At 48.0% G+C, this 72,089-nt stretch overlaps 1 protein-coding gene across 1 annotated transcript; it reads right to left on the bottom strand.

Moving 5' to 3' along the window:
* Nucleotides 1-38,961: 38,961 nt before the first annotated feature.
* LOC142582826 (venom metalloproteinase antarease-like TtrivMP_A) lies at nucleotides 38,962-71,415 on the bottom strand. The gene is made up of 14 exons (XM_075692885.1): nucleotides 71,286-71,415; nucleotides 70,154-70,326; nucleotides 66,194-66,283; nucleotides 65,689-65,830; nucleotides 60,971-61,060; nucleotides 60,013-60,125; nucleotides 59,303-59,380; nucleotides 56,984-57,123; nucleotides 55,174-55,229; nucleotides 53,890-53,998; nucleotides 49,442-49,600; nucleotides 41,745-41,892; nucleotides 39,380-39,505; nucleotides 38,962-39,287 (listed from the first exon to the last, which is right to left on the bottom strand). The coding sequence occupies exons 1-14, from the start codon at nucleotides 71,377-71,379 to the stop codon at nucleotides 39,195-39,197; spliced, it is 1,611 nt and encodes a 536-aa protein (XP_075549000.1). The 5' UTR covers nucleotides 71,380-71,415; the 3' UTR covers nucleotides 38,962-39,194.
* Nucleotides 71,416-72,089: the final 674 nt, after the last annotated feature.

Below are 72,089 nucleotides of genomic sequence, written 5' to 3'. Positions count from 1 at the left end.
TGGCAGCCTAGAAAACATACGCTGCAATGTCAAGGAAGGTATCGCCAAGAAAAATGCTCGTTTTGTGGAAAGAGTTGGGGTCCTGTACCGGAAGTATCTAGACCGCAGAGGAGTGGAGTTCGATCAGCTGATCGTTCCTCAGTGCTACCGTCAGGATCTGTTGCGCTTGTCGCATGGGGGTTCGTGGTCCGGACACCTAGGAGTTAAGAAAACCAAGGACCGTCTCTTGCAAGAGTACTATTGGCCAGGGTGTTTTCGGGATGCAGACCACATTGTGAAGACATGTGACACCTGTCAGCGGGTGGGCAAACCAGGGGACAAATCGAGGGCGCCGTTGAAGTTGGTACCTATCATTACGCAGCCTTTTAGACGGCTCGTTATTGATACAGTGGGACCTCTGCCGGTAACAACCACGGGGTACAGGCACATTTTGACTGTGATCTGCCCAGCGACAAAGTTCCCTGAAGCAGTGCCGCTTAAAGAACTCAGCTCAGTTGAGATAGTCAATGCACTACTGTCCATATTTGCGCGAGTTGGTTTTCCTGCGGAAATCCAATCAGACCAGGGCACAGTGTTTACTAGCGCTTTGACGACAACTTTTCTCGAAAGGTGCGGGGTAAAGCTGTTACACAGCTCAGTGTACCACCCACAGTCGAATTCCGTTGAGAAGCTCCACTCCGTCATGAAGCGCGTGTTGAGAGCATTGTGTTTTGAACAACAAACTGACTGGGAGCTGTGTCTGCCTGGGGTGATGTTTGCATTAAGGACCGCGCCGCATGCGGCTACGGGGTTTTCGCCAGCTGAGCTGGTGTACGGTCGCTCGCTGCGATCTCCGCTTCGCATGCTTCGAGAATCATGGGAAGGCAGGGGCGACGACCCAGTCGTGGTGGAGTACGTGCTTAGGCTCCTCGAACGCTTAAGAAGGGCACAGGTGTTATCAGTTGAAGCAATGGCAAAGGCCCAGCAGAGGGCCAAGGTTTATTATGATCGGACAGCCAGGGCCCGTCGTTTTGAGGTGGGCGATGAGGTCATGATATTGCGCACATCGCTAAAAAACAAACTCGATGTGCAGTGGGAGGGCCCAGCACGGATTGTTCAAAAACTGTCGGACGTTAACTACGTGGTGAGTCTGCCAGGAAAGCGGAAAGCACAGCAAGTTTACCGCTGTAATCTGCTCAAACACTATAAACAACGGGAAGCAGTGGTGTGCATGATGGTAAACGTTCCCGAAGAGCTTCCGGTCGAGCTTCAGGGACTAGGCTCAGTAACGAACAGGAAAGACACCGATCAAGTCATTAGTGACTGAATCAGTAAAGCATCGCTGTCGCCTGAGCAGAAAACCGAACTACACCAGCTCTTACAAGAGTTTCAAGGTCTGTTCTCTGAGAGGCCTGGTAGGACTTCTGTCCTTACTCATGACATAGAACTTACCTCCCCAGAGCCAGTACGATCCAAGGCGTACCGGGTGTCACCCCGCCAGAGCGATATTATGGAGGCTGAGGTAAAGAAAATGCTACAGCTCGGAGTTATTGAGGCGGGTGAGAGTGATTATACCTCCCCTTTGATTTTGGTTGAGGTACCGGGCAAGGAACCTCGTCCTTGCGTCGACTACCGCAGGCTTAATTCCATCACTAAGGATCAAATTTATCCGATCCCTAACATCGAGCAGCGCCTTGAGAAAGTTAGTAGCGCTCAGTTTATTTCCACCCTAGATCTTGTCAGGGGTTATTGGCAGGTTCCACTTTCAGAAGAGGCTAGTAGGTATGCGGCGTTCATTTCACCAATGGGAACATTCCGTCCTAAAGTGTTGAGTTTTGGTTTGAAGAACGCGCCATACTGCTTTTCAAGCCTCATGGATAAAGTGTTGCGGGGACAGCAAGAATTCGCTTTACCGTATCTAGACGACGTAGCGATATTCTCCGCATCCTGGCCTGAGCATATGGCCCACTTTCGGGCAGTGCTAACCCGCCTGCGCAATGCGGGCTTGACAGTCAATGCTCCCAAGTGCCAGTTAGCACAGGCCGAGGTTGTCTACCTCGGTCACGTGATTGGACGGGGTCGTCGCCGCCCCTCTGAAATAAAGGTGGCCGCTGAGCGAGACTTCCCGCAACCGAGCACGAAGACCGATATTCGGTCGTTCTTAGGTGTCGCCGGCTACTATCAGCGGTACATCCCCCGGTACTCTGATATCGCGGCTCCCCTGACGGATGCTCTAAGAAAAACAGAGCCCCAAACAGTCGTCTGGGACGAGACAAAGGAAAGAGCTTTTAGCGCCCTAAAGAGCGCCCTAACAAGCCAGCCTGTGCTACGATCGCCAGACTACACAAAAGGGTTCGTTGTTCTGTGCGATGCTAGTGAGCGAGGCATGGGCGTTGTACTGTGCCAACGGGAAAATGGAGAAGTGGAACACCCCGTCCTGTATGCTAGTCGTAAGCTGACCAGTCGTTAGCAGGCGTACAGCGCCACCGAGAAAGAGTGTGCGTGTCTCGTATGGGCCGTTCAGAGATTGTCATGCTACCTAGCCGGCTCAAGGTTTATCATTGAGACGGATCACTACCCTCTCCAATGGCTGCAGACCATCTCTCCCAAAAATGGCCGCCTCTTGCGCTGGAGCCTCGCTTTGCAACAATATTCCTTTGAGGTGCGTTACAAAAAGGGGAGTCTCAACGGTAACGCCGATGGCTTAAGTCGAAGCCCCTAACGTAGGAATCAGCCTCAAAGTTGTTTGTTACTGATGTTTTTCTTCCTGAGGCAGGATTTTTAACATATTGCTTTTGTTTAGTGTTTCAAAGTGATGACGTGCTTTCTAGTGCAATTTTCCAATTTGTGGACGCGTTCTGAGTGCTGCTAGACTACTGTAAGGAACTAGGCAGTGGTATAAAAGGGGAAAGAGCCTGGCAGGACTTGGTGAGGGTTGTTTCGTGCTTGCTGACTGAGCGGTTGAGTTTCGGCGTAGTTCTAACGCTTGCCGGGAACGAGAACAAAAATTTCAACTCTCCCGAAGTCACTTTGCAGTGTCCTGTGTGAATCTGAACGAGAGAACAAGGCCTTCTCTGTGCGCTGCGCTCAAGAAACGCCGAAGGACGCCCGACTTCGGTTATGAGCATCATCGAGCGACATCCCTCCGGACAGCGGATGCAGTCCCCTGACCATCGGGATCTGCTTCCCCCGGCGGGGCGGTCTGCTACGTTTCGCCTACAACGCGCGGTATAGCCGGCGCGGATGCAACGGACGCCGGGGCTTCGTTCAAAGCGGCGGACATTTTGGCCCGTTTGGCGCCGCCGCTACGCCTCCCCGCCAAGCACGTCCAGGCATGTTCCAATGCTACGTGTCTTCGTGTGTGCGTGTGTGTGTGCGTGCATGTTGGTGCCCACGCTTGTCAAAACGCGGCAGCCGGGGAGAGGAGCTCCCCCAACTGTGAAGCGAGGAGGTCTGAACGGCGCCGGCCCGGCGGATGCGTCACTACACTCGTCCCAACATGTCTCTCAGCCTGTCCGTGCCGCGCATCACGTGCGCCTCTGACGAGGCGTTCCTTCTTCCCCTCGACTCCGAGAGTATAAGAGCAGCTGCTCCCGGACGCCGAGGGAGGCTCCGATTTCTTCAGTTGAGTTACGTGCTCTCCCGTCTCTCCACTTCGGTCGCCCTGACCACCCGCTCTTTTGCGATGCTAGAATAAACAAGTTGTTCTGTTAGCAGTCGACTCATGCTTTGCCGGGACCTTCGGATGCTTCCAGTTGTGCCCCAGGCCGCCAGGCCAACGCTACCCTTGGGGCTTGCGACCCATTTGCAACAACTCGTGCCAGCGGTGCGATTGCAATAATGGGTGTCAGCACCGAGATTCCAACAGCGGTCTGGGAGTCCGTGACCACGGTCTTCACTCGCGGTTGTGCGAGTGCGAGGGCCACGGCTACTTCTGCTTCTGCTGTATTCGTCGTCCGTATCGACGCGCCTGTGACCAGTTTATCGAAGGTGGTGACGACCGCCGTTGCTCTGGTTCCGTGCTTGGGAAGCGAGGCGTCCGCGTAGAGGACCTCGGGGTCCTCTTCCAGCTGTCGAGCCAGTGCCTTGGCACGCGCAGAGCGTCTCTCGTTGTTCCTCCCCGGCTGCATGTTCCGGGGGAGGGGCTTGATCTTAATAATGTCGCTCCACGTTGTGGGGAGTGGCTCAGTTGTCGGTAGCTGTTCAATTTGCCATCCTATCTTGCGTAGGACGGCCCGACCGTGCTCTGTCCGGCTCAGCCTTACTCTCTGGTGGGATAGGTGTGCTTCCACCAGCTCTTCCACCGTGTTGTGGGCACCCATTTCCAGCCGCTTCTGCGTTGACGCGTAGACTGGGATGCCCATGGCGAGTTTGACTGCTTTCCTTATCGTCGTGTTCAGCGTCTCGCGGTTCACCTTCGCAAGCTGGAGGTACGGGGCGGAGTACGTTACGCGTGACACGACGAAGAAGACGCACTGCACCAGGCGCAGTACGTCTTCTTCTTTGATTCCTCTGTTCCGGTTGGTGACTCTCCGGATCATGCTCAGGACTTGCTCGGATGTGGTCTTGATTTTGTTGACGGCAGCGTGCGCCTTGCCGTCGCTGCGCAACAGCAGGCCCAGTATCCGGATCTGCTGCGTTGGTTTGATCTCTGTGCCGTCGATGGTGATGATTATGTTCGGCGGCGGCTCTTTCTTTGGTCTTCCGGGCTGTACCATGAGCAGCTCCGTTTTCTGTGGAGCGCAGCTCAGGCCGCAGGTCATGGCGTACTCGTGGACGGTCGTTGCCGCTCTCTGCAGGGCTTCCTCCGCCCAGGCATCGGACCCCGCGCTGTTCGTCCACACCGTTATATCGTCGGCATAGAACGCGTGGTCCACGCCCTCGATCTGATTGAGTAGTTCGGGCATGGACAGGAGTGCTAGGTTGAAAAGCAGAGGCGACAGGACAGACCACTGTGGGGTACCCCTGTCTCCGAGCTCCACAGGCTCTGACCGTTCATTTCCTATCCGGATATTTGCTGTTCTATTGGTTAGGAAATCTAATATAGCCGTAGGTCTTACGGCCACATCCCGTCTTGCGCAGGTTCTCGAGCACGCTGGCGTGGGACACGTTGTCGAAGGCTCCTTTGAGGTCCAAAGCCAGTATAACCCGGGGCGCGTGCCTCATTGCTCTTTTAATCACTAGTTCGTGTAATTGGATCAGGACGTCTCGGGTGCTCAGGTGCTGGCGGAATCCATACATGGTCGCCGGCATCTGATTTGTCTCGTCCAGGTGTGCTTGAAGTCTTCTGAGAACCATGCGTTCCATGACCTTGCCCACACAGGACGTGAGCGAGATAGGGCCATGTTCTCGATGGTCAGAGGTTTGCCGGGTTTAGGTATGAACCGTACCTCGGCCTCTTTCCATTCTGCGGGCAACTTCGAACTTTCCCAGGTTCTGTTGATGTGAGCCGCCGCATCACTCATGTTATTGAGCAGCTTGTATGTAATGGCGTCCGTTCCGGGTGCGCTCGTCTTATTACTCTCGTATATGGCTGTTAATAACTCCGTGATGGTGAACGGTTGATCCAATGCCGGATTTTCTGGACCCCGTTATCCTCCGGTATCGGAAATCGCCCTCTCTCCGTCTTGAGGTAGATCGCCTTGAGGTCTTCAATGAGCCTTTGGCCGTTGCCATCGTAAGCGTTCAGAACTTTGGTGAGGTTGCGGTTGGTTGCGGTCTTGCTGCCCAACGGGTCGATCAGGTGTCTGAGCAGGCACCAGGTCTTGCGCGCCGACAGCTTTCCCTGCAGCCCGTCGCACGTGCTCATCCAGTTCTCTTGGCACAGCTTGGTTGCGTATTCACGATCTGTTTGTTGAGGAGCGCGATATGTTTGACGAGCTTCTTGTTTCGTCGTTCACGCTTCCAACTTCGCGTGAGCGAGTGCCGCGCCTCCCACATGTGTGCTAGTTTGGCGTCGACGAAGGGCGTCTGCATCGTTGTCACAACTTCCTGAGTAAATCTGTCGAGCGCGATCTTTTGTTCTCGCGCCCTTTCTGCGTAAGTTTGATGTCTGCCCTCCTCCGCGTTTTCTCCGGAGGTCTCGTTTTCTTCGTCCGTGTGCTTGCGCATTCGGTCCCAGTCGGTGATTCGGGCTTTGCCGAGGACTGCCCGGTACCTTGGTCCCTTGATCGTTACACTTATGATGCTGTGGTCGGAGCCCAGGTCTACGTCGTCGTTCCACCAGGCTACTTCCAGGGAGCCCGCCATCCAAGACCGGTCCGGGGTGGTGCCCTGTTGACGCTGTTTCCCTTTCGGGTGACGACGCCCGGTTCATGAAGGAGCGCCATTTCTTGGTCCTCCATTGCCTTTGCTAGAGCCTTGCCTCGTTTAGATTGGTATTTGTAACCCCATGTAGTGTGAGGGCCGTTGAAGTCGCCTAGGACCAGGAGCGGCCTGTTCCCCGCCAACCTCTTCGCCTGGCTCACTGTGGTTTCAAAGTCGTACTGCCTTTGTGACGGCCTGCAGTAGGCGCTCATCACAAACAGGTTTCCGGCACTGCCAATAGTCCTTGTGTGAACCTCGTCCAGCGTGTGTTCGCAGCCCTTTTGCGCCGTGAGTTGCTGGGTGGCTGCTATGTTGGTGCGCACCAGTAACGCCGTCCCGCCTTCCGTCGGATCCGTGTACGTCACGTAACCCGGGAGTCTGCGTCTGCCGTGTGTCTCTTGTAACGCGATCATATCCGTTTTCTGGTCGAGCCCATCTATGTGAAGTTGTAACTCGGCTTCCTTGGTGCGGATGCCCCTGCAATTCCATTGGTAAATGATCGTTGTTTCCCCCCCGCGGATTTGCTTTTTACTGTTCGGCGTCTGCGCCATCTTCCTTTGACGTTTTGATGCGACCGCGCCTGTACGCGATCGATTCCTTGACATTATTGGCGCGTTCTTTCCTTAGCGCTGCGAACTTGTTCTTCACGGTTATCGTCGCTGTCTTCGCCGCCAGTCGTTCGGGCTTGACTGACAGGATCTTTATTTGACCCTCGAAGACCTCTCACCTGGCATTCATATTGTCGAGATTCTCGTTAATTTGATTGATGACTGCGAGTATCGCTGCCAGTTTGCCCTCTTGCGGTGGTTGCTGTTGTTGATGTGGCGTCTGTGGTGCCGCTGCTGCCGTCTTGCAGTCAGCTGTGGTTTCAGCGTCCATCGCTTCTTCAATATTCAATGCTTGTTGCATGGGCTGCGCCTCTCCTCTCCGCTCATGGCGGGGCGAGAGGGGGTCCCTCCGCGGCAACTTGCGTTTCTCGTTGGCGTCCTCGGGCGCCGTGCTCGATTTGATTGTTTCAGTCGCTGAGCTGCCGCTAGCTAGCGCATCTATTTTACTCATGACTGCTCTGATCTGCACATTCTGTTCCTGGATCTGGGCGTTTTGCATTTCGGTTAGTCTTTTAAGTTCTGTACATTCGCCGGGCTCTTGGCGTGTTGCAGCGTCTTGGCTAGAGGGGGGAGGCGGGGTAGGGTTGAGGGGTGGGAACTCTCTGTCGATCCCTAGAGCGACGGAAGGCCTGTTGATTGGACTCGGCCCGGGTTCTTGATCTGGTCCGGGACCTCGAACGGGAACCCCGGCGTCTTCCGCTTGAGCTACGACTGCCTCATTTCCGCATCGTCTCCCAGCGGCGGTCGTACTTGGAGCCATCCGATGGCGCCTGGTCGGCCCTGCTCGGGCCATCCCGGGAACGGGAGCTCGATCGTTGGCGGCTTTGGTGGCTGCCCTTGCGGGCCGGCGTTCTCGAACGGCTCCGCGAAGAGGTGCTGCGTTGGACACGGCCTGCAGGACCTCTATCTTCTTGGCTACTGTCGTCGATGGCCCGTCGCCACTCCCAGCGCCGGCGCCGCACCACGTACGGCGGCTTGAATTCTGCCTTACAGGCCCGGTCGGCGGTGAGATGCTTGCCGCCGCACAGGCCGCACTTGGGCACGCACGCATGCTCTTTGTCCGGGTCGGCGATGCCGCACCCCCGGCAGATGCGATTTTGGGGATTGGGGCACACGTCCATTCGGTGTCCAACGCGGCCGCACTGGTAGCAGACGTCGATCTGCTTGCGGTGCAGTGAACATTCAACGAGCAGGTTCCCGTAACGCACGTAATTGGGAACCTTGGGTCCTTCGAAGGCGATCACCATGGACCTGGTCTTGCCAATCCGTTTCGCCTTCAACGCCGTCGGGTTGTGCTTGTGCACCACTAGGTCTTGAATTTCTTGGGCGGTGTCCTCTAGCGGGATGCCCCGTATCACTCCTTTAACTGTTCCGTGAGGCGCCGATCCGTAAGTGCTCACCTCGTGGGCCGTTCCTCGAATGTCGATGCGTTTCACCATGGCGTACTTGTCGGCGTGATCCCTCTTCGAAGTACTCACGGCGATTATGTTCTGTTGATGGTTTGGACAAATAATATCTTCTCTTGCTGCAATTACATCGGCTTGGGCCGCCCCAGTAATGGCTCGGCTGATTTCGACCGGGGCCACATCGCTCACTTGAAGCCCGCCGCGTGGCCGCATGACATTCTTCAAGTCTTCACGCGGCAGGTCTGGCATTCTCGCGCCCTTGAGCAGCTTTCCCTTGTTTACTCGCTTCATCCTGGGACGAAGGCTCTTGTCGGTGGTGTCATAGATGTCATCGCCACGTCTGTTGCTGACATCAACTGCGGCTTCGGCGCCATCTTGACTTGCGTGGCTCCTTTGCTTCAACTTCTCGCCGGCGGTTTTCCACCCCTCGGCTCTCGTGAGCTGATCCGGCGAAATTTCTTCGCCATCGACCTCAATTCTCATAGCGGTCGACATATTGGGTCACTGTCCGCTTGCCAAATTAGCGATTGCTCGGTAATTAGCTGCGGCTCGATGCGGCCTGAGAGTAGGCCTACCGCTTCCCTCGGCCGAAGCCGAGGCCGGTGGGCGCTCTTCGTGGGTCACAAAATCGGCTCTAAGTACCGAAGAAATGGACGCCTACCTCAGAATTGGGTATCCCGGTGGTCCACGTAGGTTCATACATGCGATCGATGTACTTTCATGAAGATCCGAGTTGAATAATCGGCGCAATTAGTGAAAATTCAGAGAGCTGACGTGGAACACTCAGGACGAGGATATAACGGGCGAAAGTGCGGCCACTTCCTAGTCAAGGCAGGAGTGAGGGCAACCCCTACCCTGATCCTCCAAAGCGCAACCTCCTCTGCACCTGTAAGACCACGGGGGAGGTTTACCGCACACGTATACGTATGGGAGCACGTGTGCGGCGCTGGAGGTGCTCCTTTCTTGGTAAAAGGAGGGTGGCATCATCTACGTGAAAGAGTTGAGGCAGTGACAATGGAGAGGTCAATGACAATCCGCACGGCTTTGAAAGCTTAGAAGGTCGCGTGGGATCCACTCGACAGATATCGGCTGCGGGATGCGTGCCGCCAGAACATGGATCTGTTTTCATATGTCAGGGCTGCGACAGACGCGTCGCAGAAGCCGCGTCGCCTGAAGGGCATCAGTGCGGATGACGATGCGGGTCGTGGGGACCACGGGAGCGGCGGCCACAGAGCACAACGCTTCTCGGACAGCAAGGAGCTCAGCACAAAAGGAGAAAGGAGGCTCTTGGATTTGAAACCGGGTCGTCTTATTAAGGGCAGGTGCGCATCGGCAATAAATTGCAGTGGTTGTTTCACCGTTCTGAATGCTTGCATCAACGTAAAGGGCAATGGAGCCAAGCGGCAGGTGGGCATCGAGCTATAATTAGGTCACAAAGCGACGCCGCCGCGTGAGTTGATGTCGGTCGACGTATATCAGTTGGCTTGTTATCGCTCAGCTGTACAAAACTCCAGGGAGGAAGAACTGTCGATGGGGGTGGTAGAAGGGAGTACGAGAAAGCGTAAGCCCTGAGAGCACACGTTGCGTGTGGAAGGCTGGCTTTAAGCCTGCCAGCATCACGTCGCTGCTGCACCAGCTCATCTAGTGTGTTCAGCTGTGCATTTTCTTGGAGAGCCACGATTGGAGTGATGCGGGGTAGGCAAGTAATGACCCTCATTGCCTCGCGATTAACAGCCTCAAGGCGATGCCATTGTGCCCTGGTCAAATGCTGGAATTGGGCATGATAAACAAGGCGCGGTTGCACTACCGCCTTCACCAATTGTGGCGCAACGTATGAGCGGGCGCCGCCCTTTTTAGGAGCAATGCGCCTAATCAGACCCAACGTCTGAATTGCTTGCTTTTTAGCGCTGGAGAGCCAAGCAGTTCCAGTTCCCAACTCGTGTGCCGTCAGACCCAGAATTTTTATAGTTGAACGTTGTCGAAGAGGGGTTCCGGATAGATGAAGACGAATGGGTGTTGCAGAGAGTTCACGCCGGCCCCAGCGATAGGCGACTGACATGTAAGCACATTTCCTGACTGAAAGCCTAAGGCCGACCGAAGAAGCGTAAGTCGCGGTGATATCTGAAGCTGATTGAAGGGCAGCGGCTTAAGTCTGCAGGTCATGATTAGTGTTCCATACCGTGATGTCATCAGCGTACAACAAGAACTTGATGTCGGGCACATCGTGTAAGCGCCATGCAAGCGGGATGAAAGCAATATTGAATAATGTGGGTGACAATACAGATCCCTGGGGTACGCCGCGAAGAGGGACAAATGAGCCGACGGTGTCACCACTGAGGCGAATGGCAAAATGTCGGCCTTCAAAGAAAGATTTGACAAAATTCCGTACTCTAGGGGGAAAATGCAGCATGTCAATTGAAGCCAAGATGGCAGCATGACTGATGTTGTCATACGCCTTTTCGACGTCTATAGCGAGGACAGTACGGACACTGTGGCTACGTGTTGACGATAAAACCAAGGATGCCAAGACAGCCAACCCATCTTCAGTATCTATGGATGGACGAAAGCCTATTTGAGCAGGGTGCTAGAAACCGTGGTGCTCTAGCCACCGCGACAGTCATGTGGCTAGCATTTTCTCAGCAAGCTTGCACAACGGGAAATGGGTCGGAAGTTGCCAAGGTTGGTCGGCGGCTTTCCTGGTTTCGGAATCGGGATCACAATAGCCGATTTTCAACCTGGAGGGACAACGCCATCTAACCATACCTTGTTAATGGTGCCGAGGAGTTGAGGCAGCACAGGGGAACTCAGGTTCTTGTAAGCCTCATAAGTAATAGATTCTGGACCGTGTGTTGTCTTGCGACTGGTACCATCTATCGCTGCAAGCAACTCAGGCATGGTGAAACAGCTTGCAATCTCCTCGGAGTCTGCTGTAGATAGTAACTTGTCAATATGTGCCGGAATGCCTGCCAAGGAAGCCCCATTAGCTGTTTTAGACAACACGTCGTACTGAGGGAAAAACTTTCGGGCTGCTTCTCTGGCGAAATCATCCGGCGACAAGCCAGCAGCGAAGCAGGCTGTGGCTGTCGCGTCTGGACGGCGGCAACCGTGTTCCAAGGCACGGAACGTTCTCCAGAGAGATGCATTCGATGTCTTGGATGATAACCGCTGACACCCCGTATGCCAGTGCCACCGCGAGAGGTCGCATTCATATTTGCAGGCCTTAGTAGTAAGGAAATTCAGTCTGGTACGTGCTTCTGCAGAAGTGGGGTCTCGGGATGCTGCCAGCTCCGCTTGTCTGCGAGCAGCCCACAAGTTGAGCAGGCCGATATCCGGTGCCGGTCGATCGACGTCTACCCAGCTGATGGTTGTAGCTTCATTGAGCACGCTTTGTATGCGGTCAAAAAGTAGTGGTGACGAGTCCACAGAGGTATCTTGGAGGACGGAGCGAAAGGTGTCCCAGTTCACCACAGAACACTTGCGGCGCAATCGGCGGGCTGCGACGGATGAAGGCCGATGATGATAGGGTGGTGGTCACTACACTACCATTCGGGCTGCAGGTGCCAAGTGGTAGTGCCGGAACCCGACCACCACCTAAGATCCGGTGCGTATGTCGTACGTCGACCTTGAGGCACAGCCCGCGCTGACGAATCGGGATGGTTCAGTAGTACAAACAACGCATCCGCGAAGGTGTCCCGCACACGCCTACCTCGAGGGCTAGAAGTAGGGTACCCCCAATCTGGGTGAGGGGCGTTGAAATCACCACCAACTAATGTAGGACACGCTGTGTATTGGGTAGTAAAGGCAAGGCGCAGAAGACCAGTACTCAGGAAGAAGAACACAAACGACAGGATCGGCGCCACTGAGTGGCGGTGGGTAGCGCCGGTCCTGTCGTTTGTATTCTTCTTCCTGAGTCCTGGTCTTCTGCGCCTTGCCTTTACTACTTCAAGCATGAACCAACTAGCCCAAGCAAGAGTTTTACTTGAGCATATTTCTTCTACATTCGGCCCTTCCTTTCCACAAAGCTTTCGCACCGATCCTGGCATCTTGTGCGTCAACCTGATTGCCGTCTCAGCTTGCCAGTCTCGAGTGGTGTCGTATTGCTTCAGAAAAAAAGTGGTGCCTTTGGAAGTACAGTCTATCTTCGGCGTCTTGGAACCGTCTTCTGGGCACGTCAGGCGCGTATGCAAAATACTCAAGCCCGAGAATTGGAGGCAAGTTAGATTGCTTCAAGATTGGCTGCGTGTGCTTGTTGTTCTCGGGAAAGAACCAGAAAGCGAAAACAGGCGGTTACAGCAGATGAAGCGTCTGGAAGCAACGTCCACTGAGTTTCTTTGGCATCGAGCGTTAGTGAGCCTAATATCCCGGTCAAAAAAGCCTCACGATGCAAGCACCGGCCAGGTCACCGTGCTAGGAGATGCAGCTCTGCCTAGACAAGTAGAGCTCTTTTTGGAAAAAGGACCGAAGTTCAGCCTCACAAGGTGAGGGGCGCCGGTCCTGTCGTTTGTGTTCTTCCTGAGTCCTGGTCTTCTGCGCCATGCCTTTACTACTTCAAGCATGAACCAACTAGCCCAAGCAAGATTTTTACCTGGGTAATGGGGACGGACATTCAATAACCAGCCCAGATTAATTCTTGAAGAAGAGCCACCGGCTGGTCTTATGTAGTATGACACTATAGCACAACAGTTGCCTTGGGTAGCTTAATAGCTACTGCCACTACCTCCTGATATGAGTTACACCAGTTTTCAAGAGAAAGGCAGACCTGAGGATAACGCGTATCAACATCGCCTTTCCTGGAGGGGCAGCTGTGTGCACGCGACGGTCACTCATCGAAGGAGACACGTATCCACTGAAGCCCGCAATGACAGGCAAGGCGTTGGTCTCCTGTAGTAACAGGGCCCACATCTGCATCTTCTTCATATGTAGACGGGATTTAAGCTCCCCCACTTTCGTGGAGAGGCCTCTACAGTTCCACTGCAGCACGCCACAAACACCTGCGCCCGCAATTTTGATTACGAGCCCAGGCATTGTAAAATCACAGATGTCAGGTTGGATAACTGGCTGACCATGAACCACACAAGGGATGTTGTAGAGTTATCCGGCAACGGAGCAGAAGACCTGGTAGGCTCTGCGAACGATACAGCAGGGCGTGAAAGAGACGATGACGCAGCGGAATCGATAGTTGTAGTGGTGTGAGATTCCACTGCATGACGCCGACGCGCAAGTAGTTCACGGTGCTGTCGGAGCTTGGATACCTCCGCTAAAAGGCGGGCAATCTCTTGTCAACTGCTGCCATATCACCGCGCGGATGTTCTGACACGCTCTGCTTCTGTGTAACGAGCTGGTGACGGCGGTGTTTGCGAACTTTGTCACTGTGGGTCTGTTGGGAATGGGGTGAAGGCGGGTCGGGCTCGGAAAGCTCTGGCCAGCCGTCGTCATCCCACTGGAGCGCCGCAAACCTGTTAGATGTCGGCACTGGTTGTGTGGCAGAATTCTGAGGCCATTGCTTATGAATCCCGCGACGAACCTTCTGAGTGGTCTTTTGCTTTATGGAACAAGTTGGAGAAGTGATCTGGTGGTCATCGGTCTTGCAGAGTCCACATCGGTAAGACACTGCGCCAGCTAGTACAGCTTTATCTGGCGCTGTAAATGGAAAGGATCGGCGCATGTGGCCCGGTCGGAAACAGTTGTAAGAATAGACGACACTGGGTTTATATTCTTCGAGAATGGTAATCGCTTCCGGGCAGGTTAACTCACTCACCTTCCGTGGGGCACAAGGCCCACTCAGTACGTCGATAGGCTTCGAACCCAGTGCCGATATGAGAAGCGCTCTTCTTTTAGAGTCGTCGACGATGTCGCTACCCTCAAAGTACGGCTCCATTCTGATGTAGTACGACGACCACTTGTCCTTGTCGTCGTCGAACTGTGGAACTTGGTGCGCCATGGCAGCAGTGCATGTTCATCAAGGTGCTGGTTCGCTGCTCGTCGCCACTGTTATAACTCGACTGCTTTGATTCTGCCGAGTAGGAATGGCATCCGGCCGGACGACCAGGAGCATAATAACGCTCACACAAGAACGGGAACACTGCGCCCGTTTATTCTGTGACAGTCCCTCTCCCCAACGTTCCGAAGTTGCTCTGGCGCGTGTGATGACGTCCGCCTCACGTCACGGCGAACGCCGTTTTTCTGTCTTCGTTGTCGTTTTCACTTTGCAGCAATCTGCAACGCAAAGCCCTTCAAGTGACAGGCAACTTTAGGGCAGAGCCCACGCTGAGGTGAAAGCTCGGGGCTCCCCATGTCGGTAACGTGGACATAGGTTGTATGCAAACTTGGTGGTGCTGTGGCCCTGCGTGGCCTGGGCTACACGCACTGAAATAGTCAATTATCTGCACGTTATTTCTTAGAGATTAAGGAATGCTAAATAACACAATAGAGCGCAATGTCAGGCTAAATAGCGCATGGGGACAAAATGTAGAGAAACGGGAAACGACGCCGATAGAGTGAAAGATAGACAACACAATATGCAAGAAGTGAATTAGTCTAAAATAAACGTGACTTTTGTAAATCATGCAAAGTAGCCACGCGGAAATATAGTAATGTATATTTATCAAAATCTATGTTAAACGCATATGCGTTGTCCGATGACAAAGTCAGATGCATCATCTAATCAGAATCACAGAACGTGTGGCAAATGACGATGATCGGCCGAGATGCACAATTTATTTCTGTCGATTCGGTTTATAGAAACCGGTATGACACGTACTAATGCTGAAGCTTTGGCGAGTCACTGATTCACCATTTACCATTGGTATCGCGTTCATGTTGCGTCTTTGAATGATCTGTTCGTCGTAGATCCGCGATGGAGTAGCTGGTTCCCATCATTACTCCGGGGAACACGTTAAGCGCAAATAGATGTCCTAGTATAACTTCAGCAGAGTCAATTTGATCATTTTCGCCTGAACCCGCACTTGCTGCCGTTTGTAGACCTCGTGCTATTTGTTCGCACTGTTACGTTTCGCCTACGACGCGCGGTTTAGCCGGCGCGATTGCAACAAAGCGGCAGACATTTTGGCCCGTTCGGCGTCGCCGCTACGCTCCCCGCCAGGCGTTTCCAGGCGTTTCCAGGCATGTTCCGATGCCACGTGTCTTCATGTGCGTGTGTGAGTGTATGTGCCATTGTGCCCGACCGGCGGCGATGCGACAGCAGGGGGTCACCTTCTCCTCCCAGTCATTGTGCCCGACCAGAGGCGCTACGAGAGCCGAGGTTACCTTCTCCTTCCAGTCATTGTGCCCGACCAGAGGCGCTACGAGAGCCGAAGTTACCTTCTCCTCCCAGTCTTTGTGCCCGACCGGCGGCGCTACGACAGTGTGCGTCACCTTAGCCCATTGTACAATCACGTGCTCGTCTATTGAGGGGTTCCTTCTTGCCCTCAACTGCGAGAGTATAAAAACAGCTGCCCCCGGACGCCAAAAAGAGAGGGCTCCGATTTCTTCTGTGGAGTAAAGTGCTCTCCCGTCTCTCTACTTCGGTCAACCTGACCGCCAACTCTTTGCGATGTTAAAATAAACAAGTTGTTTTGTTGTTACCAGTCGACTCATGCTTTGCCGGGACCTTCGGATGCTTCCAGTTGTACCCCAGGCCGCCAGGCCAACGCTACCCTTGGGGCTTGCGACCCAGGTACAACCACGGGCGTCAGCGCCGAGTTCCCAACCAATCGCACCAGCGGTGCGACCACAACAACTCGTACCAGCGGTGCGATCCAAACAACTGTCTGCCAGCGGTAGGATCGCGACAACGGAGGCCAGCAGCGAAGAGATGCAGTTGACTGTATGCTGAGCAGCTCAACGACGATCCGGGAGCAGTGCAACGAGCCCTGTGTGATGACTGGTTGCCTGCAGCGGAACGACTGCGCTGGACTCTTGGCTGCGAGGTTTGGTGAGTGCGGGACTTTCTTCTTCTGAGCTTTGCCAGGCTTTTGTTAGTGTCAGAAACAGAGCTGGTAATTGTGGTTGTCGTTGCTGCCGGGTTAGTTTGCGGCAAGACAATAGTAAGCAGTAGAGAAAGCAGCATTCAGAGCAGCCATGGATTTGAAGTCGTTGCGCAAACCGAAATTGCTGGAGCTTGCAAGAGAGTTGGGTCTGAATGTCTCGGACAAACTCAGAAAACCAGAACTGCTAAGGGCTATTCTTGAGTTAGAAGCTGAGGATGACGAGCTGTCGGAATGCCTTGAGACCATTGAGGAAAGGGAGACTGCAAAAAGACAGGAGCGCGAACTTAAAGAACAAAAAGAGAAAGAAAAAGAAGAGCGCGACCGTCAACACGCTTTGGAAATGAAGCGTCTCGAGATAGAGATAGAACGCGCTCGTAATGGAAGTCAGGCACACGGTGCAGGAGAACGCGTATTGTTCAAAATGACTGACCTGATGCGGCCGTTTAAGCTTGGAGAGGACATTGGTTTGTTCCTGGTTAACTTTGAGCGAACGTGCGAGAAGCAGGGGTTCTCTCGGGAAACGTGGCCACAGCGCTTGCTCACTTTGTTACCCGGCGAGGCGGCCGACGTAGCCGCTCGCTTGGATAGAGAGGAGGCAGAGGATTTCGACACAGTGAAATCGAGTCTTCTAAAAAAGTACAGGCTGTCTGCGGAGGCGTTCCGTCGGAAGTTTCGGGAAAATGAGAAAGGCAAAAGTGAGTCATATACAGAGTTTGCGTATAGGCTTATGTCAAACATGCAGGAGTGGCTCAAAGAAGAGAAAGCGTTTGGTGACCACGATAAAGTTCTGCAGTGCTTCGGGCTAGAACAGTTTTATAGTCGGTTACCGGAGAACGTGCGATACTGGGTCTTGGATAGGCCAGACGTTTGTACGGTGGCTAAAGCCGCTGAGCTAGCCGAGGAGTTTGTGACGCGTCGGGCTCGCGGAGCTAAGGACGGTCAAAAGGGTGAATTTGGCTCGAAGTTTGAGAGGCCGAAGTTCACACCCATGAGAGCAAAGGGGAACACGCGTAGTGCGGATGCGAGTGGAAGCAGTGCGACCGAACCTAAGGAGACGGCGGCAGCCGAAGCCGAACGCAGAAAGCGGTTCGAGATGAGGCAAGCGCGCGTTTGTTATACGTGCCAGAAGCCGGGTCACTTTTCGGCGCAGTGTCCGGAAACAACACCAAAAGTTGTGTTTTTTTCAATAGGCAGCACTGACGAGAACATGAAGCTTCTCGAGCCTTACATGCGAGACCTCCTCGTGAACGGGAAAGAGTGCCGAGTGCTTCGCGATTCCGCAGCTACGATGGATGTAGTTCACCCCTCTTACGTATAGAACCCCATATGTTCACGGGCGAGTGCGCATGGATCAAGCAAGCCGTGGAAGCTCATAGCGTGTGTCTGCCAGTAGCAAAGGTGCTTATTGAAGGACCTTTCGGAGCGCTTGAGACGGAGGCGGCAGTGTCATCTATGCTGCCCCCCCAGTACCCGTACCTATTTTCAAACAGGTCCGATCACCTCCTGCGCGAGAAGGGGCTTTTGTTTGGTGAGGCTAGCGTTCAGGCCTTAACCAGATCGAAGGTTCGGGAGCTCGCTGCAAAGGCGGTAGTTGCGGGGCCGATGTTATCAAACAACGAAAAAGGGTCAGAGGCGCAGCAAGCCGATATTAGAGCACGCCCAAACTGAATAAAATTGAGCCTGTAGCGTTGAAGGCGCCAGATACTGGAGAGGAAACGCCCGACACGGGAAAGTTAGAAGAGCTATCTACTGATTTGCTCATCGCGCCTACGTCAGACGGACTTGATAGGTTGCTAAAAGTCAGCCGGTCGGCTTTGATAGCCGAGCAAAAGAAGGATGGTAGCCTAGAAAACATACGCTGCAATGTCAAGGAAGGTATCGCCAGGAAAAATGCGCGTTTTGTGGAAAGAGGTGGAGTCCTGTACCGGAAGTATCTAGACCGCAGAGGAGTGGAGTTCGATCAGCTGATCGTGCCTCAATGCTATCGTCAGGATCTGTTGCGCTTGACGCATGGGGGTTCGTGGTCCGGACACCTAGGAGTTAAGAAAACTAAGGACCGTCTCTTGCAAGAGTACTATTGGCCAGGGTGTTTTCGGGACGCAGACCACTTCGTGAGGTCATGTGACACCTGTCAGCGGGTGGGCAAACCAGGGGACAAATCGAGGGCGCCGTTGAAATTGGTACCTATCATTACGGAGCCTTTTAGACGGCTCGTTATTGATACAGTGGGACCTCTGCCGGTAACAGCCACGGGGTACAGACACATTTTGACTGTGATCTGCCCAGCGACAAAGTTCCCTGAAGCAGTGCCGCTTAAAGAACTCAGCTCAGTTGAGATAGTCAATGCACTACTGTCCATATTTGCGCGAGTTGGTTTTCCTGCAGAAATCCAATCAGATCAGGGCACAGTGTTTACTAGCGCTTTGACGACAACTTTTCTCGAAAGGTGTGGGGTAAAGCTGCTACAACGCTCAGTGTACCACCCTCAGTCGAATTCCGTTGAGAAGCTCCACTCCGTCATGAAGCGCGTGTTGAGAGCCTTGTGTTTTGAACATCAAACTGACTGGGAGCTGTGTCTGCCTGGGGTGATGTTTGCATTAAGAACCGCGCCGCATGCAGCTACGGGGTTTTCGCCAGCTGAGCTGGTGTACGGTCGCTCGCTTCGGTCTCCGCTTCGCATGCTTCGAGAATCATGGGAAGGCAGGGGCGACGACCCAGTCGTGGTGGAGTACGTGCTTAAGCTCCTCGAACGCTTAAGAAGGGCACAGGAGTTGTCAGGTGAAGCAATGACAAAGGCCCAGCAGAGGGCCAAGGTTTATTATGATCGGACCGCCAGGGCCCGTCGTTTTGAGGTGGGCGATGAGGTCATGATATTGCGCACATCGCTAAACAACAAACTAGACGTGCAGTGGGAGGGCCCAGCACGAATTGTTCAGAAACTGTCGGACGTTAACTACGTGGTAAGTCTGCCAGGAAAGCGGAAAGCACAGCAAGTTTACCACTGTAATCTGCTCAAACCTTATAGACAAAGGGAAGCAGTGGTGTGCATGATGGTAAACGTTCCTGAAGAGCTTCCGGTCGAGCTTCCGGGACTAGGCTCAGTGACGAACAGGGAAGACACCGGTCAAGTCATTAGTGACCTTATCAGTAAAGCACCGCTGTCGCCTGAGCAGAAAACCGAACTACACCAGCTCTTACAAGAGTTTCAAGGTCTGTTCTCTGAGAGGCCTGGTAGGACTTCTGTACTTACTCATGATATAGAACTTACCTCCCCAGAGCCAGTACGATCCAAGGCGTATCGGGTGTCACCCCGCCAGAACGATATTATGGAGGCTGAGGTAAAGAAAATGCTACAGCTCGGTGTTATTGAGGCAGGTGAGAGTGATTATACCTCCCCTTTGATTTTAGTTGAGGTACCGGGCAAGGAACCTCGTCCCTGCGTCGACTACCGCAGGCTTAATTCCATCACTAAGGATCAAATTTATCCGATCCCTAACATCGAGGAGCGCCTTGAGAAAGTTAGTAGCGCTCAGTTTATTTCCACCCTAGATCTTGTCAGGGGTTATTGGCAGGTTCCACTCACAGAAGAGGCTAGTAGGTATGCGGCGTTCATTTCACCAATGGGAACATTCCGTCCTAAAGTGTTGAGTTTTGGTTTGAAGAACGCGCCATACTGTTTTTCAAGCCTCATGAATAAAGTGTTGCGGGGACAGCAAGAATTCGCTTTACCGTATCTAGACGACGTAGCGATATTCTCCGCATCCTGGTCTGAGCATATGGCACACTTACGGGCAGTGCTAACCCGCCTGCGCGAAGCGGGCTTGACAGTAAAGGCTCCTAAGTGCCAGTTAGCACAGGCCGAGGTTGTCTACCTCGGTCACGTGATTGGTCAGGGTCGTCGCCGCCCCTCTGAAATAAAAGTGGCCGCTGTGCGAGACTTTCCGCAACCGCGCACAAAGACCGATATTCGGTCGTTCTTAGGTGTCGCCGGCTACTATCAGAGGTACATCCCCAGGTACTCTGATATCGCGGCTCCCCTGACGGATGCTCTAAGAAAAACAGAGCCCCAAACAGTCGTCTGGGACGAGACAAAGGAAAGAGCTTTTAGCGCCCTAAAGAGTGCCCTAACAAGCCAGCCTGTGCTACGATCGCCAGACTATACAAAAGGGTTCGTTGTTCAGTGCGATGCTAGTGAGCGAGGCATGGGCGTTGTACTATGCCAACGGGAAAAGGGAGAAGTAGAACACCCCGTCCTGTATGCTAGTCGTAAGCTAACCAGTCGTGAGCAGGCGTATAGCGCCACCGAGAAAGAGTGTGCATGTCTCGTGTGGGCCGTTCAGAAATTGTCACGCTATCTAGCCGGCTCGAGGTTTATCATTGAGACGGATCACGGCCCTCTCCAATGGCTGCAGACCATCTCTCTCAAAAATGGCCGCCTCCTGCGCTGGAGCCTCGCTTTGCAACAATATTCCTTTGAGGTGCGTTATAAAAAGGGGAGTCTCAACGGTAACGCCGATGGCTTAAGTCGAAGCCCCTAACGTAGGAATCAGCCTCAAAATTGTTTGTTACTGATGTTTTTCTTCCTGAGGCAGGATTTTTAACATATTGCTTTTGTTTAGTGTTTCAAAGTGATGACATGCTTTCTAGTGTAATTTTCCAATTTGTGGACGCGTTCTAAGTGCTGCTAGACTACTGTAAGGAACTAGGCAGTGGTATAGAAGGGGAAAGAGCCTGGCAGAGCTTAGTGAGGGTTGTGCCGTGCTTGCTGACTGAGCGGTTGAGTTTCAGCGTAGTTTTAACGCTTGCCGGGAACGAGAACAAAAATGTGAACTCTCCCGAAGTCACTTTGCAGTGTCCTGTGCGAACCTATACGAGAGAACGAGGCCTTCTCTGTGCGCTGCGCTCAAGAAACGTCGAGGGACGCCCGACTTCGGTTATGAGCATCATCGAGCGACATCCCTCCGGACAGCGGATGCAGTCCCCTGTCCATCGGGATCTCCTTCCCCCGGCGGGGCGGTCTGTTACGTTTCGCCTACGACGCGCGGTTTAGCCGGCGCGATTGCAACAAAGCGGCAGACATTTTGGCCCGTTCGGCGTCGCCGCTACGCTCCCCGCCAGGCGTTTCCAGGCGTTTCCAGGCGTTTCCAGGCATGTTCCGATGCCACGTGTCTTCATGTGCGTGTGTGAGTGTATGTGCCATTGTGCCCGACCGGCGGCGATGCGACAGCAGGGGGTCACCTTCTCCTCCCAGTCATTGTGCCCGACCAGAGGCGCTACGAGAGCCGAGGTTACCTTCTCCTTCCAGTCATTGTGCCCGACCAGAGGCGCTACGAGAGCCGAAGTTACCTTCTCCTCCCAGTCTTTGTGCCCGACCGGCGGCGCTACGACAGTGTGCGTCACCTTAGCCCATTGTACAATCACGTGCTCGTCTATTGAGGGGTTCCTTCTTGCCCTCAACTGCGAGAGTATAAAAACAGCTGCCCCCGGACGCCAAAAAGAGAGGGCTCCGATTTCTTCTGTGGAGTAAAGTGCTCTCCCGTCTCTCTACTTCGGTCAACCTGACCGCCAACTCTTTGCGATGTTAAAATAAACAAGTTGTTTTGTTGTTACCAGTCGACTCATGCTTTGCCGGGACCTTCGGATGCTTCCAGTTGTACCCCAGGCCGCCAGGCCAACGCTACCCTTGGGGCTTGCGACCCAGGTACAACCACGGGCGTCAGCGCCGAGTTCCCAACCAATCGCACCAGCGGTGCGACCACAACAACTCGTACCAGCGGTGCGATCCAAACAACTGTCTGCCAGCGGTAGGATCGCGACAACGGAGGCCAGCAGCGAAGAGATGCAGTTGACTGTAAGCTGAGCAGCTCAACGACGATCCGGGAGCAGTGCAACGAGCCCTGTGTGATGACTGGTTGCCTGCAGCGGAACGACTGCGCTGGACTCTTGGCTGCGAGGTTTGGTGAGTGCGGGACTTTCTTCTTCTGAGCTTTGCCAGGCTTTTGTTAGTGTCAGAAACAGAGCTGGTAATTGTGGTTGTCGTTGCTGCCGGGTTAGTTTGCGGCAAGACAATAGTAAGCAGTAGAGAAAGCAGCATTCAGAGCAGCCATGGATTTGAAGTCGTTGCGCAAACCGAAATTGCTGGAGCTTGCAAGAGAGTTGGGTCTGAATGTCTCGGACAAACTCAGAAAACCAGAACTGCTAAGGGCTATTCTTGAGTTAGAAGCTGAGGATGACGAGCTGTCGGAATGCCTTGAGACCATTGAGGAAAGGGAGACTGCAAAAAGACAGGAGCGCGAACTTAAAGAACAAAAAGAGAAAGAAAAAGAAGAGCGCGACCGTCAACACGCTTTGGAAATGAAGCGTCTCGAGATAGAGATAGAACGCGCTCGTAATGGAAGTCAGGCACACGGTGCAGGAGAACGCGTATTGTTCAAAATGACTGACCTGATGCGGCCGTTTAAGCTTGGAGAGGACATTGGTTTGTTCCTGGTTAACTTTGAGCGAACGTGCGAGAAGCAGGGGTTCTCTCGGGAAACGTGGCCACAGCGCTTGCTCACTTTGTTACCCGGCGAGGCGGCCGACGTAGTCGCTCGCTTGGATAGAGAGGAGGCAGAGGATTTCGACACAGTGAAATCGAGTCTTCTAAAAAAGTACAGGCTGTCTGCGGAGGCGTTCCGTCGGAAGTTTCGGGAAAATGAGAAAGGCAAAAGTGAGTCATATACAGAGTTTGCGTATAGGCTTATGTCAAACATGCAGGAGTGGCTCAAAGAAGAGAAAGCGTTTGGTGACCACGATAAAGTTCTGCAGTGCTTCGGGCTAGAACAGTTTTATAGTCGGTTACCGGAGAACGTGCGATACTGGGTCTTGGATAGGCCAGACGTTTGTACGGTGGCTAAAGCCGCTGAGCTAGCCGAGGAGTTTGTGACGCGTCGGGCTCGCGGAGCTAAGGACGGTCAAAAGGGTGAATTTGGCTCGAAGTTTGAGAGGCCGAAGTTCACACCCATGAGAGCAAAGGGGAACACGCGTAGTGCGGATGCGAGTGGAAGCAGTGCGACCGAACCTAAGGAGACGGCGGCAGCCGAAGCCGAACGCAGAAAGCGGTTCGAGATGAGGCAAGCGCGCGTTTGTTATACGTGCCAGAAGCCGGGTCACTTTTCGGCGCAGTGTCCGGAAACAACACCAAAAGTTGTGTTTTTTTCAATAGGCAGCACTGACGAGAACATGAAGCTTCTCGAGCCTTACATGCGAGACCTCCTCGTGAACGGGAAAGAGTGCCGAGTGCTTCGCGATTCCGCAGCTACGATGGATGTAGTTCACCCCACTTACGTAGAACCCCATATGTTCACAGGCGAGTGCGCATGGATCAAGCAAGCCGTGGAAGCTCATAGCGTGTGTCTGCCAGTAGCAAAGGTGCTTATTGAAGGACCTTTCGGAGCGCTTGAGACGGAGGCGGCAGTGTCATCTATGCTGCCCCCCCAGTACCCGTACCTATTTTCAAACAGGTCCGATCACCTCCTGCGCGAGAAGGGGCTTTTGTTTGGTGAGGCTAGCGTTCAGGCCTTAACCAGATCGAAGGTTCGGGAGCTCGCTGCAAAGGCGGTAGTTGCGGGGCCGATGTTATCAAACAACGAAAAAGGGTCAGAGGCGCAGCAAGCCGATATTAGAGCACGCCCAAACTGAATAAAATTGAGCCTGTAGCGTTGAAGGCGCCAGATACTGGAGAGGAAACGCCCGACACGGGAAAGTTAGAAGAGCTATCTACTGATTTGCTCATCGCGCCTACGTCAGACGGACTTGATAGGTTGCTAAAAGTCAGCCGGTCGGCTTTGATAGCCGAGCAAAAGAAGGATGGTAGCCTAGAAAACATACGCTGCAATGTCAAGGAAGGTATCGCCAGGAAAAATGCGCGTTTTGTGGAAAGAGGTGGAGTCCTGTACCGGAAGTATCTAGACCGCAGAGGAGTGGAGTTCGATCAGCTGATCGTGCCTCAATGCTATCGTCAGGATCTGTTGCGCTTGACGCATGGGGGTTCGTGGTCCGGACACCTAGGAGTTAAGAAAACTAAGGACCGTCTCTTGCAAGAGTACTATTGGCCAGGGTGTTTTCGGGACGCAGACCACTTCGTGAGGTCATGTGACACCTGTCAGCGGGTGGGCAAACCAGGGGACAAATCGAGGGCGCCGTTGAAATTGGTACCTATCATTACGGAGCCTTTTAGACGGCTCGTTATTGATACAGTGGGACCTCTGCCGGTAACAGCCACGGGGTACAGACACATTTTGACTGTGATCTGCCCAGCGACAAAGTTCCCTGAAGCAGTGCCGCTTAAAGAACTCAGCTCAGTTGAGATAGTCAATGCACTACTGTCCATATTTGCGCGAGTTGGTTTTCCTGCAGAAATCCAATCAGATCAGGGCACAGTGTTTACTAGCGCTTTGACGACAACTTTTCTCGAAAGGTGTGGGGTAAAGCTGCTACACAGCTCAGTGTACCACCCTCAGTCGAATTCCGTTGAGAAGCTCCACTCCGTCATGAAGCGCGTGTTGAGAGCCTTGTGTTTTGAACATCAAACTGACTGGGAGCTGTGTATGCCTGGGGTGATGTTTGCATTAAGAACCGCGCCGCATGCAGCTACGGGGTTTTCGCCAGCTGAGCTGGTGTACGGTCGCTCGCTTCGGTCTCCGCTTCGCATGCTTCGAGAATCATGGGAAGGCAGGGGCGACGACCCAGTCGTGGTGGAGTACGTGCTTAAGCTCCTCGAACGCTTAAGAAGGGCACAGGAGTTGTCAGGTGAAGCAATGACAAAGGCCCAGCAGAGGGCCAAGGTTTATTATGATCGGACCGCCAGGGCCCGTCGTTTTGAGGTGGGCGATGAGGTCATGATATTGCGCACATCGCTAAACAACAAACTAGACGTGCAGTGGGAGGGCCCAGCACGAATTGTTCAGAAACTGTCGGACGTTAACTACGTGGTAAGTCTGCCAGGAAAGCGGAAAGCACAGCAAGTTTACCACTGTAATCTGCTCAAACCTTATAGACAAAGGGAAGCAGTGGTGTGCATGATGGTAAACGTTCCTGAAGAGCTTCCGGTCGAGCTTCCGGGACTAGGCTCAGTGACGAACAGGGAAGACACCGGTCAAGTCATTAGTGACCTTATCAGTAAAGCACCGCTGTCGCCTGAGCAGAAAACCGAACTACACCAGCTCTTACAAGAGTTTCAAGGTCTGTTCTCTGAGAGGCCTGGTAGGACTTCTGTACTTACTCATGATATAGAACTTACCTCCCCAGAGCCAGTACGATCCAAGGCGTATCGGGTGTCACCCCGCCAGAACGATATTATGGAGGCTGAGGTAAAGAAAATGCTACAGCTCGGTGTTATTGAGGCAGGTGAGAGTGATTATACCTCCCCTTTGATTTTAGTTGAGGTACCGGGCAAGGAACCTCGTCCCTGCGTCGACTACCGCAGGCTTAATTCCATCACTAAGGATCAAATTTATCCGATCCCTAACATCGAGGAGCGCCTTGAGAAAGTAGCGCTCAGTTTATTTCGATCCTAGATCTTGTCAGGGGTTATTGGCAGGTTCCACTCACAGAAGAGGCTAGTAGGTATGCGGCGTTCATTTCACCAATGGGAACATTCCGTCCTAAAGTGTTGAGTTTTGGTTTGAAGAACGCGCCATACTGTTTTTCAAGCCTCATGGATAAAGTGTTGCGGGGACAGCAAGAATTCGCTTTACCGTATCTAGACGACGTAGCGATATTCTCCGCATCCTGGTCTGAGCATATGGCACCCTTACGGGCAGTGCTAACCCGCCTGCGCGAAGCGGGCTTGACAGTAAAGGCTCCTAAGTGCCAGTTAGCACAGGCCGAGGTTGTCTACCTCGGTCACGTGATTGGTCAGGGTCGTCGCCGCCCCTCTGAAATAAAAGTGGCCGCTGTGCGAGACTTTCCGCAACCGCGCACAAAGACCGATATTCGGTCGTTCTTAGGTGTCGCCGGCTACTATCAGAGGTACATCCCCAGGTACTCTGATATCGCGGCTACCCTGACGGATGCTCTAAGAAAAACAGAGCCCCAAACAGTCGTCTGGGACGAGACAAAGGAAAGAGCTTTTAGCGCCCTAAAGAGTGCCCTAACAAGCCAGCCTGTGCTACGATCGCCAGACTATACAAAAGGTTTCGTTGTTCAGTGCGATGCTAGTGAGCGAGGCATGGGCGTTGTACTATGCCAACGGGAAAAGGGAGAAGTAGAACACCCCGTCCTGTATGCTAGTCGTAAGCTAACCAGTCGTGAGCAGGCGTATAGCGCCACCGAGAAAGAGTGTGCATGTCTCGTGTGGGCCGTTCAGAAATTGTCATGCTATCTAGCCGGCTCGAGGTTTATCATTGAGACGGATCACTGCCCTCTCCAATGGCTGCAGACCATCTCTCTCAAAAATGGCCGCCTCCTGCGCTGGAGCCTCGCTTTGCAACAATATTCCTTTGAGGTGCGTTACAAAAAGGGGAGTCTCAACGGTAACGCCGATGGCTTAAGTCGAAGCCCCTAACGTAGGAATCAGCCTCAAAATTGTTTGTTACTGATGTTTTTCTTCCTGAGGCAGGATTTTTAACATATTGCTTTTGTTTAGTGTTTCAAAGTGATGACATGCTTTCTAGTGTAATTTTCCAATTTGTGGACGCGTTCTAAGTGCTGCTAGGCTACTGTAAGGAACTAGGCAGTGGTATAGAAGGGGAAAGAGCCTGGCAGGGCTTAGTGAGGGTTGTGCCGTGCTTGCTGACTGAGCGGTTGAGTTTCAGCGTAGTTCTAACGCTTGCCGGGAACGAGAACAAAAATGTGAACTCTCCCGAAGTCACTTTGCAGTGTCCTGTGCGAACCTGAACGAGAGAACGAGGCCTTCTCTGTGCGCTGCGCTCAAGAAACGTCGAGGGACGCCCGACTTCGGTTATGAGCATCATCGAGCGACATCCCTCCGGACAGCGGATGCAGTCCCCTGTCCATCGGGATCTCCTTCCCCCGGCGGGGCGGTCTGTTACGTTTCGCCTACGACGCGCGGTTTAGCCGGCGCGATTGCAACAAAGCGGCAGACATTTTGGCCCGTTCGGCGTCGCCGCTACGCTCCCCGCCAGGCGTTTCCAGGCGTTTCCAGGCGTTTCCAGGCGTTTCCAGGCATGTTCTGATGCCACGTGTCTTCATGTGCGTGTGTGAGTGTATGTGCCATTGTGCCCGACCGGCGGCGATGCGACAGCAGGGGGTCACCTTCTCCTCCCAGTCATTGTGCCCGACCAGAGGCGCTACGAGAGCCGAGGTTACCTTCTCCTTCCAGTCATTGTGCCCGACCAGAGGCGCTACGAGAGCCGAAGTTACCTTCTCCTCCCAGTCTTTGTGCCCGACCGGCGGCGCTACGACAGTGTGCGTCACCTTAGCCCATTGTACAATCACGTGCTCGTCTATTGAGGGGTTCCTTCTTGCCCTCAACTGCGAGAGTATAAAAACAGCTGCCCCCGGACGCCAAAAAGAGAGGGCTCCGATTTCTTCTGTGGAGTAAAGTGCTCTCCCGTCTCTCTACTTCGGTCAACCTGACCGCCAACTCTTTGCGATGTTAAAATAAACAAGTTGTTTTGTTGTTACCAGTCGACTCATGCTTTGCCGGGACCTTCGGATGCTTCCAGTTGTACCCCAGGCCGCCAGGCCAACGCTACCCTTGGGGCTTGCGACCCAGGTACAACCACGGGCGTCAGCGCCGAGTTCCCAACCAATCGCACCAGCGGTGCGACCACAACAACTCGTACCAGCGGTGCGATCCAAACAGCACATTGTGAGAGCATTGACTCGTTCGATAGCATAACGCAGACAGGATGATGCCTCAGCAATAGCCTGCGATAATATAGGTTACCTTTACCAGGGTTAAAGCATTCTGCCATTAACTACTCACCGGCTGACAAACTAGACCGCCAGCAGAATTGAAACCTGGACATGCTGTGGTCAAAAGCAGAGGAACATAGCGACGCACACTCATTTCCAAAGCTGCATTTCGCCACAGCGTCAGCGTGCTTTCTTCTATGTAGGCAGAGCTTGTTTAGTTTTCTATACCGGCAAAGCACAAAATCTTTTTGAAATGCAATTGCAAGCATCGCCGAAGAAAGTATTTCTGCAGGCTGACGTGAACTGCCGAACGAGGAACATAGCCTCGAAAAAATTCAATATTCCGTATCACTATTTCCTTTTATACCTATCACCTTATATTTTCGTCAGAGTTCAAAAGATTATTTTGCTGTGGTTGTTTATTAAACGTAGCGCGCCAAAGATTGCCTTTTTCACTTCTTTCCGAATCTAGCAGCAATTCACACTGGTCGAAGCTGGACATAGGCGGGTGATATCGCATGGACGACCGGTGCTGAGACCTCGCCTGCCAAGAAAAGCACCATAACGCGCAGCGTACCGAGCGGAGGAAACCAGTATTTGTCAGTAGGACGAGTTGCGATTTAGAGTCGACAAATTAATTGCTCATATTCAGGCACACGTGTCCATCTTCTGCACTGTCGGGCACTAGCTCGGTAGACCGTGGGGTCACATGAGCTCATCGTAAAACAGATTATTATATACTGTATTTTGCTTGATGCATAGAGCCAAAAACACTCTTTAACGCCTTAATACAGGCTTGCGTCTGTTATCGTTCCAGATATTGCACCATTTCCGTGGAGTCTCTACCGGACGATATCAAGAACTTTAGTTGCCGCAGCACATCATCGCCACCACTCGTTCACCGTCGCCAGCTTGAAGTGCACCCTATCTACTAGAAAATAGGTCGAACAGAATGCATATAGGCCGACATTTTATAATAAACACGCCGAGAAATATATAGGTTTTCGAATAAAGGCCAAACCATCTTTTTTTTAAAGAAACGAAAAACTTTGATGAAAATGACACAGCCTTATTTTACTCTTTGTCCAGTTTCTGAATGTCGCTAGTCAATACCAAAAGGCCCGTTCTCGTTGGAACTAGGCATTCCAGGTGACGTCGTCCGGGGTTCCTTCGAGTGCGTTGGATGTGAAGCCTTTCTCAAAACCATGCTGGATAATCTCCGGATTAGTTTTACAATGGACGCGACGGGGGAACTCTGTTAGCTCGGTACTTATTTTAGCTGCGTTCACGAATATAGGTAGAGAATATTTGGTCACAATTCTGATCTTCTGTAACATTTTTGAAAAAAAAAGGGTAGGTCTATATCCGAATAATCATGGTACTGAATGTATTCCCACGACGGGACAAGTCATTGCTCTAAATCGATCGACTGGCTAAATCAACCGACTGGCTAAAATATATCAACAGAGCTGGCGCTTAAACGACTTTCCTTGTACGTGGACTGGCCTGCAAGAATGTCATGTGCTGATGGGACGGACAGGGTAGAAGTGTTGACCTTGGTATATGTATCTAAATGTGCTCATGCAGTACCGAAAGTTTTGCTAAGAGCTTATTTCATGTAAAAACTCTAACGGGTTGATCGAATCGCATCTTCAAGAATTATGACTGCGTTATAATACCTTCACATAATTATTTAGGAGTGGAAGGCTTTAACCGCACACACTCTCAGGTAGGCAATAAATTAATAAACTCAGGAATGAGAACGTAAATCAGAGATGTTGTTTTGAACGCCTGATCATAGATACTTACCTCGCAAATTTTGTCAGCCTGTCTATAAAGCCAAGCCACAGAAGCGGTATTGCAATATACAGCCGATGCTGTAAAACCCCGCTGAAACAAACGAAGAAAAAGATACGCCCAGTTCCACCCTCTGAAAGTGGATGTAGACTGAAGGTGTTGCCGACGTTAGGCAAGCCCCCCTACCACAAGCGGCTTACGTCACGTGCACGCGCCCATATGCGCAAGGGAAGCACACCTCCTCACCCTTCTAGGCCCTCCGCCAAGGGCTAGTGCATTATTGAACTAAATCAATCTTTAAAAGTAGATTGCGTCAGAAAATGCGTAAAGTACGACTTACATGCAAGCTGCAGTTTCAGTTTCCGTTTATTCTCCATTCAGTAACAATGAATAGGTAAGAGATAGTATGCAGACGAGGGTCCCAAAGTCAGTGACTGCAGCGCGACCCTCGGTTCAGAGATGATACCTTCAGATCATTATTGGAAAGTACGTGAAAACATAAATATGTTTCGCGGAAAGTGAAAGACAAAGCCCTTTTGCAGCTGCCGCTTCAGCTGGTGTTCGTGGTTTCTCTGAGGGGTCGCGGCCGCTATGTGGCGGTACCGTTATAGCAGCATACGTTCTTATTCTTGTTGGCCCTACGCCTAGCGCAAGTGCGTTATTGAAATAATTGAATCTCTCAAAGAAAAATTCCTATAAAATTCGTTTAAACCACGATTGTACACTACCTGCAGGCATGATAGCATCGGATAGTAATTCAAATATACGAGAAAACATAATTCTGTTTCGCGGAAACTCGGATACAAATTCCAGCTGCCGTTTGTTTTTGTGAGAGCACCGCTCACGCGGACACGAAAAATCTCGGCAAACTAGTAGGTAATCGTTTCACACAAAGTTCACATACACGTCTCCACACGAATGTTAAGATATGGTTGTCAGGCTCGCAAGATGAAATAAAGAAGACATTTCATACCTTTATGGGATCTGCGAAGTTCCAAGCACGCGTTGTACCTCAAAAGTTCTGCGCAGAAGCAAAGACAAGACATCACGTGAACATTTGGGAACATTTCAGATAAAAAAACGAAAAAAAAATGTGCTTGTTGCTGCAACTATAGTTCTGCAACACAGACATGAACATGTTAAGGCTTTCTTGAGAGCTTAGGGCATCAAATTCTCTCGTGGACGTGGCAGTACATTTAACAGTGCTAGCGTGTCAGGAAATTGGCATGCATGACTGATTTTCTCATCAGAAAACAGACGTCATGAAGCGCACACGTGTGCGTGACATCTTGTTAGTCAAGCAATTTCACTTGTCGCGCATTTACAGTGCGCTCCCTTTCTTTGCTATTGCCCTTTGCCATTTCTAACGGGGCATGCGGAAGACGCGGGGATATGTTTATTATTTTTAAGGCTCGCAGCGTTTCCTTCAATCGCCACTCGTAAACTTTCAGCACTTTCCACGACCTCTTCAGTAAAAAGCACTTTGCATGCGTCACTGTCTTACACTTGTGCTATGCTAGTAGCACAGATGCGCTTTCGAATCGCTATACATCAGAGTCACCCTGCCGTGGGTCACCCTGCCCTGAGGTACGCCTTTCGTGGAGGGCACCACCGCACAGGCAGAGTTCGCACCCGAAGGAGAGATTGAAGGTCACGGGCCAATGATCTACTTTACGTCACGAACCCTCCGTTAAGGACGGTAAATTGATGAAGAAAGAAAGCTCACAGCCATCCCCCTCCCCACCTCATTGACGTAGCATGTACTGCATTTGCCCGATATCCAGCACGAAGAACAGTATGCTTAAATAACGAACGCTCGATTATAATGTCGGAAGAAATAGCTAGCGGGTGATTCCACGCCAAACGAACCAGCTGAAAACTCTACTCTCTCCAGCAGCAGCAAACGACTTTATTGGGGTCCTGAGGAGCTAAGCGGGGGCCTGCAGGTCCCTACCTAGCCGTTGGCTAGCCCCATGTCGGAACAGAGAGGCCATGCCTCTCCAATTCTTCTTTTTTAATATTGTGGGTATTTCCTAGATGTATGGATTCGCATTGCCAAGATATTTCCGGCAGAAAAAAAATAATTTCGTTAGCCTGAGAGTCATTTGAATGCCACCTTTAAGATGAGAACACGGTGCACAAGGAAATATTATTCATAAATTATTCCTAATTCGATATAAGCGGAAATGTCGTCTCAACACCCTATAAATGGTGTACTTTGCTATGCACTCTCTTTTGTTGACCTCAACATTATTGTTCATACGTATACACATATGTGATCAAGAAGATCAATTTATTGGATGTTGGAGTTCTTTATTAATGACCTGAGATTTATTTGTGACAGTTTTCTTAAGTATTCATAGCGGTTTTGCGTCCAACCATTCGACAAGATATGTTGGCATTCAACAACCACGAAATATTCAGGAAAATTACCTTAAATTTGCGAAAATTGCGTGTGTGTGCAGTTTTCAGTCGAGAATTCTGCCATGAGGTGGCCCCCCTGTGCCCACCTGTGTCCACCTGTGTCCACCAGTGGTCCACCTGTGGTCTACCTGTGGTCCACCTGTGGTCCATCTGTGGTCCACCTGTCCACCTGCGTGTTTCATAAAAGGACACCGAACAATTTGTTTTGCAAAGCTTAATTGCTAAAAAAATTTTTAGACGAAAAAAGAGAATTTGAAATTGGCTCCTTACTCCATACGGCGCCTTTGCCCGTCAGTTGCATCTTCAACGATTGAGGATGGGCCTCAAACATTGCTGATACGTACAATAGAGCGCGCGCCGAAAATAAGGTGGGTGCTGTAAAACAACGTCAGAAACATCGTCGACGATAATGCTAACAGCAACGCTGCAGCAACAAAGTCCAGTAGTTTACGTAGTCATTCAAATGATTCGCTGCCGCCAAGTACATCGGCAGTGCAGTGCTACGCCATGTTTTACTGCACTGCCTTCGGGAGTGGCCCAAATTTTTCGTCAGACGAATACCTACAAAGTGTGTGCCGTCAGCCTATAATGACAGGCATAAAAATAATCAAATTGTTGCCTTTACCGTGACAATGCTCCACAACGGGCTATGAAGGACACCGTGGAGGACGTCGCCATGTTATTTATACCGCTTGTAGTTATTTACTTTGTGTCTAAATCTATATGTGCTTTCACAAAAGAATGATTCAATGAATGCTTGAGTGATACCAATAGTAACGAAAACGTTGGCAAACCTTGCAGGAGCCCTTCAGCAAACCTTGCAGGAGCGCGGACCAGGACTAATTTTCCTTCAACTACGAGGCTTTTCTTTCGAGGAATCCGTATGGGCTTCCTTTGTAGCATTTGCTACGAACGGGTGAATGTCTGGTTTTCCCTTTATGTACTGCCGAGCCGCGGGCTCAATTCCGCGGGTGTGGCGGCTGCATTTTGATGGGGGGCAGAATGCAAAAACGCTCGCGTATACTGTGCATTGGGTGCACGTTAAACGACTCCAGGTGATCCCCCACGATACGTAGTGCCTGATAATCTGATCGTAGTTTTGGTATGCAAGACCGCAACGTTACTCTTTTGGTCTTCAGTTTTCCAAGACAACTGGTTCTTGTTTCTGCGAGAAATGCATGTGAGCACTCACAGATAGCTTCAGGCCATATTCGCTAAGCTACTCACTCATGACAAGAGTCCGCTATTGGCTGGATTTTTCATTTACGTCGTCGTCGGCGGACTGAGAAAACGCGTACGCTGGTCTCCGGGCAATAACACCGACCCTATAAGCGTGAATTATTTGTACAATCCGGCACCTGCTACGTGGAATCGTCAAGACAAACATAAGTAATAATGTGTGCCCCTTGAAAACCTCACCACTGTCATGGAAGCTAAACAAAGTATTCGCCAATAATACTTGCGTTTATTTGTTTTGGTGCTGGTTTCTTTGAACGAAAACGCGCTGTTTTAAGATCACCATCCTTTTTTAATTACTTTGACTAGCTAAGTATAGATATTGTCTACTTGATGTGACTTCACTTTAGGGCCCATTCGCACAAATGACGGTTGCTCACAACATACCTGAAGCAAGACGAAATTTATAATTGAAGAAAGACATGTTTTCTTCAGATTCACATTTCCACGCCGAAACAAATAAAGTGCATAGAGGGGGCCACACTCGAAATACCAGGAGTGAGAAACACAGGTTTAACGACTTTCTCATCTGTGGAAGGCAATGAAATACTACTCAGAGGTCGGGAAATGTGTCTTCCGCGTGAAAGGAAGACAAACCTTCCGTTCACCACGTGAAAGGTGCGGGCACTTTGGTGCAGAAAAATAACAGACTATTGGTAAAGCATTGACTTGCATGAGTTAGAAGTAAGTGTTATTATTTAAAAAACAATGTCTTTTTGGCAAGTTCTGCCGTCGCCCCCCCCCCCCCCCGTCCTTGTTTTTTCGCATGGAGTTTCTTATTTCTAGCCTCTTTCCTGGGCCGATCCCGGAGTTAGGGCACTCATTTTAAATATATGCACCGATCCTGTAGGTATATCTAGTACTGTGGTACCACCATGCCGTGCCAACACGCGGCACTGGTACGGATGGCACTACACGGTGTAGTGCGCCATGCGTTCTCGCATTATTCCCTCGTGACACCTAGCGTTGCGACATGCTATCGATGCGACGCTCACGACCGAGACGCTGCGAGCCGGAGAACAAATTCTATAGTTCATGCACCTCATTCACACCGACAACTCCCTGAGGAAGACATTGTCTTTCATCTACGTCGACTGGAACTTAAATCATCTTTGCTTCTACCAGGTTGCGCGTTCCAAAGCCTGAAGAAAGGCACGATTAAATTTCTTACGCAGACGCATATCGGTTTCATAGTGTCTCGGTGGTGAATAGCTCTACCTGTTTTATTTATATCGAAATAATTTCTGAAATCGCCTGGGATAGCTGTTCTGCGTTTTCACAGAATTTCTGGAAGAGATAGAAATTACGTGTATAAGAAATCGCAATGTCTAGACAGCCAGTTAAAATTATTCACTAATTATCTTTCTAATTCTTCACTTCAGGGCGTGCGAGTAAATTGGGAAATCGTTGCCAGCAGTAAATAAATCTGGTATGCTTAACATAATTCCTGAGGCTAGAACGGCTTTCGAGACACCAATCACGAAATAGGAGTACTTGTAACTTTTTTTAATAAATAGCTATATAAGTATGAAATAAAAATATACCACCATTCCACTCTGTGAAGATGGAATGGCAGCGAAAGCTCACAGCAGTCAAAGTTCTCAAAGGAAAAACAATGTGCTTTAGCTGCCATTCCATCTTCACAAAGCAGAATGGTTGTCAGGAGCCGCGCGCATTTCTCGAAACTTGGCCTTGAGCTCCTTGTGCTTGTACATTGCTTCCGAGAGTGAGAGCAAAGGTGACGTGACGTCGAGGCGATGCCCTTTCCCCTCAAACAATAACAGGCGGGTTAGTGCGGCAGCAGGCGTGAGGGCATCGTTGCTCTACTCGCATCGCCCGATCTAGATCGTCGAGGCGCTCTCATGACATGGCGTCGCAGCCAATGGTAATGCGATTTTAGGTGCCTTTGCGCGGCTACAGGTGACGTAAGCTGTCTTTCTCCTTGCATAGGCCATTTGACGCTTTCGCATCAGAAAAAGTATACAAAAGTTGCCTGATCTGGCAATGTCAAACCACGTGCTGTCATGCTGATCATTTTTGGACATTAGTATTATCCGCGTTCGCTAAATGGCGCAGTACACTGCGCAATAGCAAAAGGCCAAGAGTAGAAAATTCGTCTAAAACTACAAAACTTGCCGCATCTGTAACATGCTTGGAGGAAGAGGTGCATGCCTACGATGTACACAAATCTGTACATAGCACATGTGGATATAAACAGAGCCGTTGTGTCGCTGGGGCACCTATCCATTATGAACGATTGGCCAGGTGGAGGCGCATACACCGTGAGAGAGAGAGAGAAGAAACTTTATTAATGAATGGTCCGGCAGTTTTGTTGTGGTGGCCTCAGGTGGCGGCTTGAAGTCTTTGGACTCGGGTTCGGCTTGCCGGACGGCCCCGAGCTGGTCTGCCAACCCTGAACTTTTGAAAGCCTCCTCGCAGCGGCGGCGACGCCGATGGAGAAGGTCCCCGGCGTCCGCCGCAGCCGGGGCGTCGTCGGGAAGAAGCGAGCTCGAGGCTTCCCGTACTGTGGCAACGGCCACGATTACGGACACGTCGCGAACGGAGGTGGTCTCATTACCGGGGCTGCCGGCACATTCCCAGAGCATGTGTCGCAGCGTTGCTCTCTATGCGCAAGATTTACACGCATCTGTTGGATATAAGCCCGGGTAGCAGTGATGTAGGACGGCGGGGCTAGGGTATGTATGTGTCTGGAGCAAGCGTAAAGTTACGGCCTCATTCCTGTTTAATTTATCGTGTGATGGCGGGAATGTGCGTCTTAGGTGTATGTAGTGTTGGGTGAGGTCTCTGAACGTGGTCGGGCGATCGCCCCACGCCCACTGTGATTCTTGTTGTTGCATCTCTGTTGTAGTGTCACAATCCGGCAGATCCGATGAAACGGATCGGGAGACTACAACAGACACAGTGACAAATAATTTGATAGATCATCTTGAATATAATGCGTTATTCCGTAAAGAAGTTCGTGTGCAGTGCAGATGCCCATTGCGCGACATTATATGCACATGTTTTATTTGTTTAGTGATTGCGTGATTACGCACAACGAAACTGTGTTCACTGGTACTACATTACAGTTCGATATGCGGTGCTTATATAGGCTAATTTGCTGGAGCTTGTTGCGCTCATACTGTTCATATCTCGCTGCATACAATCGTCGTAGGCTAGGTAAGGAAAGCTTCGCAAAAAAGAAAGAAAAGAAACATGTAAATCCCCACGCATTGTGAGAATCGATGTTATGCGAAGCACCTTGCAGGTAGCTAGCTGGCTATCAAGCATCATTTGGGGTTCCGCGAAGCGTTACCAAGTGGACTAATAGGTTTGTGTAAATCGAGCAATTGTATGTGTGCGTTTCACGTGTGCGCGACCGATGCAGACAGCCGAGCCGAGCTTGCGACGAAGAGACCACTGGGTTTATTTGCGGCCAGTTTTATGACATACAGCGAGAGAGGGTGCCGTGCACATGAAAGGAGAACATGCACACCGGCCGTGCGCCGCGAAGGTAGGAGCGTTACATAACTGAAGTGCTCGCCGTTATCACGCACACACGATGCATTTCCCCTCTCAAAGGCGCACCTTCTTAAAGGCGCACTACTGGCCGCGGCGTCGCTACGGTTGAACCTGCTGCTGTCGGGTGTGGCTGTCTTGATATCCGTTTTTCGCCCGCTTCGTTGTCGGTGTCGTCATCAACGGATGTGTCGTGAACGAAAGGCTCTGTAGCCTTCAGCAGATGTTGCCGGTTTCGGCGAAGAACCTTCCCGTCCTCGGTGACGACACAGTACGATGTTTGCTGCATAGCACGGATCACCTTTGTTTTTCTTGCCCACGTGTCCTCACGAATTCTTACAAGTTGCCCTTATAAGGGTGCCAGGGAACGTCTGGGCTGTTCTTGTTGACGTTTTCGTACAGCCAAGCGAGGCCCTTCACTGAAATCGGGCAGAGGGGTCTGGAGCTGCCGGCCTCGGAGTAGCTCTCCGGGTGAATTGCCATATTTCGAGGGACTGGACCTGTAACCAAGCAGTCCCAGCCAGAAGTCACCGTTGCACTCGGTAGTTTTCTTCAAGATCCGTTTAACTACCTGCACGCCCTTTTCTGCGAGGCCACTCGAACGAGGAAACCGGGGGCCAGAGGTGGGATGTGTGAATCGTATCTCTTTGAAAAGAGGGAAAATTTGGGGCTGCCAAACTGCGTTCTGTTCAGTGCATACCTCCGTCGGTATCTCGTATCTGGCGAACATGGCGCTAAGCTTCTCAATGACAGTTCCTGCGCATATGTCACGGAGCAATTTCCCCTCTGGGAAATTGGGAAGCGCGTCATAAGCGCAGAGGTACGCCATGTCACCATAGTCGAAGATATCCACCCCGACTCTATACAAGGCATGTTCCACCACCCCGGCTGGACAAAGGCCATTGGCTGGACAAAGCCTTCGTCCAGCCGGGGCCTTTGTCCAGCCGGTCCCTTTGTTATGAGTGGTGGCGGTGGTGATGATTATGAAAGACAGCTGGATATCACCCTAGTAAGAGTTGGCCCCTTAACAGTATCGTAAACAAATAATTGGTCAAATTACTGATTAAGACATCTGATACATACTTATGGACGAACGTGCGACATTAAGCTCTACTGCGACTTCTGATAGCGGTATCTATTAGGGCAAACTAACGCAGATAATCCTGTTTACGTGCCCCCCCCCCTATCACACGAATTTATGCAATAAAAGACGGCAGGCTGTGATGCTTTTGGCACATATAATCACTTTGAGCCCGCAAATCATAGCATTAAACTACAATTGGAGCCTATGCATGAAAGTAACTTTTTTGTTCTTGTTTTTTAACGGCCGAGCGACTAAGAAGCAATGAAATATCTGCAAGATAGTCAAAATAAATAAGAGTGGAATGGCCTAACAAAAGAAGCAAAAAGAGGCAGAAGATTTACATTAATCACTTGAGAATCCAGCTCTTCTAAATAAATATAGTGCATTTCGACACCTATTTTTGGCTACGACTGAAGTTGTTAAAAAGATACAGAAAGCTCGATCAGAAACCAGATCGCTAATAGATACAATGGCGTACACCTTGAGCTAAAAAATAGGGGAAGTCGTTTGGTTTCCTTTTGTTTTCGGTGTGAGACACCTGTGGCGCTAAAAATAACGCTCTTACAGGCCATTTAGAACCACAGTTGCGTGGAAGAACACAGGAATTCCAGAATGCATATCAAATAGGCTTTTGTCAAAAATGCTATTCACTTTAGAGATTTATGACCGCTAGACCAGTTCACATTTATATGGGGGGGGGGGCAGCGGTTGAACTAAGGTGATTAAAGAAATAAGAAAGCAGAAGGCAAGTTGTGCAAAGGCAGAATTTATTTAGAAATGCTGCCATGTGCTGCTTTATGATTTTCTTTCCATGGTCAGCTTTCTTGCTCACATATTGACCATGCATTTAATAAGCTTGTTAGAAACTGGCAATGCTTCAGACTTGAACGTTCTTATATTATTTTTCACTTTTAGAGAACGCAAAAGTGCTGTCAGTTTGCTTAGTTATCTAGATATGACTTCTGCGGCCATGTCTGCACGTCCTCTAACGTAGCTGAATCACCGAAGTCTTAACATCGTTTCCGAATGTCTCGACACGATTATCTTTTACACGTGTGCATCTACCGTTGATGCAGATCTGCAAAAAGATGCGACAGATGCAATGCTCATAATGATGCCTTTGTAATTACCAAAACAAAACATTCATTAACACTATGCTTTGAACCTTACCGCGCGTGGTCTGGTGTCATTACAGCTCGTGCCATCAGGTGCGTCGTTGATTATTAGTAGGCCTGGTTTTTCAGGCACTCTGCATGTGATGATGCACTTATCTAGAGTCAATCTTTTGTCATGAGGCTGAAAAAAAAATTCATAGTTGTTGTATAAGGAGTAATGTTAGCGTGAATAAACACTGCCATTTCAAGGCACATGTATGATGATATGTGGTGTTTTATTGGCCAAGGGCCAATCATGGCGAAAGACCGCCAAGCAATGTTCTAATGCACTTAGTGATGCAATTAATGACTAATTCAAGGCATGCGTATTGCTCTGACTAATATACATTACAGTTTCAGCTCACTGCAGTATTCCTACAGCTTGTTGGCTGCAATCACCGAAAGTACACAAATAGCATAATATTGTGCTGTTGTTCAAAATCGTGTTCAGATTGAGCCACTACGCTCCCGTAACATCAAACGTAGTCGGCGTGCCTAATTATTAGCAGTTTACTGCATCACAAGTCAAGAGCTCAGTCATGTCTGTACTGCAGACCTTCATTATCTCAATGCACGTCTTGCGACAGCGTCAGATTCAAAAGCTCAGCAACGTTAATTTGTTGCGTTTCATGAGACTGCAGCGCTTCCTGCATTCGAGCGACGTTGAAGAATATAGACCGACGAAAACACGTATCGGGGTGAACTTTGCAGATGTGGAATGAAGAAAAAACGCATCGCCTAATTGTCAAGACGCTTAGAATCACGGGAGTTCTGAAGAAATGTTTCGACCAACAACGCATTCACGTGGCAAAGCACATTTTATAGTACACAAAGCACAAGTGGTGCTTTAGAATTCTAAGGTCGCCTTCGGGGATCCATGGGTGCATGCATATTGTTAACGTTTGCACGAAAGGCGGTTCCTGTTTTGTTGCTTCGATAAAACGGTCCAACAAAGAGAAGTAAAGATGTTATTTACTATGAAATTTGGAGGTTTTTACCTGTGAAAAACCAGTATCTGATTATGAGGGACACAGTAGTGAGGAACTCCGGAATAATTTTGACCACCGAGGGTTCTCTAATGTACACCTAAATTTAAATACACGAGCGTTTTTGTGTTTCGCCCTTATCAAAACACGGCGGCCGTAGCTGGAATTGAAGAAGTGACCTTGAGCTCAGCAGCACAACGCCATATCCACTGCGCTACAGCTGCGGGAAAGCAGAGATGTTTATTGCTCCTATTTTAAAGAAACAGTAAAAACTTAGTTACTTTACCTGCTTGCGTTTTCACAATATACACTGCGATTTTTTTTTATTTCTAGCTACCACTACCTGCCTTTACTACATTGCCAACCTTGATATTATATTGCTGAGGCCCAAAATTATAAGCTGCGCGGACAAAGTGCGCTCGACACTATTGTTCTGTAGTTCATAAAACATGCCATTCTAAATTTCAAGCTTTTTCTTTTTCTTCTTTCTTTCGCACACCACTTCGTTTTTCGATAAAATCTCATTGTATACAGCATATAGCTCAAGTAGACACGTTTAGGGGGTCTACCTCAAGAAACGGACACTGTATACTTGCATGACAAATAGCAGTGTCAGGTAGCTAACTAAAAAATTACGTAACGAAGTTCTCAATTATTTCCTGCAGGGTTGATATAATTGTGAAACTGAAATCGAGCAGTAAGGAAGTCATATACATAAGCTTAGCAGAAACCCTGAGACAGGCACCAACTTCTGTGTAATCGGCCCTTGCAACGTTCTACGAACCGCGCTGATGCTCCCGGTAACAGTTTCTAAAAATCATCACTGTAGCAGTTCGGGATTTGAACTAGAACGGCAATGCACTTTGTAGCTGATTTTAGGAACGGATATGTAAGTAGTAGCGCTGTAGTCTTAGAATTTATGCTAAACAAGCAGACATGACTCCACTAATTCTCGTATTGCATTCTACAATTACAACACGCACCGCTAAGCAAATAAGTATAAAGTTAATTGTGGAACCTTACTAAGCTATTTGAACATCGCATGTTCTATAAAGATAGCTTCCGCATCGTTCGAAAAGTCACATAAAAAGGCGGTAGAACTGTTACAGGCGTTGTCTAAAAAATTGTTCAAAATATCGAAGAAAAATTTGCCATAAATCCGCACAACTACAGGAGCTTGCCTTTTTAGCGGTCGCAAATGTTCAAAATACGACTAGAACATTAACATTGAAGGCGCAGCCATGAATTCAGACCATACTAAATATCTGAGAAGAGGTTAATATAATGCCACAAGTTATGTGCGCCTTTCTTATGTGAAAAGGCCCTTTAATATAACTGTTGTTTGCCTTAGACTTTGGTGCGTACAACTGTACAGGGGTGTCCAGTCAAACTTACTTTTTTGTAACTTGTCCCTCTATGTTCTTCATAGTGGCGTTGGCAAAATTCGTCCAGCGAAGGTCGGGTCTCGTTAACATCAATAAAAGTCAACTTTTTACTCACTTTCGAAGTACTTGTAGTTTTCAAACACTGTCCCTTGTTGCTCCTGGTTTTTGAAAAAGAAAGACAGTGCTGTTGAAAAGTAACTCAACAGGGGCGAAAGATGTTGCTAAATTATGCGCAATGTGTAGAACATTCTGCAATAGCTCGACAAGTTGCGAAGCCAATCTGTGGGTAGCGTCACGAAGTGTTACGAGTATAAATATCTGCTTGGTTCTAAAATATAGCGTGAGAATAACACAACCGGCAAGTCGAACTAATACGTTTGCTAAATAAAAGTACTGGTTATTTCTCTCACCACATCATTGTCTAAAGAACATCTTATAAGTGCGTAAGCAACAGTATAGGTTGTAAGTTGCACAGTCATGGTCTCACCACAATAATTCGTTACCACAATAGCCAGCTTCTGAAGATGTCTCATAAGAATCAGAGTAGATCACTCACTGCCCTGAGTCCCACCAAGATATTCTGTTTACCTCGGACACAAATACTAATTACAAAAGAGCATGGCACATTTAAAATATCCTACATTCCCATCAGTTTGTGTGAAAAAGTAGCATAATTGTGAGTTATGGCTTGGCACTTGTACAAATTTTACGCTTAGAGAGGAGAAGAAAGAGCGAAGGAACATAAGCCAGGGAGATTAACTAGGTACTATGTATAGTTTGAAACTATGCACGTTGGGAGGGGAGAGTGAAAGAGAGAATATATCAGTTCAGGTTAATCACGCGCTCTAGGCGACATGCAGCGGAAGTAGACAGGCCGCTCAAACCTGTCGAATTCAGGTACTGCACAAGAGGTCGTGTGGCCTTCTAAGCTGGTGAGTGGGGAGGCCAGGCTACACCGTCGTTGAACAAAGCAACGTCCGGGTAAGCGCAGCCAAGCTCGCTTCGTTTTCCGGAATCACGAGACAACCGTAGCGTGGTAGCCGACATGGCTTTCGCCCCGCAATGCATGCACTGTGGAGACCTGCTTTAATCACCTAAAGCGGGCCTGCTGCAGTGGTACTTCCAGTGCGAGGCTGTTGTAGCCTCAGACTAAAGGTGCTACCAGCATGTTTGTATCCCACTGAGATATTTTGCTTGTCAGCAGACGACAGCAAGGGCTCCTTGCCATCTTGAATGATTTCATGGCCCGTCATGACGTCACGAACTGCTCGACCGTCTACCGCAAACTCGGGATACAACATGACAACCTCCCTCATAGTAAGAAGATGTGATGCTCTTAGACAACTGCCAGCCACAATTTCAACTCGGGACACTTTGGCCTCGGAATGTACGCAGTTGACTGTTTCAGTTTCACTGGTTTTACTGTTGATGTGTTTTTTGTGATCGCATAAGTTGTAACAAAAATTCACATATGAGGGACTTGGTCATGCTTCAAAAACAGGGCAAGAGCGCAGAAGCAAGGTATAAGAATGAACTTAGTTGGGCACCTCGATAATCACAGCAAATGACGCTTTGCAACTGATGAATGAATCGTTTAATGTGCTGTCGAGAAACGACAAAGACCTGAATAATTTAGGCTTTTCATATAAAGTAGTCGAATGACAATTGCATGAACATGCTTTCTGTTTCAGCAAATGACAATGAAAGCACCTTCCTAGAAGTATATAGGTAGTTTCCTGTTTCACAGTGAAACATTTAATGCAAGTATAAGCGCTCAAAAAACGTTATATGCCAGTTTTCGCTGTTCTAGGAAAAAATATCACTCACACAGGATGCATTTGAAGGAAATGTGGGGATGGTCTCCCTCAGTGAGGGTTATATGAAAATTTTTAAACTCTCGTTTTCGGCACGTTTAGAAGCGTTGTATGAAACACCTTAAAAGCTGAAACTCACACGTGGGAAGACCATAAAGCACAAGGCTCTCATTTCATGAGAAACGAGAACTACTCTATGGGTGACGTGTACCACTAAGGTTCAAACGTCTAGGTTAATTATATGCTTTGAAAACAATTAGGGAATGCTCGACTTTCCCAATCTTTCATAATCAAAGTTTAATTCAATTCAATTTTGTGAATACAGGCATGTAGTTGTTCCTCGGTCTCCTACGTGAAACAAGCTAGGCATACTCTTGCAGTTATATTTCATTGAAGTAGGAAGCCTGCCGGGCGAGACGAACGAAAAATGTTTCATCTCTGTAGCTCTATTACAGCCTTTGCAGAAAGTTAACTTACTAAAGATTCCAGAGTGTCATACTTACGTTATTGGCTATATTTTCCGAAGTGCTAAAACAACTGCCCAACACACCAAGTTAAACTTTTATTATTTTTTATTTATTGAACTTTACGTGCGAAGATCACAATCTGATTAGGAGGCACGCCTTAGTGGGGGACTCGGGAATAATTTTGGCTACCTGGGGTTCTTTAACGTGCATCTAAATCTAGGTACGCCTTTGTTTTCACATTTCGCTCCCATCGAAATGCCGCCGTCGTGACCGGGATGCGACCCGGCGACCTCGTGTTTAGCAGCCAAACAAGACAGCCACCAAGCAACCACGCTGGGTCAATTTCGATTAAAATAGGGGGCACGTTAAGTGTAAGATATGGTGAAATTTTATTGTTTCTGATTTTAATAAAACGGCTGCAAAGAATTGCTGAGCTTTCGAATTTTCCTTATATTTATGCGTCACACGAGGCTTGACGCTCCTTTCTCCAGTGGCCTCGACAAACTACACTAGCACCTTGTGTTTAATTCATGAAAGTAAGAGGCAGCCTATGGCTAGTGTGTCCGCAAAGTTCGAAATATGTGAATGAATTGCGGCATTAGCGATAAATTGCGTATGCTAGTGCTCCGGACCATTAAAAGGATGTTCTACGAGGGTTGAGAAATTTTGCCCGCTGCCCTCACGCAACTACATACGGCAGCAAATGCAAAATTAAGAAAAGTTGGCGGACCTCTATGAGGACACAAATGCGAAATTAAGTGGATGTGAATAAAATACAGCCTATTAAAAATTGTTAGGCAACTGCTCGCTGGAGTCACGCTGCTGTTGAGAGATACGTTTATCAATGTCCTGACAGAACTCTGCATAACACAAACTTTAACATTCCTGGTATGACTAGAAAGCGTTGTAAATTATTACTAAACCCTTGTATTGTTCTCTTTTTTATGGGTTGGTCGAGGTAACCGTAGGCTTCTCCACTGTCCTCGATGAATTACAAGATGTGCCTTGAGGGCAAGTACCCAGAATTCTTCCTTGAAGGGGGAGGGGGGCAACCGAAGGTGACTTTTCTATGCAAATGAGAGGGGTACCTTTACTAGCACGAAAGTGCCAGTAAAGATTCGCCATAAAGACGCGTAAACTCGCAAAAGAGAAATGAAATAAGGGGTATGTCACAGGTACGCCTGTGAGATACACTTCTCCTTTACTTGGCAAACAAGGAACCAAGTCAAATGGACTCGCGCAAGAAAGAAGCACAGGAAGAACACTGCCAAGAACAAGTAACCAAGTCAAAGTGCTAAATAGAGGTTACGATAGTACAATACAACTTAAAAAAAAAAAACTGCAGTTGGAAGCCAAGGCACACGGGCCGCGCGGGGTTGTTACTCCGCCAGCCAATCATGTCGTGTCTGTTGTCATGTCATGTCATGCCTTTTCAAAATGGCGTTGTACTTGATACCTCCGGAGCGTCTGCTGTTCATGAAGAGTCTTTTCATCGGCGGAAGCAATGATGTGTGCAACAAACACGGATAAAGTGTATGGAGTCTGAGCATTTCACTCTTCAAAAGTGTGCGGTACAGTTATTTTACTGCTTAACCCGTTTTACTCATAAAACTTCACTGCCAACTGAAGTGAAACTTGACAATAAATACTTGCAGCAAAGCAAGCATTTTATTTTAGTTCAATAAAGAATTAGGCTTTCGCCATTCTACTATAATAGGCGAGGGAAAACGTATAAAATTACGCGCTAATAAGTTTATTTTTATGGGTACCGCCTTATATGACTAACAGGAAAAGTACGAATTATGTGCAGCCACGCGAAGGAACAGTGGCTGGCGGTTATGAGGGCGTGGGCGGGACTTCCCTGCATACTTAAGCTGTATCTGTCTGTAGTAGCGTTTTTTGTATTAGCTCTGGAAGAATTATAGAGAAATATATATTTGCGGAACTATTACAGTTCTTTAGGATCCCTCATTTACTGCTCTACCAAGTACCAAAACCTACTCGTTTTGTTATTTGAGAAGTTGCGTAACGATGCGTGGCCGCCAGTCTCGTACAACCGCGTAGAGCGCAGGACGCTGCCGTTCTAGACGTGCTACGCCCACTGCAGAAGGTTAGAAAAATACCCACATTAGCACATCACAGAAGTGGCTACGTCAGGCGGCTCGACTGGTAACTGTAGAAGCGTCATTCAAAGCACACGGAATTGTTCTCCCCTTTCTCTACTTCCTTTTTAAATAAGATGTTGTTCTATAAATATTTTCATAAACAACGGTGAAATTTCCTAATTTTTGCTTTTTCTTCCTGTTTCTGTTGCCTTGGCTCTCTACCTTAGTTGATCGCTTAATTTCTCAACTTTGCGACTCATGTTTGCAGTTGCGTGTTCTGCACCAAAAGTGTTGTACAATGAGGGAAAAACCAGACGAGGTAACGGGTGACAGTCATATTCTTATGGGCTGAACGGTTATTGCAGGGTTTGATGATGGACGCTGCCTCGCATTATTTTATTTTCCGCCTTATCTAACCCATATCGCGGTTATATGGTACCGACGATCTGCCAGCGTTGCGACGAGCCGTCACTCGAGGAAATTATGAAGCAAAAGGAAAAGTTAAATGCAACTGGCGCTTTCTCCGGCCGCAACTCGTTCCATGAGCATAGAGACCACCTGACCACGATATCAATCCCTTTCCTGGTCCCGGGATTAGTGTGAACAAAGAAAGTTGAACTAACGAAAGAACACCGATGCGCGTGAGTGTTGAATAGATGGTGACAACTGAACGCATCTCGAACTAATCGCGAGGGCACCGAATCGATTAGAAAACTGGCCTTCAACCACAGGAGATGCCGATAACTACCGCCATCCAAAATCAGTAAAAAAGACAGCAAAATGTCGGCCGCCGAATAGCTGTCAAGTCTCAACATTGATTTGGCGGCGCTTTAGGTATGTGTGTGGGGAGTGGTGGCGTGGACAGGGTGCCCCCCCCCCCCTTGGGTACGTGCGTGGTGCCTTGTATGTATTTGTATAACTTTGTTAATAGAGTTCAAAGTGTGCGGACAAACTGCGGCCTTAGCAGTAAGTTACGTATGCATGCCAACCGAAGCGTTGTACGTGTGTTTTAGAAACAACGCATAATTTAAACTACTGCCCTGGAGGACCTGTAAAGGCCAACAAGGTCGCATTTGACGAAAATGGGGGGAACATTATGGCCAATGTTCCCGCAAAGTAAAGTGCATGTGGATGAAATACTGCATCTAAAAATTTCATTACCAAGTACACGAAGGCGTTATACATTTGGTAAGTTCCCGTACTTACCAGTCATATAGGTTTTGAACTGTGTGATTTTATTACAGGCAGCTGAAACTTTTATTGCTACTGCTCGAAAGAAACAGCCTCGCTGGAAATTGAGTTCTGTTTCTGCAAGATAAAGCAACTCTGTAGTATTTTTTTTTTTTGCCGTAGCATCTATATTTTAATGCACATTTTCAATTTTACGCTCTTTTTCTTGCGATAGTAAATATTTGGACACTCCAAGCGCATTTTCGCCGTCCTCTTCGCCGTTGCCGTAATTTTCCGTATACAGTTCAAAGGCGATAACATCGCCGCCACGCGTCGTATGCTGTATGTGCGAGCGAAAGCACGCGTGAGAAGCCGACCATCGCGGCTCAAGCTGGCGTGCGCGAAGGAGGAAAGCGTAGAGCAAACGCGCCACCTTCCGTCGTTCGAAAGGCCGTGGGGGGACGGGAGGGAAGAGGGGGGGGGGGGGGCGTTGTGCTCCTGCAGCAAGAATATATTCCTCGGCCGGGCACAAGGGGAACTGACGATCGCGGCTCAACCTCGCGCGCAATAGGGAGGAAAGGGAGCGGCAGCGCGAGGTGGTGGCTTTGACTCCGCCAACAAGTCCGTGCTTTGCACGGTCGCGCACGGGCGCGCGCCTTATCTGGAAAGGGACCTGCAGACGACATACCTTTGTGTGCTCTGTGTTCTTGCCGCCCTTCCGCTGAAGCGATCGATAAACATCACGAAAATCACTTCGTTCGCCGCTGCTTCCTTGCACGCATCATCGTTTCGACAGCGAGTGCCGGCGCTCATCGAGTGTGGTGGCTGTATGTTTACTTGTGTGCACTGACATCATGCTTGTAAATAAATTATAAGCGAATGTTTACGAGTTCATACGGCCGATTAAACTGCTATCCTTACTTCCTCTAGCTCTTTACTAATTTGCTATCGCAATCGATGTTTCGCCTTTCGGGCGAAACTGCGACTTCTTAAATTCTGATTTCAGAATTCATTTCACGTTTTCTTTCTTGTTTTGATGAAGCTTTTGCTTACAAGTCACGTTCCACCTGGTTTTAAGTTGCCAATTCGGCAGGTATATTAAAATGTTGGCCACGTTAGTCGAGCTTTATTACAATATCTAGTGGGGTTTTACGGATGTGCACCCGTTTTCTTTCTTTTTCTTTTTTCTACACGATAGCTCTCTTTGGCTCTTTCAGCCATGTTTGTTTCTTTCGCACTGTACGTTTCTGGCCATTCATGGTAGGAGAGTCAACTTGGGCTGCCGGATGTGTCCTGGCTGTTGGATTACCGAGCAAATGTCAATGTCAATGCGCAGCTTACTTTCACAAGACGACAGTCGTAGCTAAAGAATAAAGATAAAATAACCAGGGAAATCCGAGAAGGTTTAGAAATAGAACAATAAAACGACAACTGTGTAAGCACGCCTTCAGTCATGCTTACTAAAGCTGAAATAACTTACGCAAGGAATGCATACACACACAGAACGCACTGATAGAGTAATAACAAAAGCAGATACGTGCGAACGCGATATGATAAAGTCTGCTACAACCGTTGTTCACGCAGTTACGACGCGTCGTTATGTGCTTTATAAACTGTGGTATGATCTGACAATAAACCTGTTGGTTGTTGCGCTTCCCTGTGTCACCTCGCGTCCGCTCCATATATAGTGGTTTTTTGTCCCCATTGCGTCTTACAGTACTTAGAGCAAGAAAAATGAGGGCTAGCCATGTGTTTGAACTGCAGTGTTCCGTTCATTGAAGCTTTTTTACCATTGGGAACACCAAGCCCACATGTCGCAGTGGAGAGGACACCACTGAACAGCTTGGGGAATTACACCACACGAGCCGTCGCTAATCAGAGCGATCATGTATACCTGTCTAGAATACTCCGTTACTACAAAAATTCGAAGGGAACGATCAACACAACGAGGCTCTGACGCCATGACTCACCCTTCCAGTGGCGACACTCGCCAAACGTGCGAGTTCTTTGTGTTTCCCGCCTTAGTGCGTAAGAGTTCTCAGTTAGATGACAAGTTGAAGACTGGACAGACGAGTTAACGCGGTATAACGGTCCTGCAGCTTTAGTTAGTTCATTCCTTCACTTCTCAGCAGCTTTCACTAAAGTACTCACATGACAAACTCTGCTACTTGTACGGTGCTGCAGTAGGAGAACATGTGCCACATGTTCCGGCCAAGCCTTGGTGACATCATCTTTTTATCAGCCTCTGGACAAGTCCTCGGGTCGACCGAACTCTGGGCATTCTCAGAGCCATCGTGCGCCGAGCCTACGCTGAAGAGAACAGAAAATAAATTCCTTAATTATCGCTTCAGGACGACGTACAAAAAGAAAAGGACTTTGCGCTAAGATAGCTTCACGGGCTGCAGTAAAAATAAAGTTTTTCATTGGAAAGTGATGATTGCCATTCGCCGGCCAGCTTGGCTGATGATATGTCCCACATCACGATTACCTGGAATCGGCTCTTACGAACACTTTTAGCGTAAGAAATGTCCTAAGAATGCAAGTCCATATAGATCACTGCCTCTCAAAACAACATTTACACCAAAACTTACTGACACATTGGCGAAAGGAAGCTGGGTACACGATTCACTGGCAACAACCTAAAAGCCCACAATATTGCCCAGGCATTTAACACGTGCTGAGTTTATCTTTCGCCTTTGAATGTACTGCATCAATTAAATGCCAAAGCTTCGCTATTTGTTCCTGCAGACTTGGCATTATTATAGCGCATTTTTAATAATTGTACAGCTTGATAAATTTATAGAATGTCAAGCAGATATTAAGCTTGCTTTCTGACACAAACGGCAGTGCGAGTTCTTTACCGTAAAGCAGGTTCCCGCATTCAACTAGTTTTTCTGTCATATTGAGACAGTGATAGAACATAAAAATTAAATTCAGAATGACATAGCGAAGTACGAGGTCCTCAGTTATCTGGAAGGTTCGGCTGCAATAGATGCAACAATTTAAAGCAACGAACCTATAGAGTTGTATAAAATAAAGGGACTACGCAAAACAAATAGGTGAAAGAGTTTGCGATGATAGAGCGATAGTACAAACAGAAAGATGGGGCAAACTGAAGAGGCAGTTTCCAACTCACAATCCTATCGAGAGATGTGTTATAATTAAATTCAATTTCTGTATCGGCTGCCTAGACGAATAAAGTGATCAGACAATTCAAATTAGTTGTTAGTGCTTCGAAATCAACTACGCTGAGGCCCTGCGGCGTGGGTTAGACTCGTGAGACCACCAATAATTGAAGTTGTGCTTCACTTTGCCCTTAGGTTTTTTTGTGGAGAGAGATACAGCGCAAATCCGCCACACCATAAAAGAGGCTCCTTTAGGCGCTAGTGGATGGGAGGGCAATCAGTAGACTTACAAATGAGGACAAATGGTGAAAGAAGGACGCATATGCAATGGAAAGCAAGAAAATTTTGTCGCTCAAAGCAGGTCTGAGCGCCAGCTATTCAAATAAATGCATTCTATCAATTCGCCTAAACGTTCCTCTTGCGGAAGCTCGCCCCTCTGTCTCACATGTTCCTTCTGTGTGGACGACTCACTGACTCGACTCAGCTGACGGGCGTCTTCTCCGCACAGCCCTTGTATGTTCTGACGTCTGGCTACCCCGTATTTTTCTCAGCTGTCCGCTACCGCACACCGCTGGAAACGTTTTGGAAGAGTGCGAGGGTAATCTCCTGGCGATTTGCGCGCTTGTGCGGATGTTGAATGTGCGATGGTTGTGAGTTTTCTGCATCGAGGTTTATTAAAAATGACTTCTCCAGGCAGCATGCAATGCTTGCACCGACTACTGAGTAAAAAGGCATAAGTGCGTTCTTGTGCTAACAGAGCAGCCGATAGTGATTTTCTTATTATTCTTACCAATTATCGAGACGTTTCGCATATTCAAGAAGCCTTAGAGCGCATGGAACCTTTCGTGTCTGACTACCAATTTACCCAGAGCGGCGATATTGTTGTGTACATTGGAATCTAGGCTAACAACTCGTTGTTTGTTTCAAATACTGATATGAAATATGTCAGAACTTCGCAAGAGGCACATGTTTGCACATTTAAACTTTCAAAGCCTGTTTCGACTCATCTTGCGTCGAAACAATATATATATATCAATATATATACAAGCGAAGGCGTTGTGGCTAGTGCATTGTGGTTTTCCTCATCGTCTCATCCCACGCATGGACCAGCCAAATTATGGTCGGCGGGCTGACTTTGTTGGCGCGGACAGTACGAAAGCCTAGTGCCCCTGTATATGCTTCCGCAGGGACACTACATATACAGGAACGCTATATACCAGAACACTACGAAAGCCGACCCCACTACGACGAAGCTTTCATGGGTTGCGTCACTGCCTGCCTGGTATGATAATATGGCCTCTCAAAGACACAGCCTGCTGAAGAGTCGGCCACTCGTTGCCGTCGGCGTCTTGTCAATGTCGGATCGGCCCAGTGTTGCTGCGCCTTCAACGAGTGCGTGAAGTCAAGCACAAGGTGCCACCACCAGCGAAAGGGGGCCGACGCTACAAAAAGACTCGGGCAGCAACGTGATCATCTTCGATATCATCTTAACTTTCCATTACACATGTCTCGTTGCTGTCTCATTTGATTAGAAACCAGCACATATGCGCATGCGTACGCTGTCGTCTGTTACCTATGTATATGTGTACCGCTTCGTAGAATAAAGCAATTTTTGGAAGTTAGCGTTGTGTCCGCGTCTTGCCTCTGTCCCTCGTCCCTTTTCGTGCGCTAAAAAGCTCAAAGTTATGGAATACCAACACGCCCTACCCTACGCTCCTTCAAGCAATCTGATGTTTGTTGAAATGTCACCCACCCAACCATGACGCAGAGATTTCCCGGTCCATTTTTTTTACCATCAATAAAGGGCCGCTGTACTACACGTGGTTTACGGCGTCGCCCGGAACAAGCCCACGCCGCTTCCCGTTTTTAAGTGGAGCTGGAGCCGTACGATGCGCATATTTTCGGCACTGCGCCGAAGTGAGCTATCGGTGGAGTTGTAACGCGGTAGAAAACACGAGCCTTTGCAGCAATACATGGCCATGTGCATCACAAATCACTCGAACCCTCGCGCGGACTCCGATATCGGGACCCTCCGGTATCGGAGCCTTCCAAAATGTTTAACTAAGGGCACAAGCGCCGTCGCGTCAAGACAAAAATTGGATTCGGATGTCGTAACTGCAGTTACGCAGCTGCGGCTAGCAATTGCGCGTAAAATTGATGGATCGACATCTTAAGAACCCCCTTTGAAACGGGGCCGTGACATGTGCCGCCAAGCCTACATTATAGTGAAAAATTGGAGGACGCTTAAGCTTCGCCTTCAAGAGTGGAACGCGACAGCGTTGCCGTCGACCCGCCAAGGGGTGTAAGACAATGCGCTCAGACAGTGATCACTTACGAGGCGCCCCGCATCGGACTCTGCGCCCACCTATCACGCGGTGAGCGTCGAGCAACGCAGCGTTCGGCGCGGCAACGAAACGCGCGCCTGAACAAACGGAACGAAGCAAAGAACTCGGTGTCTCGGAGGGGGAAACGATCTACGCCAGCCAAACGTCGTGATCGGCACGGGCAGAGAGATAGATAGATAGTAATCTAAAGAAAGGAACGGCGCTTGATTCTGCAACCCGTGTGGGAGCACGGCGAAACGTCGTCAGGGGAGAGGGAGTCGGGGACGCGAGGCGCCTGGCACCGGTCCGCGCACAGCCCCAATGCGCGCGCGGCGCGCCACCTGTCGGGGCAGCGCCGTACATTGAGAGGAGGGGGTCTATTGTTTGCCGCAAGATGGCTCTGCGTGTGTGGTAAGCGCAGAAGAAATGTAGCGGAAACGTACTTCGCTATTCGTGTAAATGCGACTTCTGTAAGTTACATGCTCATAATTACCGGTATACACCGCAGTATAACTTTCTACGGCTCGTTTCAAAGGCAACACCGCATTCACTAGACGCGCTTTTGTACCGCTTTCAAGCATCGAACTCGTGGCTGAGTGGTAGCGTCTCCGTCTCACACTCCGGAGACCCTGGTTCGATTCCCACCCAGCCCATCTTGGAAGTTGCTTTTTATTTATGAAGTGCCTGCCATGATTTATCGCTCACGGCCAACGCCGCGGACGCCGACACCCGACACCGACGCCGACGACACCGGCTTTTCTGCGACACGAGCTCCTTAACGCTATCGCGTTAATATCATACTTAGCCTGCTTCGGCAGCTTTAGGTTTCCCTGCTTTACTTACGTCGCTCTTCAATGAAAAAAAAAGAAGAAGAAATAGCCTCCTTTTCTAAATGATTTGGCGATGTCACTAGATAACATTCACGCACGCACGCACGCGCGAATTGCAGGGATCTTCCGCATCAGGAGAGCTCATTCGAGGGATACTCGCACAAGCACAGGACGAGAAGCTTCGGAACTGGAATAGTTGCATTCGAAAAAATCGTGTGCACGTTTAAATGTTCCCGCAGAGTGCAGCGACGTAAAGTTGGAATACGTAAAATTTTGAACGTACTGAAGGTTAACAAAAAACTGAGCAGGACGCAACTCACAGGTGTCCAATCTCGTGGGCCATAGTGTGCGCGCTGCTGAACGTGCGCGGCACGTCTTCCACGATCGCCGCCTTGTAATCGCCGCAAGCCGTTCCGACTTTCGCCAGCCCTGTGAAATTTCAATTGCCAACAATTTGCCTCCTTTCATCTGTAACGTGATTGTGGGAATCAAGATAGCCTCTGCAAAATGCTTCGGCACGTCACTTACACCTGTCTGATTAGTCTTCTTTACGGTAGTATTTCCTTCTCTCCAATGCAGCATGCTTTCAGATCCGGCTTTTTTTTTGCGATACGTAACTAGTAGGATTTACGCATGACATTGCTGACTTGAATAATTCTGGCAGCAAGGCCTGATTCTATCTTTTTGCACTAGCGTTGGTTTCGGTTTGGCATGCACTAACTCTTGCAAAAGCTTTTTTTCCTTATTTAATATCTCCGATAAAGTTCGGGCCTGGCTTCACGCTTATCTACATGAAAGACGACAGCATGTGGTGCTTGAGAGTCAATCGCCATTATATGTTCAAGTCTTGTCGCGCGCTCCGCAGGGATGCGTTTTGGGAGCGCTGCCTTTTCTATGTATTTATCAATGACCTCGCTAAGTGCATTTTCAGTAACGTTGAATTATACGCGTATGATGGCTACGTATGTCGCTAAGCTAGCAGTGACACTTATTTCAACTCTCTTCACGAACAAAACAACTCTGCAATGACATGGCGTGGTAGGTGAAGCACGAGTCAATATATCTAAATGCAGCATAGGGATGTTCGCGAATAAAAATCCGCTGTTTGTTAAGGATTATTTTGGGCAGGTCACGCCTTTATCTACTGTAATGTAGCAAGGTACAAGTACCATGGCGTTCTTCCGAAGAACGCCATGGAGTTAATGTACTGGAGTGGGTTCAGAAGCGGACAGCTCGGTTTGTGACAGGCAACAATGTTTGTAGAAGAAGCTGATGACATATAGTCAAATTGTTCGGCTCACCCTTTCTCTCGGAAAAGCGTAAATTCTTAAGACTGTCAATGCTTTACAACATACTCAACAACAATACCGGCATTGATAAGGACTATCGTTTCAAAAAAGCCCACATTCGTGTCTTCACGCGTAGACCACGCTCTTAATGTACGGCAGTATTAATGTCATACAAATTAATTTAAGTACTCATTTTTCCCCCGTGCTGTTCATGACTGGAATTGCTTACCAATGTGCCTGGCGCGTCTACATCAAGGTTCTCTGTAGTGGTCCAAGAAGCTACGCAATACTTGGGTCACGATTTTGTCGACTTACCTATTATACTTTTGCCGACAGGTCTTCCTGTACCATGACTCGTGGCCAAGTCAAGCCTGAAAGAATAATGTCAAACAGCCGCTACAGATGCACAGCGCGAAGTCATGGTGACTTGCGACAATCTACTTATTTAACATTTTCATTCATTTTAAGTAGCTCTGCTTCGTTCATATGGGCGAATCACGAAGCGAAGTAACTTTGGAAGAACTATCTTCGTCGATTCAGTTTTCCAAAGAAAACGTATTTTCTAACGAGATGAGAGGGGGAACCAAATGACTATATTTGTTAGACATAATGAAAACAACAGACACTCAAGCCAAGGAAAGCACAGGGAAAAATATATGTTGTTCAAGTCGAAATATAAGATTGATAAGGTAAACCCAAATGAAAGTGGACGAAATGACAACTGACACTACTCGGTGTGCAAATCTTGTGTTTGGAACGTAAAATGTGCCAATTTGAACTTTCTGGGAACTATACCAGCACGGCCCGGTATTCCATTTATATTTTATTTTCTTATCATTCGTTGTCTTTTTACTTGTTTTGGGCCGCACTATATTTGCTATGTACTGTTTGCCTAATCAAGCAGGAATAACACACATCAGTCATGATGCCAATTTTCCTACAAACATATTTAATAATAATAAAAAAGGCAACTAGAAGGCATCACGCGTTATTGCTGTTCTTCTGCGAGTGCCCGTTAAGTGGACTGCCTACTAAGGCCATGATGATTGGCTGGAGCAGTACCAGCGGCAAGGAAACCGGCTGGGGGCATCTGGCTTTCTTCTCGCTGATACACCAAGCCAGCCAGTCACCACTTCAGCAGCAGCCGAAATGGACCGTTCACTATGTGGTAACTGACAGAATACTCACTGCACTATCTCTCTATTTTAGAATACGATTAATACTGCGGAATCAATTTGAAACACTGTAACAAGAAATGCGAAGCAATGCAGCATTGTTAACTGAAGTATTTGTGGTTGTTTTTCAGGCTACAATAGCAAAAGATCATGTAAAAATGGAAAGTAGTATTTTTTGAAAGAAATTAACAGGAGTGATAACGTACACACTTCTGACAACAGGAAGTCGAAATGTCAAAAAAAGGTAGAGATAGAGAAAGGACAAAAAATAAAAACTCCATTCAGACAGGAAGTTGTTTTATGAAATTGCAAAACTAGGTAAATTAACAGATAGGCTGATCGCATACAGAGTTTGTCTCGGGGAATTTGTCACCTGAGTCTAATGCTCCAGTTCAGGTGCCTGATCATCCGCAGTTGTCGAACAAGGGTGGGCGCTGGGCTACGTTTCAAGGAGGAACCGTGTTGATGAGTGCGGAAAAGGTAAGCAGTTGCTCCCTGACAGAGACAATTCCCTCGCCTAAACGTTGGCTCCAACGACGTTGCTTATTCAACCACCCGTTGACTACTGCAAACTTCATCTTTCTGTTTCTCTCTATTGTTTGGATTTTGTTAGCTCTTAAATAAAGCAAAATTGGCCTGCTCAGTAGCGCACTAGAGTATAGTAGCCCAGGCCGACCTCTCAGCTTTTTCTTCAATCTCTTTATCTCTAAAATTGACTTTTTGTCTAAATTTTCACGTCTTCTGCGTCCACTTGCTTACCGCTAAGCTTAGCAAACATCGCTGATTTAGAAAAGCATGAAAGTGCACGACAATTCTGGCCCCGTTTTATTAATACGCCCATATTATACCAGCTAATGTTTTTACGGGTTCTCAAAAATGCCACTCTAGGGTGCCTTACTTTTCGCTCTTTCAGCATTCTCGCTACCAGGTAATTGAAGTCAATGTCTTACCCAGTAACTAACACGACGATGTCGTCCCTCTGAAACATGCTTTCGCTTTTTACATATGAGTTGAATTCGAACAGCGTTTCACTGAGCATGACGGACGGTTCCTCGACCCATTTCCTTATAAACGTTTCTTTCGCGGGGTGCTGCAATAAAAATGAAAGATACTTGTTAAAACAATGGAGAAACGAAATTTGGAGTTGAACATTCTCAAGATGAGAATGCGGCTGCACGATTTACTGCTTTTACGATCTGAATACAGTGGATCGCATGCTAAAGATTGATGAAAATAGGCATTGACCCAAAGCCATGACTGGATGAATGCCAATTATCTTATAAAATAAGCTACATAGTTAGGATGCGAAGCCATATTGTTATTAGCTCTGCTCGTGGAGTTCTCACCATTTCTTCTTAATTTTGGCTTTATTTGCATTGCTCTCTCTCTGCATGTAATCAAAAAAGGAAAAAAAATATATATCTGCAGATATCCAACAAACCTGCTGGACTCTGTAAAGGAAGCTTTCTTGAAGCAGGTATCTAAATCCTACACAAGTTAACGGGATGCGCACAACCGTCTTTATTTTTACTCTATGCAAAGTGTAATGTTATGTAGCCTCATTTATGAAGATGCACAGCACAAGACGCAACATCATTTTAGCACTATTTTTGATGCACTATACACGATGCTCAGGTTATGAGACTATTATTTCAGACTGTGAGACATTGACGCAGTGATGTCACAAGGGCGAAGGCGATGTTTGCTGTTTGTCGAGGGAAGAAAGGTGAGGAGACGTGCATACGAACATAAGTCTGGCACGTATGGGCACGCATGTATGTACAGTACAGGGCTACTCGCCTTAATCTCTCACATGTACGGTCCCGTATAAGTGACCGTTCACGGGTAAGTAATCTACTGAGAATACAGGCTACGTAAGGCGACGCCTAATTCTAACGCGATGAAATGCTGTAGTTTACAATCACGGTCCGAAACGGGACAGCCCTTCCAGGGGCCACGATCTCAAGTGCCATAAACAAAACCGCACCGGTGAGACGTAGACTTTTTTTGTTTTCGCTTCCCTGTATTTTCTCGTGGAACGCGATAGCATTCAAAGATCGCTGACTGGTTCGTGCGCTTCCCGGCACCTGCAGCTTATGTAACCGTAATGTTTTCCTCGAAACGCTGGCAGTTAACGCTATTCACGAAGGCGAGCTTTCTGGTTCTTTTCTTTCTTTCTTTTTTTTTTTTTGGCGCTGCAACGAACCGAGCGGGCCGCGCCGCTCCTACTAAAACAGACCTTAGACGGCAGCTGGAAAAGCGGCTTGTGTTTTGAGTTTCCGCGTAACAGAATAATGTTTCTCGTATTTTCAACTTACAGTCCGACGCTAGCTCTCATGTCTGTAGGTTGTGTGTAATTCATATTTTACTAATTTTTGGACGCATTTTACTTTGAGAGGTTCTATTAGATCAGTAGCGCCTCTGTGCCACACGGAGGGCCTGCGTGGCAAGGGATGCGCGGTTCGGGATGATTTTCTCGGCCGCAGACGCCAATGCCGAAACCGTCACCGAATTTTCTGCGACACGGAGCCTTTAACGAAAATCGATATCAGAAGGTTAAGGAAGACACTGTGAGGCACGCGAAATTGTGGAATTTCCACGTCAGAAAATGCATAGTGATGCGCTACGCCGTCCGCTTGCGGTGAGATACGTCTTTGTGACTTAGGGCCACACTAACTTCTCTATTGAATGATGAAGTTGATTAAGGAAAATTTAATGGCCTAATAAATGGAGAAAGTTGCAGAAATCTGCATAAATGCCGAGAACAAAGAGATTGACCATTCTTTTGTTTTGTTTATCGCGCTCCGTTTAGTGACACTTTTTTATCATAAGAAGTGCCAGTGCAACAAAATTGACTGTTTTAGGAAACATTGATGCATTCTGAAGTAAATAATATTTTCCTAGTCTTTTCGATAGCACTCCGAGAATAAGCATAGGCTTTTATCTCGTTAATTTCACGCTTCATTGTCTGTGTATACAACGAGGACCTTCCATAGCTTCGTATGTAGCAATAACCATAACTTTAGGGAAATAACCTAAATATGGTGCGGTTCTCGACGTGCGTTAGCGCAGAGGTTAGTAGGACAGTAATATACTTAAATCATTTCATTTGGGAGCCGTTTTCCGGCTTCAGTTCCAGTAAATGTTTAATAGGACAAAAGGAATGTTATCTGACTATAGGATAAGTGAAGCGCACACGGGCACTTAAAGTTCAGCACCATGTGAGGCTTGCGTAACGTGGATGATACGTTGTAATATTGACCACTTACCGAAAAAATGACTATTCCTGTTACACTCAGCTGAAAATGTATTATATTTTCTTGAAAAGTTTGGAACTTGAGGTTCGCCTGAAATGAACAAATGTATGTTAAAAACGTCAAGACGTTGCGTCAATGTTGAAACACGTCCAATTGTCCCTAGCGTCATGCATGGCTGCTAGTTAGCGTAAAATTTCACCCGATAGGATGGCTATGAGTGTAGGAGTGTGTCACACTATGGACACTCGTGCTGCGTGATTTTGTCGCAAGGAAAATGTACAAGATTAGTTAAATTCTGGAGTTTTACCCGTCAATGCCACGATACAATTATGAGGGACGCCGTATTTTCAGCGAAAAATGTAAAATATTTTATGTCAGTTATCGTTGTTAGTATAGTAATAAATTATATTCTTTTATATCTATTGTCTCCCAATAACAACACACTGTGGTACAGCAGTGTGCGGGAAAGGGTGCCTTCATCTTATGACTTGACGACATTTAAATGCTATGTTCGCCGAAATATACACAACCTTAAACATAAAGGCATATTACGTTCGTAATACACAGTTATTGTTGCATTTTACTTTTCTATTATTTGCTCTCTATTTCTACACTCTGCCGCATGCTGCACTATCTATATATATAAAGATGGAGTTCTTGAGTAGTGCAGGATTTTCTGTCTGAATCCGTAACTGTAAGGAAGTGGGAAAGTCTTGACTCACAAAGGCTACGAGTACGGCCATGTATTGGGTAAGTTTCCGTGGATCCCTACGAAATGAGGCAAAATAAGTTGAGTCTACGGCGATGCGGGTCTCACAAGTGGCATTCACAGGGTCTGTAAATAAAGTTTTCGAGTTCAAAATTAGATGACGCTAGACCTTTAGATATTTTCTTTCCAGCTTACATCGTAGCACTGTTCACCTTCACAAGGCAATAACGCGATTGCAGTTATTTTAATAAAACCAACTTCACTGACATACTCAAGTAGCCAAGTAAAGAACAGGCACCCTGAAAACATTCGTATTTAGAAGCCGTGGCGGATATATTCATATACATAGGTTATAGGAAAGAAAAATTGAGGCTGGGGGAGGCTCTGCCTGCCTGTTTGCCTTGACAGTCGGTTGGTCGGTCCTTTCGTCAGTTCCCGCTCATCTGCCTCGCTTTGTTCCTTCGCAAATGGCATAATCAACAAAACTGGCACACTTCGTGTCACTTTAGCCCCAAAGACAACCATGCACGGGGGAATGGGAATGCTTTAGATGATACGGCACAACAAAAAGAAAGAATGTAGGCAAGGCTCTTTAGCTGGCGCTAGAGCGGCTTTACGAAATGGGCAGAGTCTCGGTGAACTTTTTGCACTATATTCCAACATAGCAAAGTTATTTATAACGGTCTTGGCTTTAAATTACTAGTCCACATGTGCTAGCCGCACAAGTGCTTAGACGCAACTTCTTGCTTTGAATCGCGGCTTCTAGAAGAAGGTGCCCTGCTCTGTATTCGGGTTGCCGTATATAGCTATGAATTCCCATTTCGCTTTATTGCTACGATGGTGCAAAAGTTACTGCTCTATTGCCGTGTAATCGCGTCTTTTTTTTTCTTCACCTTCCTTTATTTGTACACGCCAATATAATTCGATGGTAAAACGAACGCTGATTGTTTTGATAACTGTACTCAACTTACAAATTGACCCTCCAGACCTTGCCTCGGGAACTTTCCTAGCCGTCTGGATAAAAGGCTCAGGCAGTGCGGAATCTGGGTGGCCATCAGTATCTGTGGCGAAGAAAGAATGTCGTTACCAAGCATAACGCTGCTGCCTAGGAGTGTCCATCAGATATGTTCTTAGTGAGTTCCCAGATAAGCATCTCTTGGCAGTTTAATACAGAACGAGAAGATTTGTTTGAACGTCACCAATATTCCGCTGTGGCCAGTTTTGTGCATTTGAAAGTATTTAAGCGTATTGCGTTCTTTGAAAGCCAGACATGTTTTTCTGTACCGGGCCAAACGCGCCTGCGCTCACCGATTAACCTCTGCAGATGTTGACGTCATTCTCTCTGACCAAAGCGGACGCCGCCGCCGGTACAACTCTATAGGGGTCACTAACCTAGCTCTCTTCGCCGATAGAGAATCTCCGCTCACGGAGAAAACGGTAATTCTTTGTGTCCGAGTTGACTAAGAGCCGCTGCGAGGAAGCGTCGACAGTTTGCGGGGCGGGGGTTCTATGTATGTATGTATGTATGTATGTATGTATGTATGTATGTATGTATGTATGTATGTATGTATGTATGTATGTATGTATGTATGTATGTATGTATGTATGTATGTATGTATGTATGTGTGTGTGCATGTATGTATGTATGTATGTATGTATGTATGTATGCATGCATGTATGTATGTATGCATGTATGTATGTATGTATGTATGTATGTATGTATGTATGTATGTATGTATGTATGTATGTATGTATGTATGTATGTATGTATGTATGTATGTATGTATGTAAGTATGTCCGCTGCCAAGGTCTGTGAGTGAAGGCGCTGGCTAACACTTCTAGGTTTGTACTAGGAAAACATAAATACCCAAGAAAGTGGATGGGGATACGGCGCCGCGGTAGCGCAATTGGTAGAACATAGCATGTAAAATACGAAGGCTGTGGGATCGTTCCCCACCTGCGGCTAGTTGTTTTTTCACCCACTTTCATTTCCAATAATTTATCGCTTCTTTACTTCATTTATTAAGCACAAGTAATTTCCCCTGTGATGTCCTTGGTGTCAGTGTTTGTTGGCTTCTTGTGATATGACTAATAAAAATCGGGCCCCTTGGTTAACCCTCTTTCTTCTCGTTATATATATATATATACATATATATATATATATATATATATATATATATAAGGCTCTACCATATAGGGCAAATCTATGGGTACACGCACGTCGGATGGTTCGTCACCGGGTAACGAGGACGATATATTTGAAACAGAACAGCGCAGTGTTCACTGGGACAAGCACGGAGAAACGACACGTACGAGCGCTGACTTGCAACTGAAGTTTATTGCTTGGAACGAAGCAGCTATATATGTTTATTCTGTGTACTGTGATACCCTGTAATATATGCGACATATGTGATACTCTGTGATATATGTTTATTCTGTGTACGTTCATTACAGCCTTTGCAGAAAGTTACTAATTGAAGGGTTATAGGGGTCATACTGCCACTAGCCTAAATGTTTCCCAGACTGCTAAAGCAATAGCACGCGATACAGAGGTGAAATTAGTTGAAAATAGGAAAATTTTTAGGTGCAGTGCGTTGCGAAACTTTCACTTTCCTACTTTAAATGCAACTGTCGCAGGCAATTACTAAACCCGTGTTTTTCCATGTATTTTCGTGGATATTATGAGATTCGTAGTTTGCTTCTCCGGTATCTTCGGTGAGCTAAACAAGGCGCCTTGTTTCTATCTACAGAAAATCAGGGGCACGGTATGGCCAATGTGTAGGCAATGTTCCCAATGGGTTCTTTAAATGCGCATTTTCACGCAGAATACGTATGCAGGTGGTCCATAGCATTATTAATCTGTTTCACGAGCGGTGTGAGACTCAGACAGGCTGCGCTGGCATAATTACAACTACAACCAAGTTCAAATTTTGTGAACATAAGGGGAACAATACGCCAAGTTTATGTGCGGCGGTAAATGCGTGTTGATCAAATACAGCGTCAAAAAATTGTAAGCAAGTGTTCGAATGTATCACGCTACTGCTATTAGCTAAGTTTCCAATGTCTCAGGAAAACTCTACGCTTCCGATATTTTATACTTCGAAGGAATACGCAGCATCTTTAGGGCAATGTGTCCGGTAGTTTGAACGCTTCTGGCTTATTTAGAAGCGTTATGAATAATTATTGAACCCTAGATCATTATAGAGGATTTGAGCGTGTCTAACGAGCAGGGAAGAATTGATCCCGTCGCCTTGGCTATACAGGCCGCCAAGATCACATTTAGCGAAAATTGGTGGTACACTATGTAAAACCTCTGTGCGAAGTGAAATGCGGTTGGATCAAACACAGGTTTCGTAAAAAAAAACTTATTCTAGTGCAGGAGCTTCTGATATGGCCACTATCGGCTATGCTTCTCAGTGTCCTGACATAGCTATATACAGTTTACAAAAGGTTTATATTTTGTGGAAACTGGAGGGCGGACAAGGTAACTGCTCAATAAATGCTCGATAAAATTTTTTGCATTCCTGGTCCGGTTAAAAGTGTTGCTAATAATTACTCAGCCGTCATCTCTCTTACCCTATTTTAATGCGTCATTACACGTTCCAACTTCGTTTCGGCGATGTCCTCGGTGAACTGAACAAGAAATTTTGTTTATATTTGGTGAAAATAAAGGGCACTTACGGACAATGTGTAAGTAAACTTCAATGACATGGGACTAATTAAGACATTTGCAGTAAATTACGCATGCAAGTGATGCGGAGCTTTTGAATGTGTTTTGCGAACAAAGAATTTATGCTGCCCCCTGGATGAACTGCGAACTCAACAGGTATAAAGTAGCGGCATTTGAGGGCGAGGGGGAGGCGGTCAGGGAGGCAGGATGCCATGGTAAACACTATGGTTAAGTAACAGATGTGTTGATGAATTGCTGGTTTTTTTTTTTCAATTCCCATCAAGAAGGGCTCCAAATCATTACATGCGGGCAAGTTTTCAAACGGAACAGTCATATATATATGCGGGCAACCTTTCAAAGTCTGCGACATAACTACAAGAAGCTGAAACTTATTGAAACTGCTCGAAAGGAACAGTTTTGCTGGAAACTGGTAATTCCCCAAGCTCGCACACATTTGCGGTATTTCTTTCAGCGAAGCTGTTAGCCTCTAGTTGGTCGGCATTTTTCGTATCATCATCTATGGGCAAAAATATGGGGCGATCCGCGAGGTACAGTGCGATACCGGGCCGACCCGCGGAGGAGGTGAAGCAGGCTTCAAGCACTCGCCAAAGTCAAGCGATCAGTGTATACATCCTTTGGAATCACGCATACAACATGCAGGACTGCATTCGTTTCAATACCGAACAAGCACAAAACAAGCATCCAAACCACATAATTGATCATAATAAGATGAAAATGTACCCTTCATCTGCCCTTTATACATAGAGTGTGGTTCGCTTCGAAAGCCACTCTTCCCTCATGTTATCGACCGACATATGTGTGTAGAACATCATCAGGGAGAGAAACTCGGAGTACAGAAAAGGCATAGTGCCCGTGTCCTCAGACAACGAAAAGATAAAAAAAAAACGTCGTACAAAAGGTTGCGTATACCAGTCCTGTAATACTCAATTTTCGCCGGCTATTTCCAGAAAAAGATTCTAGGCCCTCACTCGTTGTTTCTCGCTTAAATCTTAAACGCGTATATTATTTTATTGTATCATATTTCGCAGATCAACATCTGCGAAATATGATACAATAAAATAATATACGCGTATATGGCGCATGCTAGTATTATTTACGAAAGAGAAAACACAGAAAAACTGGAAGCAACGGAAATGGCAATATTGTATTCGTATAAACGTGGCCCTCTACATTTGACAAAAATCTCTTTAAGCAACCGGGAACCAGAGAATATAACCTTAAGATGACGCACGATACTTCTTTTTACGAATGAAAAGTTGCGCATAAATGGGAAGCAACAGGAATGATAACATCCTATTTATTTAAAACTTGCCCTCAAGGTTTGAGAAAGCCCCCTTTCAGCAATCTGGAACCAGACAATATAACCTGGAAATAAACTTGTAAATAACTGGCTTGATAAAGGCCAACCTCTGGAAGCGTTCATCAAAGCAAGAACAGCGTAACAACCAGAGGCTAATGCTGAAGGTTGCCGTTAATTTCACCGGAGATCTCTTGAAGTAAAGCCAAGTGTACCTTATCAAGTATCGCTATCTCGCTGCCTAGTTTCGGGGCAAAGTGGTTCAAAGAAACGGAAGCATGCCATTAGATTCCACCAGTTTGAGGCACTTCGTTGGGACAGACATCGATGCGAAAACGGCATCGGAAACTAGCAGCTGCAGTACTGCACAGAATTTTGAGAAATTACTGCGCATGAATGAAAATTTAGTCATAGCTTTATCCGGTATAGAAGGCATGACCGTGAGCCTGACAAGGATCCAGAACTATAAGCGATGCTGTAGTTGGCGCGCTTCGGAAGTGAGATATCAGTGAGTTGCAATAACACAGCCACAATTGGAACTTCCATTTCGACACGCTGTCTGATGTGAGTCTTTCAGCACGCTAGGCAAGCGGCCAACCTGCTTTTACATACGGTGTAATACACTCCCTATACAATTATTCTGCAGCAACATAGAGAAAAAAAACAAAAATATACTTATAACCTTTAGCACGAAAACTTACCTTCTCGAAATGCGTCTGATGAATTTTCAGCGTCAAAGTCTGTATGCGCTATAGGCAAAATTTCATGTTTAACGCTACCCCTTGTACCATAACCAGCGGCAGCTGATGGCTGTATTCGTTCGGTAGGGCTCAGAATGCCGACCTTCAAAGAACGAAAATCACAATTACTTATTTGTATCTTGCATGCCATCCCATGTTACGCAAAAAATTCTGTTTTTGTGGCATTAATATTGTTTCCATTACCGTGAAATTCTACCGACTCTCTCAAGATTTGTTTTATCTGCTCTCCGAGTTCCTTGCACACAAGCACACACACGCGCGCAAGCACAACTTTGCCTGCGTGTGTGTATACTTGCTTTTTCTGCTCAACAACTTATTTTTTTCTTTTTTGCTGCTGTATGGATTGGTGGCCTTGAACATATGTTTTATATTCTGATTCATCTCCACGTAGCCATTTACAGAGTGCGCACAGAGTGGAGACGAAAGAGACAGGTAAAATACACACGAGTCGAAGTCCTCCAGTGCGCGTAAGTATGACAGCAGCGCGGGCTTGAGGGTCGTGGTAAAGGTGCTGTTCCAGACGTGATCCATTCATCTGAATAAAAATAGGATACGGCCCAATTATGAACTAATCATAGCAGAGGAAGACTGTGGCAAACACCCACGCGACTTGGCTGCAAATGTTATGTGTGGTCTACTTCTCGATACGTTTATGATGCTTACAAAATAATAAGCAAATTTCATTTTAAACATTGATTAGGCCCTGACACCAATCCGGAGGGGCCAATTAAAAGTGACAATATTCAAGAATACACCAAATAAGCGTTTTCAGTGAAGAAGCTGAGATTAGCATAGCTGTTTTTTTTTTTACTTTTCTGCGCCAGATAGGAAAAGGGGGGCTGGGGGGTAGCAAGGAGGAATCAATGCTGTCGTTTTAGAAATCTGAAAAAAAGCATAACATCGAAATATCGCTTAACTACTAGCGTCGCAGATGTGTCCAGCTTTACATTAACTCTCTTATTTGCAAGCAATCTCGCAGGCCATCTCGCTATAAGAGACTTACTTTTCTAACATTTGTAACTTCCTAACGGGACCCTCAAACGGTTTTGACGATTGTGTACAAGCGTGCTCAGTCGGTAGGGCAGGTTCTTCTGATCATTAAGCAATAGATTTAAGCGCCCCGAGTAAAAGATGCAATTTATAAGGTTTTAAAATCGTACATCGCTACCGATTGCAGCGCCGCCGCTCCCCTGCGTTTTCAGCCGTCCCTTCCCGTCCTACACAGCGTGGGTGAGTGATGTCACACGGCTGAGCGATTGGTTACGTCATCGGGTATGCTTAAAACATGCCGCTGCGTTAGACTTACTTTTTAGAGTGCACTTTCGTTATTTCTTTTGTCTCAATGTACCCGTAAAAGCCATCTTCGGAGGTTACAACATATGGGGAAATATGTATAGATATACACACATGAAAATATGTGGGCATAATAATTTGTGTATTTTCAAAAGTAAATACACAAATGCCAGAAATCTAGACGTTTCTTCAGACCAATGACCCCACATCCACCTCGGAACGCAGATATTCTGCTACAGCTCCGGCAATGGCAGTCGATAGGGCACGGAGGGCTTTCTGACATGAAAATAGGTGCAGCGACGCCTTCTTTGGCGGCAGGAACACAATGGTACCCCGCAGCGCTGCCGTACGCTCGTCTTGCACCGCAGGTGGGTGCAGGGAGTAAACTGCAGTCACTACAGGCTGTAGAAGACGGGAGCGATCCGCGTCGATGCAAACATAAACCTCCTTGGTCAACGTAGCAATCACCCGCAGTTTTGAAAAGAAAGACACTTTTAGCCGTAATCGCGGGTTCCGCATTTGTCAGAGAGCCAGGTTTTGTAATGGGTTTGCCCAGAATGGTAGCAGAAAAAATACGCTAAAAGGTTAAAATACGCTCACTGGCGGCAGGAACACAATGGTACCCCGCAGCGCTGCCTTACGCTCGTCTTGCACCGCAGGTGGGTGCAGGGAGTAAACTGCAGCCACTACAGGCTGTAGAAGACGGGAGCGATCCGCGTCGATGCAAACATAAACCTCCTTGGTCAACGCAGCAATCACCCGCAGTTTCGAAAAGAAAGGCACTTTTAGCCGTAATCGCGGGTTCCGCATTTGTCAGAGAGCCAGGTTTTGTAATGGGTTTGCCCAGAATGGTAGCAGAAAAAATACGCTAAAAGGTTAAAATACGCTCACTGGCGGCAGGAACACAATGGTACCCCGCAGCGCTGCCTTACGCTCGTCTTGCACCGCAGGTGGGTGCAGGGAGTAAACTGCAGCCACTACAGGCTGTAGAAGACGGGAGCGATCCGCGTCGATGCAAACATAAACCTCCTTGGTCAACGCAGCAATCACCCGCAGTTTTGAAAAGAAAGGCACCTTTAGCCGTAATCGCGGGTTCCGCGTTTGTCAGAGAGCCAGGTTTTGTAATGGGTTTGCCCAGAATGGTAGCAGAAAAAATACGCTAAGAAGCCGAACCCCCTCCCCCCTCACCGCCCCCCCCCCCAAGAAAAACGCATATCGAAGGCAGCTCAACGTGTTGTACAAATGTCAAAACGTCCCCTAAAAACTCGCCATCTTAAGTTGGGCTTTGGAGTAGTGGTACCATCTGCGCCTCTACCGCAGAAAGTGTGGGTTCGATTCCCGATGTCGATGCATTTGTTTCCTTTAGATCCTAGAGTAGCTAAAACGTTAAATATAGCCCATTTCATCCCATTCACAAGTTGACGGCGGCGCTTTCTTTTTCCGTATATGGCGACAAAAAAAAATCTTACAAGCCTAATATAGAGTCAATCATGAACGTACATACTATTATGTTATGTTACATACTATTATGTTATGTACACATTCTTATGTTATCACGCGATTATCAAGCCTGTTAGGAATGGCCGGACGGGGTGACAACGTGCCAGCTTTCAGCCCGCTGCACGTGTTCCTATCCAACCGGACGGGGCGCACTTCAGAGAACTGTGAACAACCGGCAGCCACGTGGCGCGGGGTCAGCTCAGGAATGTGGTACTCGGCCGCGCCACCCGGGACGAAGCAAAGTTCTACGAAGCCCCTCTGACGTCGGCTCCGGACCTTTACACCTGTGTGTGTGTGTGTGCGGCACTGAAATCTGTGCAACACGTGTTTGTGAGCCCTCCTCCAAAAGGGCGGGTCATCTTCGGTGACGTCGAACGGTGACGTCGAACGATGACTGGGCGAACGTTTCCGTTCGCTTGGAATAAAGGAGGGACCAAGTGCTTATAAGCAGCGATTTCCGGCTGCTAGAGTGTGCTCGTCGTCGTGAGCTGAGTGCTCGTTGTCATGCTCGAAATATACTCGTGAGCTGCGTGCTCGTAAGCTGTTTGCTGTATGCGTCGACATGCGTACTCCATATGGGAGTCACGCTAGACTGTCGACATGTCTTGTCGAAAATGTAAATTCAGGAAATAATTCCTGCTCGCCTAGTCCTGTCGCCCCAAGATCCTCCCTGCAACTACGACCGCTGCAATCCGTACAAGCCGAAACAATACCGGAAACACCTACGTTGTAGGTTGTACAGCAATGCGCAGTGGGCGCACGCGGTGGCTCTATTAAACAATAATCAGAAAGTGCTTTTGGCACGTAAAACCCAAAAATTATTTTTTTTAAATGCCAGCCGACATTGTGCCTAGTGCTGCTGCGTCTCCGACCGGCGCTCAGAGATCGGCCTCTTAAGTTTCGCTCCAAGTAGCCCAGTCGTAAAGATAAAAGCTGCATAGAAAAGAGACGCGGGAATACGCGTGGTTACAACAAACCGTAAGTAGACAACACTTGCGTCACCACTTGAAGGAGCCAGGACACAGTGATGCATGCCGCAGGTTGTAAATGTTCAGGGAGAACGCCATGGAAAAAGGGGAGGGTAATGTTTCACCAACCTACGCGCGTTATTACAGCGCGAATACACGCAATTCTTGTGATAAAGCATTCCTTGAGGGACACCTTCTGTGCCTATGCATACGACAGAAACAGTTACGATATAAGATATAAGATAAGATATAAAAATATAAAGCAGTGTTAGATGCAACTGCACATTTATGTTCGTCATTGTCGTAATCACAATGCTCTGAATTACAGTGACAGCCAAGATGTCAGCACATATTTGTCTTCACTGTTGAAAACTTTCAATTTCGAAAGAAATAGTTTTTGGCTAATCCATTTTTCGCTTGTGGCTACGACGCCAAAACAGTCCATCGCCTTCGGTGGCTACTCGTCAACCACTACAGGTCAAAGAATCTGACCATCTCTCAGCACTCTATAAACAGCTTCTTTTCTTCTTCAGCGACCATCTGCGACCTTCGACCTTTCTAAACATATAATTGTATTTAGATGCCTTTCCAGTATACTCACACGGCTCGCGTTGCATACTGCACAACTGAGAGGAACTTCTTACGTAATGAACTCTTTTCTCATGTTCCTCAAGCGTCGTGACTTCTAGATGTTCCCGCAGCACAGACACTTTCCTCAGAGCCAAAGTCCAACCAGCATGGATGGCCACAACCAGTTCTCCGCTATCACTCCGTTCTTCCAGGATTCGAGGGACCACGACGGTGGGTACTGGGGCTCCTGTGCAAAGGAAGCCGGTCGTTAGGGCACAGTTACTTTTATTTGAATGGCTCATGGTATTTTTTATCTCTGAGGGCGCTGAGTGTAAAAAAAAAATATGGCAGCTTCGGCGAAACGCCGAAGCACTGACAGCGATGGGAAAGATTAGCTTTGCGCTGAAAATCTTGCGATCGTGTTCAAAATATACGCAGCAGGAACTGTGCGCGTATTCGACATACGTGCGTGCACAATTTCTGGCACCCTAAAACGCTCTATCACGTAGTGTAGCGCCTGCGATGCCATCGCACAAACGCCACTGAGCTGCCTGTAAATAGCGGCGCCAGTGAAAAATATCCTTTTCAGATTGTGATAACTGTTATAGTTTTGCAGTTTTTATTAATCTGAGAAAATTAAGATAAAAGGCATGTGCTGTTCATAAAATTATACAGGACTTTTGTTTGCGCGCTGCAGTTCTCAAAGATGCTGAAGAATAATTAGTAAAAGATATAAGACCTGGTTTGAGCAACTTTGGCTGTGGAATAGTAAACTATATCTTTTGCATGGATAGCCATAACGCATAAATTTGCATAGATATATCCGGAACATGACGGCGATGGTAACAATTTGGCTGGAATTTACATATTGCTATCGCAATGAAAACATTTAGGAACACGGCTGCTCTGTTGCATCAATAACAATCGTGGCTGGCATTGCTTAAATGCATTGTGCTTGCATGCGGTCCTTGCATGTATTGAAAGCTGGGCGGAGAGGTTGTCCTCGAAGTACGTACCTCAACGACGGCTCTCGATAGTACTCCAGTACAGGCTTTATTATTGAACAGAGAATACACCTAGTCGACTAAACGTGAAAGGTAGTCGCGAACCTATGGTTTTGTTAACATTTTTGCTTCTACTCGGTAGTCAGGTATTCCACAACAGTTAATTATGCATAGGTTCGACAGTCACATTGCTGCCACTTACCCAGTGATGTGTAAGTCGAATATAGAAACTGCAAAGACGCGATCAGGCCTATCAGGTCGTTTATATGCCGCCTCCGCATGTTTAGAGGATGCATCCAAACTCCCAGTAAAGACAACTCCTATCGTACTTCTTATAAACTTCACGTAAAAGTACCTACAACAATGTACAGCGGGACAACTGCGGGAAAAGGCGATGTTTAAGTGTCTCTGGCCTTGACTAACATTTTCTCTTCGTTCCGTGTCTTGCTTTTTGTACTTTTAGATTTGAATATTTGTCATGCGTAAATGGCCCATCGGAAAGTGCCAGTCTTTATTCGACGATTCGGTCAACGACAACTTAAGGCACATGATTCCTAACATTAATCACTGAGTAGACATTCAGTGCAGCCTTCTTGAACTTACACATGCTAAAGTTATGCAAACATAAAAATACAAAATAGTGACGGACAGCTTTCTATGACAGGGAAGCTAGACCTACAAACTTGAAACGCATATATGTGAGAGTACTGCTTAAAATGGTTCCCAATTTCATTGCCCTTTTACATCAAATCCTGGAATTCCTTCCTTGCCTAAGGCATACGCAGAAGCAATATACGCCACTAACAGTGGTGGTTGTGTCTGACCAGGACCTAAATGTGGAGAACCAACAAATGCATTCAATACGCATTGTGTAGAGAAACGCGGCGGCGTTCCCTTCATTCGTCTCACTACTTCGCCACTATCCCGACGTTCCAGCAATGTTCGGAGCACGCTACTAACACAAATGTTCTTAGCAGTCTCTCCTCCTAACTTTAGTGCCACCCTA

This window comes from Dermacentor variabilis, chromosome 5 (genome assembly GCF_050947875.1).
Source record: "Dermacentor variabilis isolate Ectoservices chromosome 5, ASM5094787v1, whole genome shotgun sequence".
Lineage (NCBI taxonomy): Eukaryota > Metazoa > Arthropoda > Arachnida > Ixodida > Ixodidae > Dermacentor > Dermacentor variabilis.
This window is presented reverse-complemented; position numbering and strand designations above follow the sequence as displayed.

Excerpts from the sequence above, each read along its gene's own strand:
- LOC142582826 (XM_075692885.1), bottom strand. The coding sequence starts at position 71,379 with ATGCATCCTCTAAACATGCGGAGGCGGCATATAAACGACCTGATAGGC. Across the intron at positions 39,506-41,744 it reads GAGGGACAAGTTACAAAAAA|CCTCATGACAAAAGATTGAC; the intron begins GTAAGTTTGACT and ends TTTTTTTTTCAG. Across the intron at positions 39,288-39,379 it reads ATGACACCAGACCACGCGCG|ATCTGCATCAACGGTAGATG; the intron begins GTAAGGTTCAAA and ends ATCTTTTTGCAG.